Below are 72,089 nucleotides of genomic sequence, written 5' to 3'. Positions count from 1 at the left end.
AAGGGTTTTGATATGCGGTTTGAAAGACTGAATAAAATTTTAGGTTACCCTCAAGGAAATGAAATTGTGGGAAAAATGTAGAGCCATTATCTGTGACTAATAGGTCAAGTGGGGGACTGAATGCAGTGAAAAGATGACCAATTCTGTTTTATCCATGTTGAGTTTTAGAAAGCAGAGGATATAGCCAAATGACATTCTAAAATTCTGGATGGCAGAGTCCGGATCCCATCTCTGCAACACCCACATTCACAGAGTGATGGCATAGAGGAAATGATGATTTCCCCCCATAGTGCCTTAATGTTGGAGTAATAAAGTAATCATTAATAATACCTGTGTGCACAAACATGTCGGTAATCAGGCTCTAGCATTAGAGTCCAGTATATAGCACAATCATGCCCCATACTCCTATACATCTGCGTCTTCCTATTATAATCCATGATGTGTCTGCAAATACACAAATCAGACCACTACATAATGCGCAGCGTAAAACCCCTTTAACTTTCATCAGAGTAGAACTGGTGCTGAAAGTCATGGGACGCTAGGAGGAATTGCAGGCTAGAAGAATACATAGAAAAGACCAGGGGTCCAAAACAGAACCATAAGGAGAATCAATAGAGAGAGGGTTAGATAGGGAGGTGGTATGAATGTAGTGAGGTATGAAGAGATCCAAAAGATGATGCCAATATCTAGGAGGAGAAACACAGAATAATATCATCAGGCTTTGTTATTAATAGGTCAATAGTGACTTCGGTTTGATTATATTTACATTTATTGTACACATGGGATTTTTTTTTTTTTAAAGAGAACCTGTCTGGTCATTTCACTAACCTAAACTGCCACCATTCAGTTTAGATGACCTGTATAACTTTCCAAATATGTCCCATTCTGTTATTTTCGGATAACCTCTCCTTAACTACTCAGGGCATGTGAAGATCAACATGGTGTACTGTGCCCAAATTCATCACAGTACATCTTGCTAATTTTACATCTCCAAAAACAGACAGGGACATGTTTAGATAGATCATCAGGTCATCTATTACTGTATGGTGGTGATTTAGAGTGGTTCAGGTAAAGTAAGAGAGATGTGAGTGTAGGAGCTTTAAATGTAACAGTAAAACTAGGTTGGCAGACATTTATATAGCAAATGATAACCATTTTATATATGAACATCCAATTTTCATCCTTCACTCTCTGGCAGATCCAGTGTACCCTCTTAGGGTCCATTCACATGGAGGAAAATGATGAGGAATTTGGTGTGGAATTTTCCACGCTGAAAAAAAGCCTCTCATTGATTTAAATTTCAAATTCCGCTAGAGGAAAAAAAAGCTAGCAGAACCCATTGAAATTAATAGGAGGCTTTTTTTCAGCATGGAAAATTCCACACCAAATTCCTCACCATTTTCCTCCGTGTGAATGGACCCTTATACTGTTTAATGGGTCCATGCTATACCAGATCTTCTCTATAGAATTACGGCACTGATCAACCTGTGTTCCTGGATTCTGGATCTTTCACACAGAGGCAAGAATTTATAAACCCATCTATGACAGTTTCTGGTCTAGATGAGTATTAATGTGGTCTATCTTTAAACAAGAAGTGACCAAGCGTTACAAGATTTTAGAGATGAAGTGGAGGTTAGAGACGGTTCAATAGTTAGCAGCACAGAACAGGTCAAAAGAGGATTTCTTCTGTAGCAGGGTTATGACAGCATGTTTGATAGAGGATGGAAAGATTCCAGAAGAGAGAGAGGTTAAATATTTTAGTAAGAAAAGTAGTGATGAAAGGCGATACAGACCGGAGAAAAATGAGGGGAAAGGGTCACTACTAGGGTTGAGCCGATCTTGAGATTTCAAGATCGATTTTAAAATCCGATTTCCGATCATTTTCCAGCCGATCTCGATCCTGATCGCGATCGCGAAATTTGCTCGATCGCCGATCGGAATCCGATCCTTTCCGAACCCGATCCTCAACCCTAGTCAATGCTTCTCTATGGGAAAAGTCACTTTTAGGGTTGAGCCGATCTTGAGATAACCTCCAATCTCAATCGCGCTGGAAAAGATCGGGTCGGAATTCCGATCGCGATCGTGAAATTTACTCGATCGCCAATCGAAATCCGATCTTTTCCGATCCCGATCGCTCAACCCTAGTCACTACTGCAGGTCGTAAGGTGAGAAGAAGAGAGCTGGTAGCAGACTTCGTCTCCTGTAACTGTTTCAAAAAATGAGAATGAACAGAATAAAGTCTGGAAGGAGAGGGGATCAATGTTGTGGTAGGTGAGGGGATCAATGCCACCTGGGAATTGGGCAAATATTTCCTGGATCTTATCAATTTTGTCATGGAAATAAGTAGCCAAGTTCTCTGCACAGAGGTCTCTGAATGGCGCCTGCACCTTGGGAGCAAGTAAGGAGTGAAAAGTTTTTAAGAGTCTTTTAGGGTTACTGGAGAAAGAAGATATGGGAGTGGTGAAATAGCCTTGTTTGAGGTGAAGGGCAGAGCTATAGGTTTCGAGTTTAAATTTGAATTGGAGAAAGTCCGCAGGTGCACACAATTTTCTCCACAGATGTTCAGCATACCTAGAGCACCTCTGAAGAAAATGCGTCTGTGGCACATGTCGGGGTTGCTGCCTCCTGTGTCGAAATTTTTGAGTGGAGGGCGAAGCTGCCACATCCAGTGCACTTAAGGGTTTCATTATAGTGAAAGTACTGATGGTGAGAAACAGAAGGTTATGATCAGAAAGGGGCAGTGAAAGCTTTCAGTAAGAGCTAACAGTTTAAGAGATTTACTATGGAATAAATCATTACTATATTCTAGTTTGTTACACACTAAGCGGACGTTCCAGAAAGAACAGTTAAAAGGGACAAGAGAACAATATGGAGAGGGAATGCGGTGAATATTGATGAGGTTAGTGGGACTTCTATGTGTGCAGGAAGAGGAAAAGTTTTTAAAAGGAGGGACAGGGTTTGGAGAGATGTCCCCAGCAGCTATGGTAGGATTAAAATAGACAGAGACAGAAGGTGAGTCTGTGATTTATGTGGGCGCCTCTGCTTAGTTTCACTGATAAAAGAAGCATAGGGATTAGGGAGGTTAAAGAGAGCGATATTGTATTGATATATGCACTTTGAATGATATTTACATTAAAAATGCAACCCCACCCCCGCATTGAAAATGCTATCCCCGTAAGCTGTTTCTACTTTTATAGGGAAGCAGAGCTTCATAACTGGACCTAATTAAGGTTGTTAACCAATTACTTCAAACTGTGATACATGACGAAACCAAGCTATTTTGAGAATGTGACAGAGTGCTGGAGTCCCGATATATCAGCCCCAGGTTTCTGACCTATGTGTGGTCCAGGGCAGGTCTTGCGTAGGCCCCAGCCCAGGTGTGGGCCCTGGGCTCATTAGTGGGCCATAAAAGAGCCTGCACTTCAGGGCAGATCCTGGGAGCGACAGGAGGTGCCTTTGTCTTTCCTGACACACTGAGAGCCTGGTGAGACTGTATTGCTCTATTTTTGTTTACCCATGTGGTTGGTAGTACGCCACATGTACAGTTAGTACTTTATTGTTTAGTTAGCGCTCAGACAAGCAGGGTTTTGTTTGACATTCTTTTGCCTGAAGTTAAGGCTGTATTTTACTTTGCTCATATTGTGCCTGTTTGCTAAATAAACCTGTTTGCTACAGATTTTGTGTTCCTGTCTCTGACTGGTTGGGTCTGCTCCATTGCTGCTACCAAGCTACATTCTCCACAGTATGTAGATACAAATAAACAAGCATTGATGAGAAACTACCATAGTGTCAGGCTCAAAAGACTGACACTAGTACAGATAAAAACACTTGGAATTGGGAAAACTATAGCAGTAAGCAGTAAAAGAGTTGTATGGAATATTAGATATATACAGTCCTATGAAAAAGTTTGGGCACCCCTATTAATCTTAATCATTTTTTGTTCTAAATATTTTGGTGTTTGCAACAGCCATTTCAGTTTGATATATCTAATAACTGATGGACACAGTAATATTTCAGGATTGAAATGAGGTTTATTGTACTAACAGAAAATGTGCAATATGCATTAAACCAAAATTTGACCGGTGCAAAAGTATGGGCACCCTTATCATTTTATTGATTTGAATTCCCCTAACTACTTTTTACTGACTTACTGAAGCACAAAATTGGTTTTGTAACCTCAGTGAGCTTTGAACTTCATAGCCAGATGTATCCAATCATAAGAAAAGGTATTTAAGGTGGCCAATTGCAAGTTGATCTCCTATTTGAATCTCCTCTGAAGAGTGGCATCATGGGCTACTCAAAACAACTCTCAAATGATCTGAAAACAAAGATTGTTCAACATAGTTGTTCAGGGGAAGGATACAAAAAGTTGTCTCAGAGATTTAACCTGTCAGTTTCCACTGTGAGGAACATAGTAAGGAAATGGAAGACCACAGGGACAGTTCTTGTTAAGCCCAGAAGTGGCAGGCCAAGAAAAATATCAGAAAGGCAGAGAAGAAGAATGGTGAGAACAGTCAAGGACAATCCACAGACCACCTCCAAAGAGCTGCAGCATCATCTTGCTGCAGATGGTGTCACTGTGCATCGGTCAACTATACAGCGCACTTTGCACAAATAGAAGCTGTATGGGAGAGTGATGAGAAAGAAGCCGTTTCTGCACGTACGCCACAAATAGAGTTGCCTGAGGTATGAAAAAGCACATTTGGACAAGGCAGCTTCATTTTGGAAACAAAAATTGAGTTGTTTGGTTATAAAAAAAGGCGTTATGCATGGCGTCCAAAAAGAAACAGCATTCCAAGAAAAACACATGCTACCCACTGTAAAATTTGGTGGAGGTTCCATCATGCTTTGGGGCTGTGTGGCCAATGCCGGCATCGAGAATCTTGTTAAAGTTGAGAGTCGCATGGATTCCACTCAGTATCAGCAGATTCTTGAGAATAATGTTCAAGAATCAGTGACGAAGTTGAAGTTACGCCGGGGATGGATATTTCAGCAAGACAATGATCCAAAACACCGCTCCAAATCCTCAGGCATTCATGCAGAGGAACAATTACAATGTTCTGGAATGGCCATCCCAGTCCCCAGACCTGAATATCATTGAACATCTGTGGGATGATTTGAAGCGGGCTGTCCATGCTCGGCGACCATCTAACTTAACTGAACTTGAATTGTTTGTCCAAAATACCTTTATCCAGGATCCAGGAACTGATTAAAAGCTACAGGAAGCGACTAGAGGCTGTTATCTTTGCAAAAGGAGGATCTACTAAATATTAATGTCACTTTTCTGTTGAGGTGCCCATACTTTTGCACCGGTCAAATTTTGGTTTAATGCATATTGCACATTTTCTGTTAGTACAATAAACCTCATTTCAATCCTGAAATATTACTGTGTCCATCAGTTATTAGATATATCAAACTGAAATGGCTGTTATAAACACCAAAATATTTAGAACTAAAAATGATTAAGATTAATAGGGGTGCCCAAACTTTTTCATAGGATTGTATCATTCACAAATTAGAAGATGAGTTTAAACAGATGCACAGCAAGCAGAGGTGGATGGAATATTAGATAAGTACCTGTATGAAGAGAGGAGGTCAGATTCATGCCACATTTACGTGCACTTGTATTGATATCTACACTTTGATTAATAAGTGCATCCAAGCCCCCATCCCCCCCCCCCCCCGCATCCTGTACATGATGGGGCCAAACAACTGACAGGTCCCTTTAATAATGCTGTCCCATTCTCCTTTACTTAATATATCACATTTTTATGATGTTGGAAAAATACAGGAGAATATTTTCATCGGATGCTGTTGCCATAATTACCATGGACAGGAGACTGTTGGCAGATCTCACTGACAAATATTGGTGGTATTACACATCACAAGTGTCACAGGTAAATCTTGTGATTTACTGCTAATTCCTGCACTGTGTTTGGACTGGCAACTTTAAGCAATGGCAAGTCCAGGTGCAACTCAGCAATTGGCGGTAAATCTCACCCTAGCTTCAATTAAGTCTTATAGATTGTTGATTATTCTAGTATATAAATGTTGTAATAATATTTGTCAACAAGTATAATTGTGTAGATTATTTTATTAATAATAAATGAAAGTACAGCACAATAAATCAACTAAATTCTAAAACATATCACTGAATGTACAACCGTTTTTAAAGTGGTAGGCATATTTTTAGCTTAGGTGCAATATTCTGCAGAAAACAGTAAGAGCAAATTAAATTGTTTTTCTGAAACAAAGCTAATGGAGGTGTAAACTGTTGTTGACATTCTAAAAATAGTTTATAATTCCACCCACTCAAGCTGTCTCTGTTCAGAACAAAAGCCAGTCAGATGTGTATGGAAAAGATCTGTCCTAATAAAGAAATAGCACATGCTGTTTTCTATTTACTTTATCATATACAGAAAACTATAGTCTTGGACTTAATTTTCTTTTCCCCAAGATTAAAAGTGATAAACTACCACAATAGGGGGAATTTATTAAAACTTGCACCAATATAATCCACAGCAGTGTACAGAGATTGACATCACTCACATCATTCCTTGTGTCTATTGGGGCTCAAAATCTATATTCCTTATGAAGGCATACCTAAACAATAACATATTTTGACTTATTTCTGTAATATCCTGATTCCAAATTACCTTTCTATCCCTTCTTTATGTTCCCATTTCCATGTTGCCAGCAGCCCATAATGTCCCATTGTGGTGCCCTACAGTATAATGTCCCATAGTGGGTCTGTACACAGTATAATTTTTCATGATGAACCTCCACACAGTATAATATCTCGTAGTGTTCCGCCATACAGTATAATGTCAAAAAGTGTCCCCCATACAGTATAATGTTCCAAAGTAACCCCTACATTAATAAAAGTAAAATATTCGAAATACATAAAGATTCTACCATGATGACATCAGGAATCATAGCATCATTACGCCACATGACCTACTGAGCCAATCACAGTAGGTCCCGTAAGTCATGTGGCATAATGACGTGGTAATTGAGCTTTTGTGACCCCTGATTTCATCAATGGTGGTTCTTAGGTTTGCCACCCACAAACTAATATTATATTCTATACTCTAAAGCAGGGGTAGGGAACCTTTGGCTCTCCAGCTGCTGTGAAACTACAACTCCCAGCATGCTCCATTCACTTCCATGGGAGTTCCCAGAACAGCAGAGCCAGTATGCATGCTGGGAGTTGTAGTTTTGCAACAGCTGGAGAGCCGTACGTTCCCTACCCCTGCTCTAAAGTATGATTATTGGATGGCCATGGGAGGTGAGTAAACAACAAACAGTGTTACCTTCTCTGGGCTCTGACGCTTTGTGGGTGGTAAACGAAATAACTACCATTAGTGGTAGGGGGTGGGGCTCTCACCAGAGAGTTATGCCCTCATGTACAGTAAAATAGCCTTTTATGCTACCACACACTATAAGGACCGATTTATGCCCCGCCACACAATATAATGACCCCTTTTGCTCCCACACAGTGTAATAACCCCATATGCCTACCACACTTCCCCACCACCACCACCTCCACATGATAATGTTGGTGGGGACCCGGGGAGCAAGAGTTGAATACTTTCTGCCCCTTCTCTGCTTCAGTGAGAGGTGGCACCAGAGCAGGGAGACGACGGGGAGTCCAGGGAGCTAATGATAAAATCCATACTCACCAGCTGCTCCCAGGACGTTACCAATTCAATGAGAGCTTACATCTGTATTGATCAGACTTGATTTTCTTGCACAAGCCACATATTCTTGGTAAGATTTAGATCTGGGTAATTTGGAAGCCAAGTCAATACTTTGAACTCTTTGTCATGTTTCTCAAGACATTCTTAAACAAATTTTGTAGTATGGTAGGGACTTCCTGTTGAAAGAACCCACAGTGACTATGGAATACTGTTGCTATGTACAATGTACTGTATACTGGTCTGAAACAATATTGGGGTATATGGTACATGTAAAAGGAATATCCACATGTGTGCAAAAGGTTTCCCTGAACAACATTGCCCAGAGCAGAGATGCAACTAGAGGCTCCTGGACGCAATGCAAAATCTGTAACTTACTATATGATATGTATAATACTAGAGTCTTATTAAGCTATAATGAAGTCTTTGGGCACCCTCAGCCTTCAGGGCCAGATAGCAACTGTATTCAGCGCACTGTCGGCTTTCTAGCAGTATATCCTCTTTAACAAAAATTCAAAGCTTTGCAAAAAAAAATATTTTCTTAAAGTCGCCATATTCTGACAACCTTAACTTTTTTATTTCTTTGTTCGAGGATTCATAGGGTGCCTTTTTTGCGGGGTCAAGTGTACTTTTTAGTTATTCAATTTTGGGGAGTGTCTATTGCTTTGATCACTTTTTATTAACATTTTTGTCAGAGACAAAACTGTGAAAAAATTGCAGTTTGGAACTTTTGATTTTTTTTTCCCTATGGTGTTAGAGAAAAAATATTATCATCAGTTTGTAGACTGGGACACAGGGATAACTAATGTGTATATGTTTCATAGTACTTTTCTATTTTTATATGTATTCTAGGGAATGGGGTGATTTGAATATATATACAGACCAAAAGTTTGGACACACCTTCTCATTCCAAGAGTTTTTTGTATTTTCATGGCCATGAAAATTCACACTGAAGGCATCAAAACTATGAATTAACACATGTGGAATTATATACTTACCAAAAAAGTGTGAAACAACTGAAAATATGTCTTATATTCTAGATTCTTCAAAGTAGCCACCTTTTGCTTTGATTACCGTTTTGCACAATCTTGGCATTCTCTTGATGAGCTTCAAGAGGTAGTCACCTGAAATGGTTTTCACTTCACAGGTGTGCCCTGTCAGGATTAATAAGTAGGATTTCTTGCCTTATAAATGGGGTTGGGACCATCAGTTGTGTTGTGCAGAAGTCAGGTGGATACACAGCTGATAGTCCTACTGAATAGACTGTTAGAATTTGTATTATGGCAAGAAAAAAGCAGCTAAGTAAAGAAAGACGAGTGGCCATCATTACTTTAAGAAATGAAGGTTAGTCAGTCCGAAAAATTGGGAAAACTTTGAAAGTGTCCCCAAGTGCAGGTGCAAAAACCATCAAGCACTACAAAGAAACTGGCTCACATGAGGACTGCCCCAGGAAAGGAAGACCAAGAGTCACCTCTGCTGCGGAGGATAAGTTCATCCGAGTCACCAGCCTCAGAAATCGCAGGTTAACAGCAGCTCAGATTAGAGACCAGGTCAATGCCACACAGAGTTCTAGCAGCAGACACATCTCTACAACAACTGTTAAGAGTAGACTTTGTGCAGCAGGCCTTCATGGTAAAATAGCTGCTAGAAAACCACTGCTAAGGACAGGCAACAAGCAGAAGAGACTTGTTTGGGCTAAAGAACACAAGGAATGGACATTAGACCAGTGGAAATCTGTGCTTTGGTCTGATGAGTCCGAATTTGAGATGTGTGCGACTAAGAAAAGGTGAACGGATGGACTCCACATGCCTTGTTCCCACCGTGAAGCATGGAAAAGGAGGTGTGATGGTGTGGGAGTACTTTGCTGGTGACACTGTTGGGGATTTATTCAAAATTGAAGGCATACTGAACCAGCATTGCTAACTCAGCATCTTGCAGTGGCATGCTATTCCATCCGGTTTGTGTTTAGATGGACCATCATTTATTTTTCAACAGGACAATGACACCAAACACACCTCCAGGCTGTGTAAGGGCTATCTGACCAAGAAGGAGAGTGATGGGGTGCTAGGCCAGATGACCTGGCCTCCACTGTCACCAGACCTGAACCCAATCGAGATGGTTTGGGGTGAGCTGGACTGCAGAGTGAAGGCAAAAGGGCCAACAAGTGCTAAGCATCTCTGGGAACTCCTTCATGACTGATGGAAGACGATTTCCGGTGACTACTTCTTGAAGCTCATCAAGAGAATGCCAAGAGTGCAAAGCAGGAATCAAAGTAAAAGGTGGATACTTTGAAGAATCTAGAACATTCACACTTGTTTCACACTTTTTTGTTAAGTATATAATTCCACATGTGTTAATTCATAGTTTTGATGCCTTCAGTGTGAATCTACAATTTTCATAGTCATAAAAATACAGAAAACTCTTTGAATGAGAAGATGTGTCCAAACTTTTGGTCTGTACTGTATATATATATATATATATATATATATATATATATATATATATATACATATATAGTACTGCATTTATTAGACCCCCTATGGGTCTTGAACCTCTGGGGCTCTGATCACTAATGCAATGCATTACAATGCTAATGCACTGCAAAATACTGTCATACAAATGAATACCAGACAAGCCTGATAGCCTCAAGCCTGATAGCCTTCAATACAGTCCCAGCTGTCATGGTAACGGATCACCGGCTTCTGGGCACCAGCAATCAGTGGCTATGGTGGTCTCTCAGGATTTATATTTAACTACCCGTCATCCAACAGTATTACAGGAAGAGGTTAAGTGGATCCACATGCCCCAATCCTACCCTGCTCGCCACATTGTGCAACTCTGGGTAGAGATGGGCTTGAACACCTTCATTGACAGCTTACTAGCATATATTCAATGACAGTTTACTGACATGAGTTATAATGGAAATCTACACCAATTCCAGTTGGAGACTCAGTGGTTAGCACTGCAGTCTTGAAGCACTGGAGTCTTTGGTTCGAATTCTACCAAGGGCAAAAAAAAAAACATCTGCAAGGAGTTTGTATGTTCTCCCCATATCTGCGTGGATTTCCATCCCATACTCCAAAGAAATACTGATAGCGAAAAAAAATGTACAACCTCTATGTGGGCTCCCAATCTACATCTAAAATATATATATATATATATATATATATATATATATATAATATATATATATATATATAGTTGTGACTTATGTGTTGGGATGTTATATCCGGATAGCTAGTTAGAAGCGTAGAGTGATGTTCTGTGACTCTGACTCCGTCAGACTATGACAGAAACACATCAGAAGGATGTCGCCAACTCTGGGTTCGTGTTTGCTGTTTTATCGTCATGTGAATGTGTATTTTCAATAAAAAAAAGTTGCTTCTTATCAGGAGTTTGGAGTGCTGGGATCTTCTTGCTTTTGTCATGGTTGCCCAGCTGATAAAGATTCCTGTTTGTCCTTTAATCCAGGCAGTGAGCTGACCAATGCTTCCACATGTGTATTTCATTTTGATTTTCCTTTTTGAGTCATGCTTCTGCTTTATGAACCTTATCTCTATTGTGACCTGAATTAAATATACTGGATTTGTCTACAACCAGGTGCAATACAGCAGAAGAACAACCTTCTTCTTTTGTTATTCAAGATTTGACAGATATGGATGGCTGTACAGAATGAATGTCAATTACATGACACTTTTAATGATAAGACAAATGAAACACATCAAAATATGGATATGACTTGTTTGAACTGAATTGGAGAAACTCTTACTGAAAGAGACTCGAATATGGTTAGTTTATTATTTAGAAATATAAATTATCCCCCAAGGACTAACAATGTAAAAGATTCCTACTACATTTTACACATATTATTTAGCTTTAAAATGAATGCAATATTACTATAATGTTCTTTACGACTCATGGAATTTCTATTTTGTGAATAAAGATGGGCGAACCTCCCAATACTCCTTTTGTTGGGTTCAGGTAGCTCAGGTCCCTGATTCGTTTTGGGTTGAACAATTTTGGTGTAACATCTCTGCCTGATCTGGTTTCTGTGCCACCCTCTTCTCGCATGCTGCGGCGCAGGAGGCGTGTGCAGTTTGATAACTTGCTTAGAGTTTTTTGGTTGCATTGTCTGAACACTGTCCTATTCCTTCACCTAGTTAATTGATTTTCCATCACACCCGTCTTCTTCATTTCCCTCTGCTTCTCTAAGATTTAAAGGGGTTGTCCCATCACAGGGATCCTATCTATACTGCTTGTTAATGTGGATGTAAGACTTTTCCTAAATACACTGCTTCAGCAAAACTGCTTTGTTTGTCCACTATCTTACTTTATTCAATTCATTGTTGACACAGCCCTTGACTTATCTGCTCAAAAGTCAAGTGATGTAGCTGCTTGCTCTCAGGGAGGAGAGGCTAAGTGCACAGGAGCGAGCCTGTGTATCTAACTATTCCTGTGTCTACACCACATGACCTATGTTCTGCACTCTAATTGGGGAGAGGAGCTGCTTTCATTTCTGAACGTCTTCTGTTCTCCCAGTTATCAGGCTAGCTAATTCAATTGTGTTCATTATGGCAGAGACAGGCAGTCTCTGTAAGTAACACAGAATGCAGTTGCTCCTGCCTGTACTTCATAGTCCAATATTGTGCATATAGTGTTTAAGGACCTTTGATGACATCACAGGCCCTTCAGCCGCCCCATAGGATCACGCTATGTGGTGGGCGGAGCTAAACGGTAATTTGGGTGTGGAGCTAAATGGCAGGTTACATGTGAAACCCCGCCCACCAAATGATGCAAGAAACCAGGAAAAAAGAAGATTTTACAGCAGTGAAGACTGGTGAGTATGCGACGTGGGAATACCCCTTTAACTATACTTAAATGTATTTAAGTGTATGTCTTTCTCTGAATAGTAAGGTCCATAAGTAGGAACATACTTATATATTGAGTTAAGAATGTCAGGTTTACAGATTTTACAGCAGTGAAGACGTGGGAATACCCCTTTAAGTTTTGTTTTGCCCTGTGCTTGACAGCCTGCCTTCCTATCAGGTTCAGGGCAGGTTCTTCCTCCCTTTTTATTCTTGGCTCACATTCACATTGATGCTTGCTATTGCTTGTGCGTGCTGGCATTTTCTCTTGCTGTTTATTCTTGTATTCTGATTCTTGACCCCTGGCTTTCCCTATTGACTACTCTTTTGTATATCGATTTTGACACTGCTTTGCACGACTGTTACTGAACCCTGGCTAGCTGACCTCCCTTTGTTGTTGTTGTCTTGTCTGCGTTTTTTGTGTCATGTATATAGGAAGGGATCGTCTCCAAGATTTCGCCTATCACTTAGAATAGGAGTGGCAAGCAGGAAGGGACAGTGGGGGGTTTCAGACCAGGGCTCACTGTCTCTTGTGCCCCTTCCTCCAGGGTTCAGCAGCTACTGGGGAATTGTTGTCCTAACAATTCCCTAACACTTAGTATGAACTGTAAGTTAAATTATTATACTCTAGGGTCTATTCACACCCCAGAGTATATAATAGGAAAAAGCCCAGGGGAGGTTTAAAAAACATTTAGAATCACCTTTCCTCACCTATTTTGGCCTCCTTGTGGTGTCACACTCACTAAACACTCTCTTTCTGTCTCCTCAGTGATGTCACGTGCCTGGGTTCAATGCTGAGGCGTATGATTGTGCCTCAGTGGTAAAATGGCCAGGCTGAGAGATATAATGTTCGGCATGCCCATGTGACTGTTGGGGTCCAGTATCAGGCCTTAGCAGTGACTCTGGGCACATGACGTCATTAGCAGGACACCAGTTGGAAGAGGTGAGGAAAGTAGAGTATAAAAGTTTTTTAATCTTTTTCACCTTCCCTGTGCCTCCACCTATTATACGCTGGGTCTGAAGAGACTCAAGAGTATAATAATTTACTGCAATGCATGTCACGATCGCCATTTTAGTTCATCCAAGACAAATCCCCAATTGTTCGGTTTCATTAAAAGCTGAACAGTTTGGGATGTTCGGGTTGAACCTGGCTCATGTCAAAGTGGTTCGCCTATCTCTGCTTATGAATAGGAATGGTTGGATAATGTCGAACAAGAAAATAAAAAAGTGAATTCAAGTTTAAAGCAATATGCGCCTTTACAATAATTTCAAAATATGGACAATAAATAAGTAATATTGCACAATTGAAAGTGTAAATTATAAAAGTGAAATAATTGACCTCAACATGACCTTTTTGATTATCAGAATAATCAAGTTTATGAATGGAATCAACAAGAACATAATACTGAGATAACATATAATACCTTATTTTTACAAAATCCTAAAATAAAAAGTCAGTATCAGTTAGTATCAGTGAGTAGCAGCGTGCAGGAAGCGTACAGACCAGATTATATTCTGAGATCCATGTGCTTTCACTGCACACCGCTTGCAGTTGCGTTTGCCATTCCGTTCGGGAGTCCTCATGCGGACTCCCCCGGACGGTATACAAATGCAGATGTGAACGAGACCTGAGAAACACCAGAGATCATTATCAGCACAGAAACTGGAATGGAAGAAAATGTGAATGTTGTAAACCTGCTGACTTCGATTATACTTAGAGCAAATTTAAGTCTTGTTCAGAGGACTGAGATTTGTGCCTGTATATGATTTTGACTTGTATTGTACCATTTATGACATGAAGTGTTTCTTTAAATTACTAACTGCCGAAATAAATTTTTTCAGGATATCAAGGATGGAGGTTTGGATGACTCTAAGAGTTATGAGTTGCAGCTATATACTAGTAGTGCAATTAATGGGATTTTTTCTTTCCAGGATGGCTTTATTTGCAAATGCTTTGTATGAGTTACAGGATACAATAGAGGATGTACAATTTCATGGGATTTTGTAACTCTGAATCAATCATTCTCTTCTCTTCACTACTGTTCAAGAATTAGTACAGCAAGATCTTATTGACTTATGTAGATTCACAGATGTTAAGTTTATGGATAATATGTCCAGGGCTGTACTTTCCCTTAAATATAATGAGGCATTAAACTACAGTTGTATTGAAGTCTATAGGACATGCAATCAAAAAATAGTTAAAAAAAAAGTTTTCAAAAAATGTTAAGTTTTTAAAAATCTTTTAAAAAAAATTCTAATTGCCCTCCTTTCTCTAGATTTGAAATATAAATGAATAATATAAAAACATAAAAAAATTACACATCCCCAGTCTACAAACATACAAGAATATTTTTCCCTTATGGCAAAAGCCATGGTGTTAAAAAAAAAAATAAAATCAAAAGAGCTGTTTTTTCGCCATTTTGTCTCCTGTAAAAAGCAATCAAAACATGTCAATCCCCAAAATGGTATAAATAAAAATATATCTGGCCTTGCAATATAAGACAATTTATGCATCTCTGTACACAGAAATCTAAAAAAGTTATGGGCGTCACAATATGGCGACTCTACGTTTTGTTTTTTTTGCAAAGTTTGTATTATTTTAAGGTGCTAAAACTTAACTAAAAATAAAAGTATAATTTTGGTATCCCAAAACCATACTCCTCATAGAATACAGGTGACATATCATTTTGGCTGCACAGTGATCCTCGAAAAATTAAACACATAAGAAAGGTGCACAAATGCAGTTTTTCTCCAATTCCATACAATACTGAATTTTTTTTCCAGCTTCCCAATAGATCGTATGGAATACTAAGTCATACCATTACAAAGTACTGACAGTACTCATCTATAGACTTGCACTGGGCGGGAGATCCTCACAACTCAAAGTCATCACAGGGCAGTAAGGAATGCCACATCGGACAGTACAAGGCTATGTTACAGTACTGTTGTGGAGGGGGGGGGGGCATCCCTTACTGCCCAGCGATGATATTGAGCAATGAGGAACGCCATTCTGACAGTGGTGAGAGACCGGTGCTGAAACTAACGGCACCAATATCTCCTCCACTAGAGTAAATACCAGGGAAGCACATTGTTGCTGCAGTGCTAGAAACAAAGACTGTCAAGGAGCATTGGGTGTATACTGAATGGTGGTGGATTGAACAGGTGCTGCAGATTCAGATGTGAACAGTGCTTAGGAGGAGGGGCGAAACTTGAGGGGGTGCAGTCGCATTGGGGCCCAGAAGTCTTAGTATCAGTATTGAGATTGCAGCTTCCATCTGACCCATTGTCGCGGGAATGCTCCGGGGTGGATGCTGTCGGTTTCCGAATCTTGGGAAAGATGTGTACGAGCGTTTGGAGAACACCTAAACACAGACCCACTCAGATGCTGTATTCAAAGTGTTCTGAGTTTTATTACAATTATCCTTGGATTATAAATAGAAATAATGGCTTTATGCCAGCTCAAGTGTCACAAAATACATCACATAGAAATATGAATTATACTTGGTCAGAGTATATAATGGGCGTTTCCAAATGATAAGTACATGCATACATAATCCATGAGTTAACACATGATTATCCATGTCCGCCATTTTAGCTCCATGAAGATATTAGTACATAGCACTAAGATGGATGATATGGCCTTGGAAGTTTCACTTAGGAACATTCCAACTTTTAGTAAAACAAGATAAGAGAGCAGCAGCTTGTCCCAAGGTTGTTAATAGGATACATGCAGAACATCTTCTAGTATAATGGAAGTAGAACAAAATGAACCATATAAAGATACTTGGTTAGCTTTGCCCTTCATAAACCAGGGAGACCCACTGATTACCCTAACTACACTAAGGATGATTCTACTCCTTAGCACCCATAACCATCATCATCAAGAATTCACTGTAGGGTTGAGGTATGGGGCCCTGGACAAAAGATTGCACCAGGGCCCACAAGACTTTAGTTACACCACTGCCTAGGGGCACATCAGTGGTCCTCTGTAGTGAGAGAAGCTTTGTCTTCGCCTTAGATTCCTTTAGCTGCTAACGCTAATGACAAAAATGAAAACTCATGTTTAATTGTCTGAGCCGGTGTTTAGAGGTTTTCTTCACTGGATAGTAAATTATTAGCAATCGTGGCCTCCTGGGCCAATGTTGGGGGCTGCAAACTGGGCCAAATTCACTAATGGCCTCCTTATAACTGTTTCCAACCATGCAGCTTTAGCAATCTCCCATATTATACTTCAGCACTGCAATGCACTTCAGATAAAACCTGACAATCTCCTGCCTGTACCTCAGCCTGCACAACCAGTAACTAGAACTTGTGATCATGGCATTAGATTGGGTTCTGGCAGGACAAGTATAACTTTGTATATACAACAATAATTTTGGTGTGTGGGGGGAGGGGATAGGCCTTGGGGCTTGCATCATTTTTCAAGACATTATCAGGGCTCACCGAAGCGCTAGAGATCAGCTAGTATTAGTTCAGCACATGGAACTACCCTTTTAACCCCTTAACGCTGTGGTCAGTAATAGTACGTCCTGGCAAGTAGCACGTTCGCGCTCAGGTCAGTACTATTACTGACCAATAATGGCACCGGCACAGAAGCTGTGCCTGCACCATTACACCCGGCTCTCGGCTGCATTACACAGCCGAGGGCCAGGACGAGCTGCCCCAGTGAATTGCCGGTCGGAGCCCCGCTCCGATCGGCGGTATTAACCCTCCCGATGCCGCGGACACATGTCCGCGACATCGAGAGCGTTTTCGTCACATCACACACACACCCCCCCCCCCCCGGGGCACCCCCCGCGGCGAGATTGGGGGGTGCCCTGATGAATTTTATGTAGCCCGGGGTCTGGTTAGTGATGAAAAAAGATAGAATCCGGCCTCTCTCCGATATAAAATTTAACCTTTATTTAATTCCACATCATAAAATGACAAAAAATGATGTAAATGAAATAGACAGAACAAAAAATTCCCCCTAAAAAAACGCAGACGCGTTTCGGAACATCAGTTCCTTCCTTAGAGCGTACATAGACTGAAATCTTTTTGCATTTTGGAATACTTTCTTTCAAGAACTGCGTTATCATCCTATTTGGTCATACATTAACGGTATCAGTGGATGTATTATGCGGTGTATTTATTTGGTTGATATTAGGTGTTTTTTGCTGTATAACTTGATATATATTAATATGTATAACTAAATACAATACATGCTGGATACATATAATTGGAAATCTAAGGGTTAATTTAAGTAAGAAAGGGAATGTCCATGTTTGAAAATAAGTGCACTAATTTCAGGTGTTTTGTATTATTATTGGGCGTTTCAATACTATGAGACTCCTTAAATAGACAGGTCATTTCAGTCTATGTACGCTCTGAGGAAGGAACTGATGTTCCGAAACGCGTCTGCGTTTTTTTAGGGGGAATTTTTTGTTCTGTCTATTTCATTTACATCATTTTTTGTCGTGGAATTAAATAAAGGTTAAATTTTATATCGGAGAGAGGCCGGATTCTACCTTTTTTCAAGTCTATTCGCACTCAAGGGATAGAGTGTGCCGTGCACCCCGAAGTCGCATGTGAAGAAACCGACAAGCTGAATACATTTGGGTGAGCTAAAGAAAAACCTTTTTTCATTACTCCATTGTCTGGTTAGTGACCCTGGGCTGCTAGGACCCCTCTTACCTGCTTGGATCCTTGCTGTCCTGCCGTGATGCCCAGAAGAGTGTCTCTGCGTCTCCATAGACACACTTCCTATATAGCCTGCAATACACGTGTATTGCAGGCTATAGTACTGGACCAGCAATCAGAGTATTGCTGGTCCAAGTACACTAATAGGACAAATAAAAAATGTGAAAAAAGTGTAAAAAATAAATAAAGTGTGTGAAATAAATAAATAAATAAATTAATAAAGCCCCAAAATTCCCTTTTTCTATAGCAAATGAGTTATTAAAAAAAACCACCTAAAAAATAATAAAAACAATGCATATTTGGTATCGCCGCGTCCGTAACAATCTGTACCACAAAACTAAAACATTATTTCACCTATATGGTAAATGTCGGGAAAAAAAACGGAAAAAAAACGCCGGAAATAATGTTTTTTTGCCATCTCACCTTAAAAAATATGCTATAAAAAGTGATCAAAAAGTCGTATGTACACCAAAATAGTACCAATGAAAAGCACAGGTTGTCTTGCAAAAAATAAGCCCTCAACCAACTCTGTCAATCGAAAAATAAAAATGTTACGCACCTCAGAAGATGGCGATGCAAAAAACATTGATTTATGTCCCCAAATGGGTTTTTGTTCGGCAAAATTACTAATGCATAAAAAAACCTATAAATGAGGTATCGCCGTAACCGTAACGACTGGGTACAGACCAGTTTTGCAGCTTACAAGAGAAAAAACAATAGAAGAGACCCCCAAAGCGACCCCCCCCCCCCAATCATAGGAGCTATTTTGACATAGTAGGGAATTTGGTGCTCCCAATGTCCTCCGCATCACTTACATATTACCTCTTCACCATCCGCTGTGCATTCACGTCTGGGATACTAATACTCACTACACCCCCTGATAAATTCTTTGAGGGGTGCAGTTTCCAAAATGGGGTCACTTTTGGAGGTTTCCCACTATTGTGGTACTTCTAGGGCTCTGTAAATGCAACATGGTATCTAAAAACCATCCTAATGAAATTGCTGCTCGAAATCCCTAAAGGTGCTCTTTGATTTTGAGGACACGTATTGAGTCACGTTGCACAGTAGGGCCACATATGGAATATTTCTACAAACTGCAGAATCACAGAAATAAATATTATGGTATGTTTTGCTGTTAACCCCTTCATTGTTATGGAAAAATGTGATTTGAAATGGAAAATGTGCATAAAAAAGTGACATTTGGAAATTTCACCTTCATTTTGCATTAATTCCTGTGGAACACCTAAAGGGTTAATAAAGTTCCTATATACAATTTTGAATAGTTTGAAGACTACCGTTTCAAAAATGGGGTCATTTATGGGTCTTTTCTATTATATAGGCCCCTCAAAGTCACTTCACAACTAAATAGGTCCCTAGAATACAAAATCTTGAAATTTTCTTGAAAATCTGACAATTTGCTACTAAAGTTACAAGCCTTCTAACTTCCTAGGAAAGTAAAAAGACATTGAAGAAACAATGCCAATATAAAGTAGACATATGGGAAATGTTCATTAGGAAGAATTTTGTGTGTTATGACTGTCTGTGTTTTCACGAGAATAACAGAAACTTTCAAAATTGATAATTTTATGAAATTTTCAGTTTATTGTCCGTTTTCTAACAAACAAACGCAAAGTATAATGACCAAAATTTACCACCAACATAAACTACAATGTGTCACGAAAAAACAATCTTGGAATCACCTGGATAGGTAAATGCAATATGAAGCAATCCTCACATAAAGTAAAAGACGTCATATTAGAAAAACAGGGTCTGAGCCTTAAGGCCCAAAGTACCCTGCGTCCTTAAGGGGTTAATTTTGTACATAGCAATATTTTGTAAAACTGACCCTAGGGGGCACTCTAGTAGTTTCTACTTGGAGGCAATGCCATTGCTCGCTGCCTGGTACTGCTTATGGGGTGTGAGCAGTGTTTGGGGGGCTGAGCTTATGTGGGAAAACCATAGCCTGCTCATGACTGCGGGGTATCAGCTGGGCACTAGCGCTGCTTTAGGAGTTGCTTTCCAGCTACGAGCAATCTCCGCACTTATGTCCGCTCCAGCTTTGCGCATGCCGCCCGCCCGTCCGTCCGTTAGACTGTAGACGAGGACAGTGTAACGTGCTGGTGCAGCGCTCTATGCACAGCAGTAAGGCCTAGGTTACCATGGGAACTAACCCCCAGCAGCAGCAGTAGTCCGTAATGCGGTCCGCTCACTTTACAGCCCCGTGCTGAATTTCCCGGCGCTCTAACTTCAGTGTCCTGCAGGAACAAGAGAAAGGAATTATTAGTTCCGTTTTGCGGTGTCCGCTCTGGGCGTGATGCTCAGCGGCTCGTCCCGGGCCTCTGAAGGGAGAGTCGGCGTGTCATTACGCAGAGGTGCTGGTGTCAGGTTAGAAGCGGGCCTTGTGGGCAGTGGATGAGTGCAGACATATGTGGTTGTGGGTTGTGTAGGACGATACGTAGGCCTCAGGTGCTCCTAGTGCAGACTGTACAGAGTTCACTATGACTCTATAGCCTATACACGCTGTCCCTGCACCTGGCTGGTGTACGGGCCCTGCCTCATTGCAGTTATATTTACAGTCATATCTTCAGTATATTATAGATAATCCTACAGTTATTAGTCCTCATCTCCTCATGAAATATTTTGGTAAAGAGAATACTAAGTAATAATAAACACTAGTTAAAAGGGAACTCTACCTTAAATCTCATGCTGACACGTGATCTAAATATGTCAGGACATGGCATTAAGGCTACGTTCACATCTGCGTCTCTTCATCAATGTTCACAGAAGTCCTGTCTGTTCTTCTAGGACAGTGCTGATGTAAGTGGAGCATAAAGGGGTTATCACAAAGTTAAAAAAGTATATCAGATGTAATAACAATAATACAGTACACACCACTTCAACCCTCTACCAATGCTCCGGTGTTCCTCCACTGGTCTTTGCAGCCAGTCACTGTCTCTTAGGCTGAATGTAGTGGGGTCAGAAATATTGTCCCCGTCTCCTTTTATCTGTCCATTATCTTATTTAACATAGTTTAATCTGCACATATTGAATTTTTTTATTCTGTAAGCCATTTTCCAAAGAAATTAAAGATGTCAGAGAATTATTTTTTTTTAACATGTATAGGTGGCGCAAAACAGGTGCAATAAAAATTGTTCTTTCCTTCTCCGGGCACTCAGTTTCCAGTGGCAGCTGCTGTTTACAGAGTCCCTGGCTCGTGCTGTTTTCTGAGGTGGCCATTGCAGCCCCCAGCAGTCACCTCTTCACAAATGATGCATGAGTGCAGTGACGTGTCATTTCTGAAGAAATCATTGAGAGGTGCTTTCTTATCTTGGAAGTACCAGATATTGGAGAAAATAAAGCGAGTATGATGTTAAGAGGATTCCTTAGAAAACTCTACATGAATATTCAAAGAAGAAATTGTATTTTGGATGTAAATGGAAGAGTTCAGTTTACATGTGTCAAAAATGTAAAGCTTGTAAAAAAATATGAACAAAGCCTTATGTTGCTAGCCGTGATGACCTTATACGTCACTAGATAAGATGATGAGGCTGTGATATTAGAATATAATTTATATAAATTATTGTATTTCCAGAGTTACAGTATGAGACTGCTTACTGCTTTTACTGATTTTGCCATTTCTTCTCTTTTACTTTAGATGTAAGATGATGAAGAACTGGGGCATGATAGGTGGGATTGCTGCAGCTCTGGCAGCTGGAATATATGTTCTGTGGGGACCCATCACAGACAGAAAAAAGCGCAAGAAAGGTTAGATAAATTAATGTGTAACCATCGGCTAATGCTTAGAAGCTGCATATCTATGTATGCTTTTGACCATCTGTATAGTAGCTAGAATAACTACAGAGATGGTGTAATCATTATTATTAATCCTTAAGTGGTGTCCAAAAATGCAGCCCCATGGGATATATTTTGGCTGAGAATGTTAGCTGTAAGACTTTGTTGTTCTAGAACCAGAAGGGACCCTCAGTCCAAACAGAAAATGTCTAAACTAACATGAAATCCATTACACACAGATACAGCATAGGAGGTTGCAGGAGTATTGTCAAAGTTAATTCTGTGCCTTTGAATGAACTATTCCATTATAATGGTGTTGTTTACTATTTTGTGTTTTTCTATTTGTTAGGTCTTGTACCTGGTCTGTTAAATTTGGGTAACACTTGTTTTATGAACTCCTTGCTGCAAAGTTTATCTTCCTGCCCATCTTTTATTCATTGGTTGGAGGAATTCACATCACAGTACCAACTTGAACAAAAGGATACAGCACATCAGTACCTGTCTGTTACTCTGCTGCAGCTTTTAAAAGGTAACATTAAAACAAAGCTTTAAAGGGGATCTATCAGCAAAATTTTGCTGTATGAGCCCCACATATGCGTTAATAGCCTTTAAAAAAGGCTATTCAGGCACTGGTAATCTTATTTTAAACCCCCCTGTTTTAAAATAAAACCATAAAAACATTTATGCAAATTATACTATTATTATTATCGTGCACGGTGGGCGGTCATGCACTGTCATACGTCATGTTCTGGCACGCCTTCCTCTTCTTTCTTCTTGTTTCAGCGACGCCCTCTGGTCCTGGCTCTTCCTCGGCTTCATCGTCCTCTTCTTCCGGCGGGATTGGTTCATATTCGGCGCGTGCACAGTATCGCTCCCTCCATAGTGCTATTGCGCATGCTCCGGTGCCATTTTTCTCAGTGGCAGTACGCTTGTGTCCTTGAGGCAAGCGATACTGTGCACGCGCCGGATTTGAACCAATCCTGGCAGAAGAAGAGCACAATGAAGTCGGGGAAGAGCCAGGACCGGAGGGCGCCGCCGAAAGAAGAGGAAGGCGTGCCAGAAGATGACGTCAGACAGTGCATGACCACCCAGCGTGCACGGTAAGTATAATTTTCATATTCGTTTTTAGGGTTTTATTTTAAAATGGGGGGCAGGGGTTTAAAATAACATTAGCGGTGCCTGAATAGCCTTTTTAAAGGCTATTAAAGGGGTATTCCCACCTCACATACTCATCAGTCTTTACTGCTGTAAAATCTTCTTTCTTCCTGGTTTCTTGCATCATTTGGTGGGCGGGGTTTCACATGCAACCTGCCGTTTAGCTCCGCCCCCAAATGCATGTGTAGCTCCGCCCACCCATATTGGACTATGAAGTACAGGCAGCAGCAACTCCATTCTGTGTTACATACAGAGACTGCCTGTCTCTGCCATAATGAACACAACTGAATTAGCTAACCTGATAACTGGGAGAACAGAAGAAATGAAAGCAGCTCATCTCCTCTATCTGAGAGCAGGAAGCTAGGTCACGTTGTGTAGACACAGGAATAGCTAGAAACACAGGCTCACTCCCGTGCACTTAGCCCCTCCTCCCTCCCCCCTGAGAGCAGCAGATACATCACTTGACTCATGAGCAGCTAAGTCAGGGCTGTGGCCACAAAGAATTGAATAAAGTAAGATAGTGGAGAAACACAGCAGTTTTGCTGAAGCAATGTATTTAGGAAAAGTCTTAAATCCACATTAACAAGCAGTATAGATAGGATCCTTGTGATGGGACAACCCCTTTAAGTCATATGTGGGGCTCATACAGCATAATTTTGCTGATAGAGCCCCTTTAAATGCTTAAAAAATGTGGAAAACCTAATAAAACAGAACTTTTATTATATACGGGTAAAATTTGGTCATGCAAGAAAATAAAACACCATATACCTGGTGTGAATTCCCTCTTTCATAGAAGCAGAGGTAGGATACATACATCAAAGATCAATCATGAGTGCAAAGATATTAAATTATGCCCCAATCCTGTGCTATATAGTGTGAATGGGTGCAGCACCTCTTCTACTGAAATAATAGGATCGCACAGCAACACTGGGGTATTGCAGCACTGTTCCTATTACTTGAATAGGAGCGGTGTTGCCTGTTCACTAGCAGCTTCTGACACCCGGAGGCTGCTAGAACAGCTGATTCGACCCCAAGAGATCATATACTGATGACCTGTCCTGTGTGGATAGGTCATCGGTATGAAAAATAAGTTTGGGGCCAGAAAAGGGATTGTCCAGGAATAGGACAAATCACAAAGGAGGCAAAACATAAGAAAAAAAAAAAATCATACTCTCCTGTCCCTGGCGCTCTGCCTGTCCTTTCAGACGTGTGACATGCCTTTGCCACACGTAAATCCTGTGCTGCATGTGACTGCTGAGGCGTGGATGGAAAGGACTTGGTGACATCACTCACATACGTTCCTAGATCCTTTCTTGTGGCCCATCAGAGGCATACGCAGTTACGTGCAGCACAGGACTTCCAGTGGTGAAGACACGGTGCACGCCCAAACAGACATTCGCACTGGACAACAGAACACTGAGGACATGTAAATATAATTTTTCTTTTTAAATTTTTCACCTTCCCTGATCTGCTCTGTACAACCCTTTTAAGTACAGCATATGACAACAACTAAAAGAAAAAATTCATCACGATGCATTTAAAAGGCATTGATGGTTGGCTAAAAATGCTGTAAATTGACATGTAAAATACTTAGTGTACGATCAGCTCTATCTCTGGTCTAGAAAATTTTTCACTGTTCAGTACTTGATTTCTATCATTTCAGCATTGTCTAATCAGGAGGCTACAGAAGATGATGTGTTAGATGCCAGTCCTCTTCTAGATGTCTTGAGGACTTACCGGTGGCAAATCTCTTCTTTTGAAGAGCAGGTTTGTAAATTTCTGCTTTCCTTTTGTGCGAGTGTTGTATTTTCTTCAAAATTTGATTGTATTCTGTATAGTTTGAAAAATAAGAACCTTGGCTAATTCACCTTAAATGCATATTCGGTGAAGTGATATATATATTCCTTTAACTTAAGTGAAAATAAATACCCGCTTGTCTGAGCGCTAACTAAACAGTAGGTTAACCTAACTATACATGTGACTTACTTCCCGCCACACGAACAAGACATGAGCAATATTGTTTCACCAGACTCAAGGTTTCAGGACACAACCACACACCTCATGGAACTGCCATGAACTGCGCGCTCTTCAGCCTTTTATGGGTCAGTAATGACCCCAGGATCTACACCTGGGCTGAGGCCTACTCCAGAACCACACATACGTCAGAAACCTGGGGCTGATATACCTGGAGTCCAGAACTTTGGCTGTTACCGTCTCACATCACAATATTTATATATATATATATATAGAGAGAGAGAGAGAGAGAGAGAGAGAGAGAGAGATCTTGTTGTAATGGTTTTGGATCCAATTTATTATATGTACAAAACCACTTGGGTGAGAGTAATAACTTTATATTTCATTATAGAATAAAATATAAAGTTATTACTCTCATCCACAAGGCTCTCCATAATGCCGCACCTCCCTACATTTCTTCCCTCATCTGTCTACCGCCCAACCCGTGTTCTCCGCTCACTCAATGACCTAACACTTACATCCTCTATTATCAGAACCTCCCACGCTCGTATACAAGACTTCTCCGGAGCTGCACCACTTCTCTGGAATGCTCTACCCCGGACAATAAGATTAACTCCCAACTTCTACAGTTTCAAACGCAAACTAAAGACGCATCTTTTCAGACAAGCCTATCACAATTCCTAATGCACAAAATTGTCTGAACACTGTATAAGCAATGCCGCCCCTGCTACCTCTTGTGTCACCCCCTCTACCTCATAGATTGTAAGCTCTTTTGAGCAGGGCCCTCAGTCCCATTGTGTGAAATGACGTTCTTTGTTATGTATGTCTGTATCTGAACCCTATAAATTGTACAGTGCTGCGGAATATGTTGGCGCTATATAAATAAAATGTATATATATATATATATTGGGCCAGTGTCAGAGTGCAGTATACACTGAAGTGTTCTTCTGCAGAACAGGAGTTACAGTGTAGTGAATAGAGTCTGCATCACACTTCTCAAAACATTAGTCATTGTTCTTTACACTTGCATGCATCATAGAAAACTTTTAGTAAAATAATTTCAAGCAACTTTGCCTAGCAACAGCTTTGTTGCAGTTAGGTTCTCTCTACACCTGCATCTGATGCTCCATAGGGATCCTCTATCACATTTGACGAGAAGAATAGAGCTGTATTCAGTAGTGTTCTTCTATATGAGGGACACTACAATAAAAACGGACATCAGCTGAGTTTATTGGGTGCTATTGAGATAACAGATCCAATTTTTGCTTTTCTGCTCATTTGAAGGAACATAAAACCAGAAATGACAGCTTTATGTCTCCCAGTTATTGGAAAAAACCCAATAAAACATAAATTTTACTTAAATTAAACAATAAAAGGCTGCTTCACATTAAGTGTGTTTTTACTTGTACAGGATGCCCATGAGTTGTTTCATGTGTTGACCTCTTCATTGGAAGATGAGAAAGATCATCAGCCTCATGTAACACATCTGTTTGATGTCAGTGCATTAGAAGTAAGTAATATATTTAAAACTGAAAGGAGATGTGACAGGTCTCTTTAAAATGGTTGTTTCATCACAGACACTTAAAGAGGTATTCCCATGACGCTTTTTCACTAACCTGCAGGCTGTTGTGCTCTCTTCGCTTCCTGCTTTTCTCGGCACATAGGTGGGCAGGGTTTCACTTGCATGGGATTGGTTGTAAATGAATTACCACAGTGTGAAGCTGATGTAGCAGAGCTGGATTTGAGTCAGTTTGCATTACATACAGAGGTGACGGACTCCCTATCTCAGCCCTTATCAGCCAAATTCAATTAAACCAATTAAGAGCTCAGAAATCCCGGGGCTCTCTGAGAAGCTCCACTACTTATTAGACACAAACAGCTCAGAGCTGCTCCCAGCCCCTCCCTACCCCTCTGAGAGCAGGCAGCTACATCACTTGACAAATGAGCAGATAATCCCAAGGGCCATAGAAACAGAGTGTAAACAATGAAGTGAATAAACTAAGATAGCGGCCAAACAAAGCAGTTTTGATAAAGCAATGCATTTAGGAAAAGTCTTAAATCCACATAAACTAGCAGTATAGATAGGATCCTTGTGATGGGACAACCCCTTTAACCCCTATCCACAAGATAGAGGATAATCGTCAGATTGCTGTGGGTCTTACTGCTGGGGGGCCTGAATGTCCCCTAAATTCTCATGTGAATGAAGCTCCACTGCACTAGCATGACCAGTGCTCTAGTCACTTAAATCTGACTGCTTGAGATCTTTAGGATAAGGTTTTAATAAGTTCCTCATTTTCTTTAATATATGGTCTAATGGGGTATGGAGGATTTCTTGGGGCACGATTAGTAGGACCTCAACATTGGTACTATGAATAGCCCCTGCATGGCATGACAAGTATTCTGGTGACTTAGATTGTCCTTATAATATTGAGTAACATGGCTGATAAAAGATACATACGGTTGAAATTTTTTTGTGTGATAGTGTTTGTTTCTATTTCAGCTTCCTCAGAGCACCGACAGACAAATTCACTGCAGGACCCAAGGTATGTTCTAGTAGACTTTTGCTGCAAAATCATTTTTGTTTATTGAAATAAAAGATGGGAGACTCTGGTTTTTCTTGTCTTTGAATAATAATAAAGAAGTTAATTAATATGTCTTAAGTAACTGATCTCCAATTTAGGGGTTTTAAACCCCATTCCCAGGCAGTGGAAGTCTCAGCACCCTTTTCATGGAAGACTAACCAGTAACATGATATGCAAGCACTGTCAACAGCAGGTAAGAATATACCTGTTTTTGTTGTTTGTTTTTTGAGGAAAAAAGTCTCATGTGATTTCAACTATTGCAGAAATGTGCAACATGTTTCTTATAGGTATGATTGCAAATTTTATTTTGTTTTGCTTTTTCTGCTATTCAGCAATATTCTTAGATTGAGTACATGCCTTTTGTACTAGTATAGTCAGGTTCCCTGTTGAATGGCGCAGAGGTGCTAGGAAACGCGTAGGGACTGTTTTGGTAGATGCAGCTTTGTACTGCCTTTGTAAGGGCAGGAGTCACTTATATAGAGACCAGGGCAAGACTTTGAGGGGCAGACTAGGGATTGGTGCCTTTCTCCCTGCCATCATCTCCTCACCAAGCTGACATCTGCATTCAAGTGGGTAAGATCCACCCATTTAATTTAAGTATTTACTTTTGGATTTTGCTTTCTCTACCTTAGAGCCTTGTTTTTAGTTGGTGATATTATTATAACTACATATAATAAATGGTATGTTTTATTATTACATCAATGCTGTTATTGATTTAGATTGTGTTGCTGGCGTTCCCCTCGCGTACCTCTTCTAATTGAGTAATGTGTATGTTTGATTCTACTTTTTGCTTTTTGTGTGTTTTATGTAAGTCACCAAAGACTTTAGGTGGCATTGAAGACTTAAAAATTATTTCTAATTTCTCATATTAAAATCTTTGTATTTAAGTGAGAATAGTGTGTGGGCATATAGTACTGTATTTTATGTCATATTTCCATTCCGCCTCAAAAAAGCAAAGCTTTTTGTCAATTTAATCTCTTTTTCCTTTTAGAGCCCAATGCGATATGACACCTTTGACAGCTTGTCCTTAAGTATACCTTCTTCTTCTTGGGTATGTTTGATAAGAGAGCATATTACGGAGTTATTGTCTTTCCACAGATTTTAGTAAAAGAGACTACCATAAAATGTGATGCTAAAACAATATTCTGACAGAGAAACTTGAAAGGTTCATTACACACAGAGCAACAATACAACCCTGTTACATGCTATACATGTATTCATACCTTTTTTGTCACACTCTTGCTCCCCGTGTATACAGCAAGAGTGAGCTTTGCTTCAGCAGCAGCCCATATAAGTAGTAAAAAACAATTTCCAACTTGCATTGCTGACATCTTTTCCAGGCTGCTCCTCTTGTATTCCTATGGCTGCTGAAGAGCAAGAAGTCTCCATCCTCTTGTGTATTCCATATTGTGCTCCTTCACTGCTCAGCCTTGTCTATTAGTTGCCAGTTAGACTCTCCTATCTTTTTTTGTTTACCCACATATAGCTCCTATTGCTGGGTCTGTGCATAGAAGTAAAAGGGGATATCTAGGTAGTTGCACTGTATTCACTGCAGTGGATGGTGCCACTTAATAATGTACATGCTGCAATCCTATCACACCAGTTCTGAGAATTTTACACCTCTGCCTGGGGTCCAGAGTTGGTGCTGATGCATCAACTCTGAATCATGTGACCACACTACTTCTGCCTGCCCTCGGAGTAAAGCAGAATTGTTCACATGATCCACCGGCAGCACAGGAAACCTGACTTGAAGACTTTGGCCCCTAGGCAGTACTATAGAGTCCTCAGAATTGGTGTGATGGGGAGCAACAATGTATGATAGTAAGTGGGAACATCTACTCCAGGGGTGCTCACACTTTGTCAGCATGTGAGCTACTGTATTACATGACCAAGTCGAAAGATCTACTACCCACTTCTTGTGGACGGGGCCGGGGTGGGCCTGTGGGCGGAGCGTGAGAGCAGGAGACAGCAGCGTTCTGTGGCCGCCCAGGGATCCCCGCTGTCTGCTTGTTCACAGCGAAAGCTGACAGTTCTCTCTGGACACTGGCAGGCTGGGGCTGCGGCAGCCCCGCCTGCCAGTGTCCACAGATGACTCTCAGCCTGCGCTGTGAACAAGCAGCACCCCGGCCCCCTCCATCCCTAAGAGCGGCCTGCAAGTGTCCGGAGTGCTTGTTCACAGTGCAGGCTGAGAGTCGACCCATACGTCCATTGCGATCGACGGGTAGATCGCGATCGACGTATTGGGCACCCCTGATCTACTCCATTGAATACACCATGGTACAGATTTCCCTTATGTGTTTTTCAGATGTGAAAGTGTGGTTTAAAATAAATAATTTCAGGCTCTAGCTACAGATATTCTTTGTATTTAGTCATACTCTTAGGCCACATCTTCCCTTTCTTTTTTGCACAGAAGTAGGTAAAACGCAGTCTACAATAAGAGAGTGTTAAAGCCATGATCATGTTTTTTAATTTTAGAATCATAATGTCCATTTCCTAGAACTTTTCACAACTGTGACAAAAATAGCAAATATATTAACACTACACCCAAGCGCTCATGTAAAAAAAGTTTTCTGTCAATATTTGTGAGAAAAATATTATAGCATGCTATGTTAGGCTGCAACGTCAGTATCCTTATTATGGAGATCCTTTCCCCCTGGATTTTACATGAATCAATGTTTTTTTTACATAGAAAGAAACAAAAATAAATTAAAAGTGATCACTCTTTGGGCTAGTTCATACGGGGCAAGAAGGGGCGGGTTTTGGCACGGAATCCTCCTAAAAAATCCACCCCCTCACAATAGAGGTTTATGTAGACCGCTAGTGTTGTTCTTTTCCGCTAGCAGGAACAAAAGAAGCGAGCTGCCCTTTCTTCAGGCGGCTGAGTCAGCCGCTGTGTCCGCCTCGCGACAGCACCCTTCGGACTAGGCCCATTCATTTGGGCCTAATCTGGAGCAATGGGGTGCCGTGCACTGTACCAGCATCCTGTCACGGCAGCTGCGACGGAATGTGCACACGCAGAATCCCTATGTGAACTAGTCCTGTAGGTGCAAAAATGTCTAGGTTTGTATATTCTTATTTTGTAATTAAAATATGTGCGGCTCATTCTCCCATCAGGGCGGTGCCATGACCCTTGATAACTGCCTGCAACATTTCATCTCCACTGAAAGTGTTAAGGATGTTGTCTGTGATAACTGTACCAAAGTAAGTCCTACTTTTTTACTTTACTGAAAGCTGCATCATATTGTACAGTATGTAAAAATTGGCACATTTTACCTGATAACTAATATATATCGAGTATAAATGTTCTTTAGTAATAATTATATCCTCTTGCATCAGTCCTTGTTTCCAGTAAGTGCAAAGTGAAATACCTACTGTAAAGGCAGGGAGCATGGGACTTTTATGTTTCTCTAGGCTCACATTGTATCAGATTTATTAATATTGTCTAATATTGTATAAGTGTAAGAATAGACTGGACAGTTATAAAATGTACAAGATGTATTACAGTGACCCATGTGAAATCTAACACAAGTATAACTTTACACCACCTATTTTTTGTCTTAACTATTACAAAAAAAAAAAAGTGCCGAAATTGTGCCACAGAGCCTGACATTCATAATATGTAGACTCCCCCTGCTGTGAATTGACAGACTTCTTCCAGTTGGCTGTCGGCCGATTATGCAAACCTTGTACATCAGACTCTCCCTTTACTGTCCTGGCCACTGGCTATATGTATTAAACAGGGAGTTTGACCAGTTACACTATAAATATACAGAAGGTATCTTACAAGTTCCCTTCACAGGCTGTAATAAGTATCTTATTCTTTTTTATAATTATTCCAGATTGAAGCTCAAGAAAAAACAAATGGACAATTGGTAGAAGACCAGAAAACAACATTTGTAAAACAGCTGAAGCTGGGAAAGGTGAGTTGTTAGATGGGAGGCTAGGTTCACACCTATGCTGGGCTCTCCGTCATTTGGGTCCTCCGGGTGTCCATTGGGTTCTGCCATTTCTTTATTGAAACCAATGGAGAGAAGAGTCCTCCGTGCAGAACTTTTCTTTGCTGATTTTTAGTGGAATCTGTGGTGAATGAAGTCTCTTATGGAGACTGCAACACAGATGTGAACCTAGCCTGACTAAAAATGACCCTTAAAGTACTGTATAGATCAAAAATAAATAAAGCCTAGCCATCCTTATTGTATCTAGAGAATGATAAACACCTTATAAATTATGGGTCTTTTTTTAAGAATAGATACTTTCTTATAAGTGTTTGTTTTCTCCTTATTAAGAATAAGAATTTTATATCACACTTCAGACAGATAATCATTGATCTGAATGTACTAGGATCATTTCACATTCAAGCAGGAGAAGAGTCCGATAAGAGGAGAAAGAAGCATTTTTTTCCTGATAGTATATAATACAACCTTTCTTATATTCACCTGTACTATTGATTTATGGAAAGTTTGTTTAAATGCTAGTGACCATTTAGGTTTATTCTCAGCAGTAGGTCCTCAGTCACCCAAACATTTTGTTATATGCCACGGGAGCACAGTAATAATTTTAATGTTGAATATTTATTAATTTAATATTGTTATATTTTCTCAATAGCTTCCTCAGTGTTTGTGTATCCACCTGCAGCGACTAAGCTGGTCCAATCAGGGTAGCCCTCTGAAACGTAATGAACATGTTCAGTTTGGTGAATTCTTGACCATGGATAAATATAAGTATCGACTTAGTGGAAATGTTTCCCGCCAGCGTCAATGCCCTTCTAAAGGCGGAACAGTGCAGGCATCATCTGACGTATTAGCAGGTACTTTTAATATCCTAATATTTCTAATTTATTTTATGACTGTCATTATATGATATTGTTGTATATTCATTGAGCAACCATTAAACTTCTAGACTTTTTGTGCTCTGTGAGCAAACACAGGATTTAAAAGGAATCTGTCAGGTCTGTTTTGGACAATAAACTACCAGTGTTTTTGTTGCACATATCCCTTATCCCTACTGTACCCCTGTCCGTGCCCACAGTTTTGTTTTTTTTTGTTTTTTTTTAAACCCTCCTATGCTTGTACTTACAGTGCACTGGGTAAGTTGGAGCAGTACACCTTGGCTTCAGTGCACATGCGTCAGACAATAAGGACACGCTCAGTGAAGCTGAGGTATACTTCACCAACTTCAATAAACAACTGTGTAGGTGCTGGGACCACTAGAGACTCATCCATCGAGATCCATCTGATTGTCACTAGGTACGTATAAGGCTAAGTTCAGTTTTTTGGTCAGGATTTTGGCAGAAATCCACCTCCAAACCCTGAACCAAAAACGCCTCACCCTTCAAAGTATACAAAACGTTTGAGTGTTTTCCGCCAGTGTTTTTTTCCGCTAGCGGCAAAAAAGAAGCAAGTTGTTCATTCTTTTTTGAAGCCTGAGCATTTTCCGGCAAACTGCTTCAATGCAAGTCAATGCGAGCCGTTTTTTTCTGCTCACATTTTTTGGTCAGAAACCTGAAGCATTTTTGGCAAAAGCCAGATCAGGAAATGCCAGGCGGTTTTTTTAAAATATAATTCATGACCACATCCCAAGAGGAAACGGATCAGGAAACTCCTCGAAAAACGCTTCAGGAAACACTTCAAATGGCAAAAAAAACGCCTCAGGAAACTGTTCACTGTTGAAATGGACAGGGTTAAAACTAAGAAGAGCTTATATAGTGTTATAATAGTCTGTAATGGGTGCGGTTTCATCATAGTAGCCTTGGATCACTATGTTATTGATAAGAAGAAGGGGTATATTCCCAAAATCCAATATATGTTAAGACTAAGATATATTTAAATAAAAGTCAACCAGCCATATTTACCAGGATCTTGAGATATTGTTTATCCTGTGAGTGGGTAGTATTAGCAACTTACAGTATACAAAATATTCTGTTCCCATCATACAAATAAATAAAAGCTGAGCAGTTTTTCCAATGACTCATGTTTTATTGGCTGTAGTGATCACATGGTCTAATCGCTTCAGCCAATCAGTGGCAGGTTGAAGTATGCATATATTGTGCTAAATGTAACTACTATGGCAAAACTTCCAAACCTTCCTCTCATCTCCCAGCATGGACTAGCCTAATATAAGTGTTGTTTAACACATAGGCTGTATTTAGCTGAGCAGATTTGCAAAAACTGTCAGAAGGAATAACGGTCTGGGTTGTCAATATCAACCATAGCACCGCTGTCATTCTATTAGAGCAGGGTAATAAAAGGAAAGCTAAGTCTGTATGGCTGCTATAGGCATGACAACGTTACCTAGACACAGACGGCCATGAAATACAAGCTCATACACAGAAAATGAGATGATGTATTCAGGGCTTTGGAATCGGTAGGCCAAAGCTCCAACTGTTCACCTATGACTCCTTCATAAATGGCTGACAGTCCTGGACAAACAGAAGATGCAAAGCTCTTGTAATTCACTAAAATGCCAGTGATTAAGTTCCTATGAAAGTAAATATGCATCAAATTATGTAGCTAATTCATTACAAAATATTAATAATTGTATTGTATACTATAATTAAAAGTAATAAATCATTTTACTTTGAAGCCGGAGTTGGTAACTTTTTCCAACTCCTCACAAAACTGACACCAACTCTGACTTCACAGCCATGGCTGCGTAAATAACAATAATTCAACCATTATTCCTTTTTTGTACAAATGGCATACAGGGAGGACATAGTCTTCTAGAGCCCTCTGTATTACTCCATGCGGCTGGCTTTATTGCTGGTTAGTGTATAACGCTCCAAATTTTCTTTGCTATTATAGCTTCTGATGGCCCTCACAATTCAAAGGCTCAGCTTCTGAATGGAACTTATTCTGCATCCTTACTGTCATCTCCATATACAAATTCCAAGTCTTCCAGCTCAGAGTGCATGTAAGTATTTTGTAGTGCAAAGTTAGGTTTGCTCTGAAATGCATTGCATGTATAAGTAGCTTTATTTTCTCTTTAAGTGACTGTGTACTCAAGAACTCAGAAATTATGTGCAAGTAATTATCTAAAGGAATGATTATCTATTTTCCACTAATCTCAGTTTTGGCTTTTGTTTAGCTCAGTTCTATTAGAACAAACTAGAGTCTAAGGTAGCCTGAAACCCACCTCTTGTATATTCATAGATCCAGGCTGATTCTCACTCCCTCCCCTGCACCTCCTCAGTGACAGAATCATTAGGAAGTCAGTACATGGAAAGTAGATTTCCATTACAGCAATGAATAAATGACCAGAAAGTAATTAACCACCATGGAGAAACAAGAGTATCAGGCAGTTGGCACACATATACTGTAGCATATGAGCCTTAGCAAGGGTAGTGTTATGTTAGAAAAGGAAAGCTGTGTGCTTAAAGTTATGAAATGCTTAACTATAATGCTTACAATGCAAGGACACTGGTTTAAGGTCCTCATGCATTTAGTCCTGTACTGGTAGAACACTGAAAACACCCATATCAGCATTAAAAAAAAAAAATAAATACAAATTTCCTATATCATGCACACAGATTAATGGTCTATTTCTATAATGATAATATGAGCATAGAAGGTGGTGTTCAGCAATCTTTAATCAACAGCTAAAGGTATATGGTATAAGGTCTTGCATTCCGGCAGTGGCATTCCTGGGAAACCCTTGCTATCAATTTATTCAGTTCTAAGGCTATTGCTGGACACCTACTACTTGGCCTGAAGAAGACACCGGCCAGGTGTTGAACCGTGTAGCCATTTTAAGCTGTTGTTCATGTCCTTGGAGCAATAAACAGAACCAATTCATCTCAACCATCCACATTGTTTATTTTTAAGTTTATTACGGATTTTGCTGCCATTAGCGCTCTATCATTTCCCGGTTTTTCTATATATCCTTTTCATTTACGTATCTGCCCAAGACATAAAGGCATGCCGAATTACTCAACAATCTGTCCTTTCTATCTTCGTGTGTTATTTCTTGTGTCACAGCATAGTAAATCTATATTAGCAGTCCAAGGAGTTTTGGTTCTCTAGTTGATTTGCATCTATTGAATTATTTACTAAACTTCTACTATAACTTAATAGCAACTTTTACAATGATTGTCTATAATCTTATATATTGTTCACTTCTGGGTGGACTTTGATACATTTTTCCTTTTATGCTCCTTATAGTACTTCTTCTTATCTGTTCCGTCTCATGGCAGTCATTGTTCATCATGGAGATATGCACTCAGGACATTTTGTTACTTATCGACGTTCCCCTCCAGCAGCTAAGACCCCAAAGCATCAAAGTCAGCAGTGGTTGTGGGTCTCTGATGACACTGTGCGCAGGGCAAACATACAGGAGGTCCTCTCCTCTAATGCTTATCTGCTATTTTATGAGCGTGTGCGCCCAAAATCACACAGCCAAGGAAATGAGACTCGGGCAGAAGAATAAATGTGACTGATCATGAAAAGACTGATTCATGAATTTATATACTCTTGTCCATATTATTCGTTTAATATGAACCTATACGGGGGAATTTAAAGGATGATTAAAAAAGAAATACAGGGAAAAAAAATCCCTTTTTACTGGCATGTGCCCAACCCCACATATACATGCAGTGAGGTTTGCCCAGTATTGTACTGGACCAGGGCTCTGCTTCTAGCAGCTGAAGGAAACGATTGAAAAACTGGGAAAATTACTACAACCAACCTAAGGTAAAAGGAAAATGTTTGTTTTGGTACCGTGTTAGCCAGTGGTTATAAAATATAAAAACAAAAAAAAACTTTGCAAGTCTTCAGTAGGTGATACCTTTTTTAATGGCTAACTCATAATGATGACAGAATATGACGTTTCGAAGCTTTCCTCTGAGCTTCTTCTTCAGATATAACTAAAAAACACTTTCTAGAGGCTGCATATTTATGTACAACAGGACACATAGGGATAGGATTACAGGAGGGAGGGGGGAAGAGGCTTATTACTATATACTTATAACAACAAACAATCAATTGCCAGATCCCCCAGTTCTTATCTTAATGGCTGTCTTAATGATGTGTATAAAAAGACATAAACCCACGTGAGATGTTCATCCCATTGTCCAACGTCTGGAATAGGGTCATGGCCTTGTACTCATAAATCAGTCGCTGTTTCCTTGATTTAAAGTTCCCTTTTAAGATCAAGATTTTCATGTCATTGGTGATATTATGATCTTCCTGGCAAAAATGATTTGGCACGGGAAGATCAGTTCTCTGTTGTTTGATTGTATGGCGATGTGAATTAATTCTCATTCTGAGTTTCTGACCAGTCTCTCCAACATACAGATTTTCAGTGGAACATTTGGTGCAAATGATCAAATACACCACATTAGGTGTGTTACAGGTGAACGTACCTGGGATTTTATATTCCCTGTTAGAGTTTGGTATCTCTATCCTGTCAGTGGTCAGTATGTGGAGGCAGGTCTTGCACCTCTTCTGTCCACATGGGAATGTTCCTTTGTTAGTTGGAGGTGACAGTGAGCTGCTAATAATCATATTCCTGAGGTTTGGTGGCTGTCTGTAGCACAGGAGAGGGGGGTCAGAAAATATGGATTTTAGACGGTTGTCTTTTTGCAGTAGTGGATGTAATTTGCGTGTGATTCCTCTCAGCGTCTCCAGGTGGGGGTTGTATGTGACAACCAGGGGTACCCGAGTGTTCTCCTGTTTGGTATTGTATTTTAATAACTCCGATCTTGGTATCCTGGTGGCTCTGGTGATTTGGTTATCAACTGTTCTTGGATGGTAACCCTGCCTCAAGAATGTGTTTTTGAGGCCCCCAAGGTGTTCGTCCCTATCTGCAGGGTTTGAACATATGCGATGGTATCTGATGGCCTGGCTGTATACAATGGATTTCTTTATGTGTTTCGGATGAAAGCTATCCCATCTTAGGTAGGTAGGGCGGTCAATTGGTTTTCGATACAGCGATGTCTCAATTTTGTTGTCCTGTATCTTGATGACTGCATCCAGGAAGTTTATTTCGGAGAAGGAGTGATTGAGCGTCAGGTTGATGGTGGGATGGAACTGGTTGAACTGTTCATGGAAGGTTTTCAGCTGTTCCTCAGACCCGGTCCAAATGATTAGGATATCATCAATGAAGCGATAGTAGGCCCGAGGCCTAATGGTGCAGGTGGATAGGAAGTCACTCTCAAGCTTGGCCATGAAGAGATTAGCGTACTGTGGCGCCATTTTGCTCCCCATTGCGGTGCCGGTCCGTTGTAAATAGATGCAGTCACCAAAGGAGAAGTAATTGTGAGTGAGGATGAATTTTGTCAGTTTCACCACCGATTCAGCGTTCATACCTCGCTTTTCCATGAAAGGCCATCACAAGTATACTGACCACTGACAGGATAGAGATACCAAACTCTAACAGGGAATATAAAATCCCAGGTACGTTCACCTGTAACACACCTAATGTGGTGTATTTGATCATTTGCACCAAATGTTCCACTGAAAATCTGTATGTTGGAGAGACTGGTCAGAAACTCAGAATGAGAATTAATTCACATCGCCATACAATCAAACAACAGAGAACTGATCTTCCCGTGCCAAATCATTTTTGCCAGGAAGATCATAATATCACCAATGACATGAAAATCTTGATCTTAAAAGGGAACTTTAAATCAAGGAAACAGCGACTGATTTATGAGTACAAGGCCATGACCCTATTCCAGACGTTGGACAATGGGATGAACATCTCACGTGGGTTTATGTCTTTTTATACACATCATTAAGACAGCCATTAAGATAAGAACTGGGGGATCTGGCAATTGATTGTTTGTTGTTATAAGTATATAGTAATAAGCCTCTTCCCCCCTCCCTCCTGTAATCCTATCCCTATGTGTCCTGTTGTACATAAATATGCAGCCTCTAGAAAGTGTTTTTTAGTTATATCTGAAGAAGAAGCTCAGAGGAAAGCTTCGAAACGTCATATTCTGTCATCATTATGAGTTAGCCATTAAAAAAGGTATCACCTACTGAAGACTTGCAAAGTTTTTTTTGTTTTTTATATTTTACAACCAACCTAATATATGTAACAGCTTAAGTTGTACAGAGGTATAGTAAATTGCAAAATGTAACTTAAGATAAAGCAACTTGAAAAATACTAGAATTACTCTTTTCTACAAACAATCCAAAATGGTCGTTCAGTACGTGTTGGTCTGTTTTTCTAATAAATAACCTCAGTGGAAATTCTCTACCTATAAAACATTAGTAATATCCAATGTCTCTAATGAAGGAAACCAGACAAGGGTCCACAATGGGCGCTGGATTTGTAATGTACAGATCCATAACCAGATGTTCATTTCTTACAATGAAACAATAGGCTTGTTAGTCATTTAAGTGTGTTTTTCCTGGCTCTTCATATTGATGATCTCCTTGTCCTGTGTGTTTAGATATCTTTAGATGGAGAATTACCATTAGTTGCTTCCATTGCTGCTTCTGTTAGAAAATTTGTTATTGTGTTGTCTAATATTGCCGAGAAATATTTTTCTGAAACTGCCATTGATAATAATGTGACATTTTCTGTATTACGCTAACAAGATATGAGATTATCAGGTAATATTTTACAGGTTTCTGTTTTTGGCCTCAAAATGTGCCAGCAAAGATTTTATTGATTAATTGCATTTCATGTATATAGCTGTATATAAGAGATATTTATTCTTATCTGGACAAATTGTATGAAATGACTTGTTATTCACCTGAATAGTTTTAATATGTCAGATATCAATGATAATAAAGATGTTTTGTTGAAAACTGTTACTGTATGATGAGCAGCATTCTTATGTCTATTTTATATTTAAAGGAAATTCTAGAAATATTAGGATTTCCTGCGCATCAATTGCAATTCAGTTTTTTATGCAAAGGCCACTAAAGCCATCATTTCACAGCAAAGAAATATTCAGGATTCAGTAAGAGGGTCCCAAATTTAAGGAGTTATCTTGGTAGAGCCAATCGCCCATAGATCTGTAGACTTCTTCTGTTGAATTCTTCCAGTACTGTTCTCAAATATCAAAGATTGGTAAATGAAATTGTATACTCTCTGTTTATAATATATATATATATATATATATATATATATATATATATATATATATATATACACAGTCCTATGAAAAAGTTTGGGCACCCCTATTAATCTTAATCATTTTTAGTTCTAAATATTTTGGTATTTGCAACAGCCATTTCAGTTTGATATATCTAATAACTGATGGACACAGTAATATTTCAGGATTGAAATGAGGTTTATTGTACTAACAGAAAATGTGCATTAAACCAAAATTTGACCGGTGCAAAAGTATGGGCACCTCAACAGAAAAGTGACATTAATATTTAGTAGATCCTCCTTTTGCAAAGATAACAGCCTCTAGTCGCTTCTTGTAGCTTTTAATCAGTTCCTGGATCCTGGATAAAGGTATTTTGGACAAACAATTCAAGTTCAGTTAAGTTAGATGGTCGCCGAGCATGGACAGCCCGCTTCAAATCATCCCACAGATGTTCAATGATATTCAGGTCTGGGGACTGGGATGGCCATTCCAGAACATTGTAATTGTTCCTCTGCATGAATGCCTGAGTTGATTTGGAGCAGTGTTTTGGATTATTGTCTTGCTGAAATATCCATCCCCGGCGTAACTTCAACTTCGTCACTGATTCTTGAACATTATTCTCAAGAATCTGCTGATACTGAGTGGAATCCATGCGATCCTCAACTTTAACAAGATTCCCGGTGCCGGCATTGGCCACACAGCCCCAAAGCATGATGGAACCTCCACCAAATTTTACAGTGGGTAGCAAGTGTTTTTCTTGGAATGCTGTTTCTTTTTGGACGCCATGCATAACACCTTTTTTTATAACCAAACAACTCAATCTTTGTTTCCAAAATGAAGTTGGCTTCTCCAAATGTGCTTTTGCATACCTCAGGCAACTCTATTTGTGGCGTACGTGCAGAAACGGCTTCTTTCTCATCACTCTCCCATAAGCTTCTCCTTGTGCAAAGTGCGCTGTATTGTTGACCGATGCACAGTGACACCATCTGCAGCAAGATGATGCTGCAGCTCTTTGGAGGTGGTCTGTGGATTGTCCTTGACTGTTCTCACCATTCTTCTTCTCTGCCTTTCTGATATTTTTCTTGGCCTGCCACTTCTGGGCTTAACAAGAACTGTCCCTGTGGTCTTCCATTTCCTTACTATGTTCCTCACAGTGGAAACTGACAGGTTAAATCTCTGAGACAACGTTTTGTATCCTTCCCCTGAACAACTATGTTGAACAATCTTTGTTTTCAGATCATTTGAGAGCGGGCTGTCCATGTTCGGCGACCATCAAACTTACCTGAACTTGAATTGTTTTGTAGAAAGAAATGGTCCAAAATACCTTCATCCAGGATCCAGGAACTGATTAAAAGCTACAGGAAGCGACTAGAGGCTGTTATCTTTGCAAAAGGAGGATGTACTAAATATTAATGTCACTTTTCTGTTGAGGTGCCCATATTTTTGCACCGGTCAAATTTTGGTTTAATGCATATTGCGCATTTTCTGTTAGTACAATAAACCTCATTTCAATCCTGAAATATTACTGTGTCCATCAGTTATTAGATATATCAAACTGAAATGGCTGTTGCAAACACCAAAATATTTAGAACTAAAAATGATTAAGATTAATAGGGGTGCCCAAACTTTTTCATAGGACTGTATATATATATATTTTTTTTTTTATTACAAGTACTTTTAGATCAATTATTGAGCACTTTTACATATATATTACATTTACTGGTCCCTGCACTTGGCTAATATGCCGCCAGTTTAGGAATTTAATGTGTGACTTTTTCCTATACTCCTATATATAACTGTTAGACTTATTCTAAATGGCCTATGCCCATACTTAATATGGTCTGGCTGTCTTTACACCCTAGTGCTGCACATTACCAAGACCTTCCTTACACTAGGTTCACACCTGCGTTCTTCTTTCCGTTCTGTGCTTTCCGTCTTCTGCATGCCAGAAGACGAAAGCACAGACCGGGTGCGGCGGTGAGCGTTTTATGCTCTCTGCCACGAAACCGGATTTTTTTATCCGGACACAGAGTACTGCATGTCCGACTCTGTGTCCAGATTATAAAACCCGGTTTCGCGGCGGAGAGCATAAAACGCTCACCGCCCTCACCGCCGGACAGCTTTCTCACCCATTCAAATGAATGGGTGAGAGAGACTCCTGCAGGTTTCCGTCTCCTGCCTCTGTTTTAGGCAGGAAACGGAAACCTGCAGAACGGAGTTCACAACGCTGATGTGAACGAGCCCTTAGTAGTATAGTGCAGTTAGATGGTTATTACATGTGCTGGTTACCAGGATTCTGCTTGTCTGTCATACACAGTAGTACCGTATATACTAGAGTATAAGCCAAATTTTTCAGCACAGTTTTTGTGCTGAAAAAGCCCCCCCCCCCCCCCCTCGGCTTATACTCGAGTCAGCAAAAAATTTTTTTTTTTTTTTTTTTATAGAGGGGGAGGTCTATGACGAGCAGCAATATCATGTATAGAATCTCCCATAAAATAGTGGAAAAAAAAAAAAAAAGCTTAAAAAAATTAAAAAAAATTTAAAAGTTCTAAATCCCTCCTTTCCCTAGAATAGACACAAAAGTAGAAAATGACTGTGAAACACAAACACATTAGATATCCCTGTGTCTGACAGTGCCCGGTCTACTGAATATAGGGGATCTGCAGTGCTCCTGTTCTGTCAGAAAGGGGTTAATAGGAGCACTGCAGATCCCCTATATTCAGCCAGGCTGAATTCCAAGTTGGGGAAAAACCCCAGTCCTCAAGCTCAGGGAAGGGGCAGACAGACAACCAAAACACTCCCTCCTCTTTCCCATCACCTACTGCACCCAAAAACTCCGACCATTTTAATTTTTGAAATTTTCCAGTAGCTGCTGCATTTCCCCCCTGTGCTTATACTCGAGTAAATAAGTTTTTCCAGTTTTTTTTGGTAAAATTAGGGGTCTCGGCTTATATTCGGGTCGGCTTATACTCGAGTATATACGGTAAGTTCAGAACACCAATGTAAGCAATTTTATATCGGTATCTGAATAGGCAAATGGGAATAGGGCAAATAAAGTAATGATGCTCATCTGAACTTTATTAACTATGAAATTTATATAGATGGTTCTGATTAACATAATATGGATTGGGCTTTTACATCTGTTGTATTCAATTATTTATAATGGAATATGTATTTCCACATGATAGTTTTAGGTTAATCAAATACCCTTTATATACCTTGTATAACTATACTTTCAGTTTTTGAGAGAAAGGCTTACCGGGGGATTAGCTGAAATTCTGTGTATGTGACATAAATTCACAAGTCTGCTAAGGGGCTGTCTGGACTTTAATCTCTGGCAACTCGCTGAAGTAAATGGAGTGCTGGTCATGCAAGCGCTAGTGCTGTATTCGCATGGCTTTTAGGGGGACTTTGATCTACCATCCTCCTGATTACTGAGTGACCAGGCCACTATCGATACATCACTTATCCCCTGTCCTTTTTTTTAAAAAAAAAAAAGCACAGCCAAGATAAAAAAAAAAAGTATCTAGTGAAATGTCTTTTGTACAGCCCTTCCTATCTGCACTCACAGAACACAACCTCTCCCCTCTACTCACTGTGAAGCCCTTTAGCAGCTATGGCTTTTCACAGAAAGTCTTGTTTTTTTCTGTGGTGTTTCCTGCACATTGAGCCCTGGCCTAATAAAAGACAATTGCCATGTTGGGTGCAGGACCCAACAAGAAATGAGGCACATTTAGGCCTGACAAACAGACCTCACAGATTGTCAAAATGAAGGTAAGGAGTCATGTAGGTCAGTGATTTTCAACCAGTGTGCCGCGGCACACTAGTGTGCCGTGACACATGGTCGGGTGTGCCGCGGGGAAAGTTCCCCAGACGCATGCCAAGATTGGCACGGGAGACCTATTTTGCTGGCACAGCAGCCAGTCCCCGTGTAAATGTAGACGGAGCGTCCCTTCACTGCTCTGCTAGCTAGAGCTGAGGTGTAGGACACGCCCCCTTCTCTCCCTGCCCACCAATCAGAGGTGAGCCTCTCACTGCACAGGATAAGGGCTCCTTGGACCTGCTGCTACATGTGAGGAGGAGCTCCTGCCGTCTGCAGCCCTGAATAGGAGAGGAGGAGAGGAAGCTGAACAAAGTGAAAGTAAAAGAAAACACCAGGTTAGTAACTATTCTCATTAATGTCAGGCATTTGGGGTTATTACTTTAGTTTTAGTAACTCCATGTGCCTCACATTAATAGCAATTAACTCCATGTGCCTCACATTAATAGCAATTAACCCCATCATGTCCCTCATATTAACTCCTGTGTGGCTCACATAAGAGTTAATAACGTGTGACATATGGGGGTACTATATAATGAAGATATTTACTTAATTATCACCTCCATATGTCTCACATATCAGTATCCCTTATGTAAAGCACACAGGGGGTTAATGTGAGGGACAGGATGGGGTTCACTGCTATTAATATGAGGCACATTGAGTTGTAACCTGTAATATACATGACCAGACTTTTTATACACAACTGTGGATAAGAGTACAGACCTATACATTTCTAAGGACCCATATATACAGCCATTCTTTTTGTGGCTGTGTATCTGGGCCAAATTGAAGAGCTGAAAATTATAGAGCAGGTCCTATATCTGTCCTATACCTACCCTATATCTGTCCTATATATACCCTATATCTGTCCTATACATACCCTATATCTGTCTGCATTTGTGGCCCTGTCAATTAATTTTTAATGTTTATATCAGTGAAAACCACATGCGTGCCACTTGTATGCAGAAGGCGTAAGGCTGAGGCCCCACGTTGCATAAACGCAGCGTTTTTGTTGCAGATTTTGCGGCAGTTTATTTCAACCAAAGAATCAACCATTTAGAATCTATATTATTAACTATATGTATAATATGTACTGTTTTAGTGTCATTTTGTGCCATTTTGGTTGGTGGTGTGCCCCGGGATTTTTTAAGTGTAAAAAGTGTGCCGCGGCTCAAAAAAGGTTGAAAATCACTGATCTAGGTAATAGTGACCTTAACATTTGTCTATACTTTAATATGTTTAGTCGAGGGCATAATAAAACACTACAATTTAGGAAGGCCAATTTCCATCAGCTAAGAGAGAGCTTAAAGGGATTCTACCATTAAAAACATTTTTTTTTTTCTCGTTGAAACGTCGGAATAGCCTTAAAAAAGGCTATTCTTCTCCTGCCTTTAGATGTCTTCTTCTCCCCGCCATTCGGTTAAAATCCCGGTTTTCTTCGGTATGCAAATGAGTTCTCTTACAGTACTGGGGCCTCAGCGCTCAAACAGCACTGGGGGCGTCCCCAATGTTGCGAGAGAACTCTCCAGCGCTTCTTCCGGCGCTGGGGTCACACTTGTATGCCTGTGCAGTCGGCGTTGCCATTGGGCCGCAGGCAGAGCCGAATGCATGTGCTGGCGGCCATGTTTTTGAGGCCGCTTATGCGAGCACGCGCAGTACGCTCTGTACTCTGTTGAACTACAGGAGCATACTTCGCATGCTCGCGTAAGCCGCCACAAAAACATGGCTGCCAGCATGTACATTCGGCACTGCCTGCAGCCCAATGGCAGAGCCGACTGCGTAGGCGTACAAGTGTGACCCCAGTGCCGGAAGAAGATGCATGAAGAGGACGTTACAGAAGAAGATGGAGGGGGGCGCTGGAGAGTTCTTTCGCAGCATTGGGGACGCCCCCAGTGCTTCTTAAGCACTGAGGCCCGCCCCCAGTGCTGCGAGAGAACTCATTTGCATACCAACAAAAAACTGAATTTTTACCTGTACGCGGGGCGAAGAAGACGTCTAAAGGTAGGAGAAGAATAGCCTTTCTTAAGGCTATTCTGACGTGTCAACGAGAAAAGAAAAGTTTTTAATGGTAGAATCCCTTTAAAGAGAACCTTTTACCACCTCCAACTAGTCCAGCTCTTACATCAAGTAAGAGGCACTGCTCCACTAGCACAGTTATAATTTTTTCTCTAGCCCCCCAGTTTCCCAAGCAATCAAAGCTATTAGTTTTGGTACTATTTTGAAGGTAAGATCCGCAGCTCTTGTTCGTTGATAAAAAATAACTTTTATTGCTTCATTTAAAAATTGGTAAAGACACCATAACGTACAAGTGAAAAAAGATTAGAAAAAACATGAAAGTGAATTAAAAACCGCAATAACTACATATTAGGCTGACTGACGTGTTTCGAGACACAAAAACGGTCTCTTATTCATAGTCTTGTGAATGCCCTAAACAAGTGAGACTAGAACTTCCTTATATAACCCATATGTTACAGGTGTGGTTAATTAAACTTCCTCAGCAGAAACGCCTAATCCTGTCTCAGGAATGACGTAAATAAATTTATTCGTAAAACATGCATCTTGTGTATTGTCCTTATTATTAGTGTAAGCTGAAGACCTTGTATACACCTACATAGATAGAAATTTTCTTATTCAACAACAAAATATCCTAAACATGTCACTATAGTACATTTATAGACCAAAAATAATCATATGACGATGCAACAATATAAACAACTATAAACCATAACATAGGCTAAATGATACATTATTCACAATATATTCATGCACGTATATTGACTGTTGGTAACGGTATAAGTGATATATCCAAATAAAACACTATAGGACTGCGTACCTATATAAATCCAAAAGGCCGATTGTATAAGGATTTCAAGAAACGCTACATGCAGCCCCTAGTTGAGGTCTATCGTCATATACATCGTTTTTACTATCCCTCATTCATAGATTTTATTTAGTCACGTGATGTAAAATGACCAATCATGATGCATTCTATATGACAGTATGTTGGAAAGCGACCTCTAGCGTCTCTTTGTAGTATTGAGTTAATCACTACTCCTCATTCAAAGATTTATTGTGGTCACGTGATATAGATTGACCAATCACAATATATTTCTTTGATCCTGACCTGGGGAAGCGACCTCTAGCGTTCACTACTAATATTAGGTTCGCCCGACAAAGCCCGTCCAAGCTTCAACCATCAATCATTAATACGTGTCAAAAGAGCTTGTAATAATGATGACGATTATATTAAACAAGCCCAAGAACTTACAGGTAGATTAAAACAAAGAGATTACCCCAGTTGGATGATTGACAGGGCAAGGACCTTAGTTGAAATAAGAGACAGGAAGTCCTTGCTCTCAGATCAATCAACCATTAATGAAAAACAAAATGTTGTTTTTTCCACAGCTTTTAGCCTTGAATTCAAGGAAATAAAAAATATTATAGAAAAAAATCTGCCCATTCTAGAAGCTGATGACATTACTGGTAAAATCCTGGCGAATGGTATACAATTTGTCCCCAAAAGAGGTTCGACCTTAGGTGACGCCTTATCACCAAGTTTTTTACATACAAGTGCTGAATTGGGGAATCAAAAACTATCACCTAATGGATTTTTTAAATGCAAACAGCTTAAGTGTAAAACCTGCAAATACACAAATGATATCACTAGCCTGTCTAGTTTAACAACCAATTACAATGTCAGGTATTATTCACATATGAATTGCTGCACTGATGCGGTTGTTTACTGCATCAGGTGCGAGAAATGCAGAGTTGAATACATCGGATGTACAATGAGACCGTTAAAAAATAGAATTTTAGAGCATGTCAAAGACAGCAGCAAAAGCCTATCAGAAGGCATGTCGGGGGCTTCAAAGCACTTCGCTCTGGTACACAAGGGATCAGTCTCCACCCTAAAATTTTGGGGTATAGATAAGATCCAAGCATCCCCCAGAGGTGGTAACATTAAGGAGCTCCTATTTAAAAAGGAGGCCCTGTGGATCTTGCGGTTCGGCAGCAGACAACCACAGGGCCTCAATATGAGATCGGATTTGTCGCTAATTTATTAAAAAAGATTTAGATATATACCTCTAACTCTAATTCAAGTAGGGAATTATATGCATCTCTTGCTGTTTTACTTTTAGGTACATGTTCCCTATACTTCTATTGTTACAATTTATTAACTTTGATCTGATCTGTTCAAACCCGTTCAATATTTTATAACTTTATAATTCTACTGCACTTACCTCTTGGCGTGTGGTTGGGTGTGGTTTGTGCTTGCATTGGTGGGTGGGAGTGGGTTGTGGTGGTTTCCTGGTTGTTGATTGGCTGGTTGAAGCTTGGACGGGCTTTGTCGGGCGAACCTAATATTAGTAGTGAACGCTAGAGGTCGCTTCCCCAGGTCAGGATCAAAGAAATATATTGTGATTGGTCAATCTATATCACGTGACCACAATAAATCTTTGAATGAGGAGTAGTGATTAACTCAATACTACAAAGAGACGCTAGAGGTCGCTTTCCAACATACTGTCATATAGAATGCATCATGATTGGTCATTTTACATCACGTGACTAAATAAAATCTATGAATGAGGGATAGTAAAAACGATGTATATGACGATAGACCTCAACTAGGGGCTGCATGTAGCGTTTCTTGAAATCCTTATACAATCGGCCTTTTGGATTTATATAGGTACGCAGTCCTATAGTGTTTTATTTGGATATATCACTTATACCGTTACCAACAGTCAATATACGTGCATGAATATATTGTGAATAATGTATCATTTAGCCTATGTTATGGTTTATAGTTGTTTATATTGTTGCATCGTCATATGATTATTTTTGGTCTATAAATGTACTATAGTGACATGTTTAGGATATTTTGTTGTTGAATAAGAAAATTTCTATCTATGTAGGTGTATACAAGGTCTTCAGCTTACACTAATAATAAGGACAATACACAAGATGCATGTTTTACGAATAAATTTATTTACGTCATTCCTGAGACAGGATTAGGCGTTTCTGCTGAGGAAGTTTAATTAACCACACCTGTAACATATGGGTTATATAAGGAAGTTCTAGTCTCACTTGTTTAGGGCATTCACAAGACTATGAATAAGAGACCGTTTTTGTGTCTCGAAACGCGTCAGTCAGCCTAATATGTAGTTATTGCGGTTTTTAATTCACTTTCATGTTTTTTCTAATCTTTTTTCACTTGTACGTTATGGTGTCTTTACCAATTTTTAAATGAAGCAATAAAAGTTATTTTTTATCAACGAACAAGAGCTGCGGATCTTACCTTCAAAATAGTTTCTGTGTTTCCTCTTCCTCCTCAAGTCCGGGAGAAATAGATCGTGCACCTTGCTTCGGGATATGGTGAGCTTTTACATTTGACTTTATTTGGACTATTAGTTTTGGTGCCCGATATTCTAGTTCAGCTCTGTACTGTAAGGCCGGGTTCACACGATGTCTTTTGGCACGTAATGTGGCACGTAGACGCCGCGGGAGCTTTTGCGGGCCGTATACGCTCCCATTGATTTCAATGGGAGCGTGGATCGTATACGCGGTGCTATTTTGCGGCCGTGATTTTGCGGCAGCCGCAAAATAGCGCCGCGTATACGGTCCTGGCTCCCATTGAAATCAATGGGAGCGTATACGGCCCACCACAGCTCCCGCGGCGTCTACGTGCCACATTACGTGCCAAAAGACATCGTGTGAACCCGGCCTTAGGAGGGCAGTGTGAGGCAGGAGCAGGAAAGGGGTAATATTCTGAGCTCTGACACTAGCCGCATCTGGAGCTCTGAATCACTCTCCCCTGTCTGACACTGCCCTTCTGACATTACAGAGCTTAAAGTGAGTCTGTTGAGAGGAAAGATGACATCTAATCTAATCATAGTACCTTGTAGGGTTTCCAAATATGTCCATATTATTTTGGACTACAGCTCTGTTGCTGAGAATTTTGGTGTTTTAGGGGTGTTTACTCTGCTGTGTGGGCTTCTGTAACTGCTGTAGAGTATTCACCCCTAACTCCGCTCCCTCCTCACAGATTGAATGGAAACTCTACCTTCTCATTCGCTGCTGTCCTCGGATTCGGTAAGCTCATTACTAAGCGTACTGCACATGTCTGTCAACATCATCATTCACCTGGAATCTTGTACAGTTTTGCTTTGCTGTGAAGCCCAAGTGCAGCTGGGTGGCAGATGACATCAGTGGGCATGTGCAGAAGACTCTGCAAACGCCGGACCCCTTGGAAACGGCTTTAGGGGCATTTACTGTATAGCACTTACAGAAGAACAAGAGAGAGGGAGTAACCAAAATAATTAGGGGGAAATGGGTAGATTAGAGTATAAAGGCAGATTATCAAACTTGGGGTTGTTCAGTTTGGAAAAGAGACAGCTTAGGGGGCTGACCTGAAAATGATGCACAAATATACAAATGAACACTGAAGAGATCTTTAAACCAAGGCTTGTAACAGAGAAGGACCTATCCTCTACATCTAGAGGAAAAAAAATGTTTTGCTACAGCCATAGATGGGGATTCTAAATAGTATGAGCAATTAAATTATATAACTCCCTGCCACAAGATGTGGTGAGGTCTGATAACTTATACAAGTTCAGAATGACCAGGATGTCTTTCTTGTAAGTAAGAATGTCATAGGATATAGGAGCAAGAATTTTTTGGACAGGATGTCGATCAAGGGATTTAATCTAATTGCCACATTTGGAGCTGGGAAGGAATTTTATCCTCTCATGGGACATGATGGTTTTTGCCAGCCTCAGGTCAACGTGGACCTCATGGACTTCTGTCTTTATCCAACATTATCTATTATGCTGCTATGTATGGTGCAGAGTGAAAATTTAAAATTTTCCACTTCTCATTTCAGGATCTTTTTAACGCTGAGACCTTCTCTTTTGTAATGGAAATGGCACTTTAAAGCAATGAAAAAGCAATATAAATTACAGTATTTGCTATTTATTCAAAACAACTCTAATTTTCTTCCCCATTTCTTTTCAGAATTAAATATCCTCATTAGTTCATATTATTTCTTATTGCATATCAAGTGATCTCTGGTTTTGTGGTTTCATTTTACGGAATGTTAAATTTACCCGTGGAGCAAGCACTTTTCTTCTGACTGGGAGGCTGTGATACCAGTAGACATTGGTAGGGAAGTTCATCATTAGCAAGCTTCCATGCTCTAGCTCCAGCTTCACGGGTTCGATATTACGCACAGAATTTTTGCTTTGGGAGTCCCTGTGTCGGAAGATGAAATCTCTGCATGCTCCGAAAGACACAGAAGCAATGGGACTTTGTGGAACCAGTTCCTTTTCATCATCTCTGTGGTTGCCAATATGATCATTCCCGTCTTTATACCTAAATAAAAGAAAGAAAAATAAATAAATAAATCCCTCTAAGGCCCGATGTACACAACCGAGCAATGAACGTGTGCCGTCCATAATTCCGTGACTCCATTCATTCAATGTCATGGTACACCCCAGATTTAGAGCTGAAAAGGGAAGACAACACCAAAAGTGACCCCCCCCCAAAAAAAGCCTTGTCAATGCTTCACATCTGATAAAACTAATGCTCACTATGCCCCTTGATCAATTCTTTGAGGTGTGCTCTTTCCAAAATAGGGTGACTCCCTAGGGGATTACATTTTACTGGCACCTCAGGGGTTCTCTAAACAATCTTTGTGTTTAGAAAAAAAACATCTAGCTAAGGGCTCGTTCACATCTGCGCCTGGCACTCCGTTATGCAGGTTTCCGTTTTCTGCATAAAACAGAGGCAGGATACGGAAACCTGCAGGAGTCTTTCTCACCCATTCATTTGAATGGGTGAGAAAGCTGTCCGGCTGTGAGCGGCGGTGAGTGTTTTATGCTCTCCACCGCGAAACCGGGGTTTTTAATCCGGACACAGAGTCGGACATGCAGTACTCTGTGTCCGGATTTAAAAAAAAAAAAAAAAGGTTTCGCGGCGGAGAGCATATAACGCTCACCGCCGCACCCGGTCTGTGCTTTCCATCTTCTTGCATGTAGAAGACGGAAAGCACAGAACGGAGTGGTGAACGCAGGTGTGAACCTAGCGTAAATCTCCAAATGCCACATAGTACTCCTTCACATCTGCGTCCTGCTGTGAGCCCAAACAGCAGTTTATGCCCATATGTATGACACTGGTGTACCCAGGATAATGTACTTAAAGGGGCTCTATCATTGGGAAGTCATTTTTAGCTAAGCACATCCTTGCATAGCCTTTAGAAAGGCTATTCCACACCTACCTTTTGAATGTAAATTGCCTCAGTTTTTGAATAAGCCGGTTTTATTCATATGCTAATTAGCCAGCCTTCTCTGTGCACCGGAAGCGTCTATGTGCATTGTCTGCTCTATGTGTGTGAGCAGAGAGGCTGCAGTGCTGATGACTCGTCTCCCTGCTCTCACATACAGAGAATAGCGGACAGTGCACACTGACACTTCCAGAGTGCACAGAGAAGGCTAATTAGCATATGAATAAAACTGGACTTATGACACCTGACCGCTTTACAAAATATGTTATAAAAAGTGATCAAAAAGTCACATGTACCCCAAAATAGTACCACTAAAAAGCACAGGTTGTGCCACAAAAAATAAGCCCTCAACCAACTCAGTTATACGAAAAATAAAAATGTTACGCATCTCAGAGGATGGCGACACAAAAATCATTGATTTATGTCCCAAAATGTGTTTTTGTTCTGCAGAATTACTAATACATAATATATATATATATATATATATATATATATATATATATATATATATATATATATATATAATAAATGAAGTATCGCCATAATCATACTGACCCGCAAAATTAAGTTAACATGTTACTTATGTTGTGTGGTGAAAAATTTGAAAAGTAAAACAATGCCAAAATTGATTTTTAATTTTTTTTTTTTTATCCAGCAAGAAAGAGTTAATAAAACATATTCAATAGAAGGCCGCTATTGTTTTCAGCTTTTCCTTTGTTTTATTGTATTATTGTATGTCTATTTTTTATGGTTGTATATCTTGTTTAAAACTTTAATAAAAATTACAGTTAAACAAAAAAAACATATTCAATAAGTTGTAGGCACCCAAAAATGATGTCATTACAAAATGCATCTCATCCCGCAAACAAGTGCTTATATGGCTACATCACAATAAAAATAAAGAAAATATAGCATCTAGTAATGTGAAGACAAAACCCCCCAAAATCACCAAATCATTAGAACACAACTGGTTACGGCAGGATGAGAATGTATAAGCTGTGCAAGCGAATATCATCAGACACCCCAGATTTAGAGTTTATGAGGGAAAATATACCAGAAGTGACTCTCCACAATAATAGGAACTATTGGGGAAATAGTAGGGAATAGTAGGTGTTTGCAATGTACTCTGCACAACATACATATTCCCTCTTCACCATCTGCTGTACATTCCCACCTGCGATACTAATACTCAAAAACACCCCCAGATAAATTCTTTGAGGGGTGCGGTTTTCAAAAAGGAGGTCACTCCTTTCGGGAATTCACTTTTCTGGTACCTTACAGGCTCTATAAACATGACATGGCGTCCAGATACCAAACATCTGAATCTGCACTCCAAATGCCGCATCGCGCTCCTTCCCTTCTGCGCCCTGCTGTGTGCCCAAACTGCAATCTATGCCACTGTGAGAGTCAAATCCTCTAATCTTGTATTTTGGCAGCCATCTTGTACTCTTTCACATATAAATTGTATAAGTATGTATTTTTCTGCTTAAGTAAAGGAGGCCCTTTGTTAGACTTTAAGGAATGTGATAATGAACGTTAATGCATAGGTTGCTAATCCTTATCTCTCAAGGGCCTCATTTTGAGAAGATGCAGCTGACTTTGTATATCTCTTATCTCCTTTACATGATGTATGGACACATAACCAACAAAAGTATTAATCTTATGGTATCTGGGCACTCTGTCATATTTTATGGTATATGAAGATCACTTAGAGTGTGTATAGACACAGAGTTTATGTAGCTTATTGTTAATTAGGTTGGAGCATGTCATCTTATCTCTTTTGCCATGATATATACATATAGACATAGTCTGGGATGTTAGCTCACACAAATCCTTCTTTGTTTCATGGGAAAGTCCATCCCAGTTTGGAAAGTTATGATGAGCCTCAGCCAATAGTCATGTGCCAGGCTTATCTTATATCTCTATAACCAATCATGTTATACTAATTAGAATAGCCAAGCCAGCTCTTTGTCTGTAATGTATTTAAACTACCTTTTTCTTACAATAAAATTAGAATTCACTTGGTACACCATCAGCTGTGCGTGTGACTTCTCCAGGCCTGCGATCTAATCTCTAATTAGGACCTCTACAACATACGGAGGGATCCATTGATGTCCCTATCACCACATGTATGACACTAGTGTACCCAGGATAATGTACGTAATGTCATATATCGGGATAAACTGCTGTTTGAAAATTGCGATTTTTTTTTCCAAATTTCCATCAAACTTCCTATTTTTTTTTTTATAAATAAATCCAAAAATATTGATTAGTGTTTACCATTAACAAAGTATAATGTCTTATGAAAAAACAATCCCAAAATCACTTGTGTAAGTTAAAGTGTCTCAAAGTTCTTGCCATTTAAAGTGACATGTCAGTTTTGAAAAACAAGGCCTGACCCTAATGCACTTTTGGGCTGTGTCCTAAAAGGATTAACTTTCCTATTTTTTTTTCATAAAAGCAAAAAATATTGACCATAGTTTAATACTAGCATGAAGTACAATGCGTCACATAAAAAAAAATTAAAAAAGTTTGAAAGTAGGTATACTACACATTTTAAAAGTGGAGTGAAAAAAATTTGTTTTATATGCATGAAGATTTGCAAACGATATTAACATATACTGTGAATTGGGTTGAGCAATCGGGAAAGATCGGGTCCCAGTCGGCGATCGAGCAAATTTCACGACCGCGATCCGCTGGAAAATGATCGAAAATCAGATTTTAAAAACGACCCTGAAATCTCAAGATCAGCTTAACCCTAGCCATCAAGCACATCAGAGAACGGCATAAAGGTGCCCAACCTTACCATACCTGTTAATAAGGACAAAGTTGAAAGAGTGTCCAGTGGCCAACTGTACTCTCTCTTTTATGTGGATTAGCAGAGGAATCCATGGTTTGGGAGACAGAGTGATGCCAGAAAACGTATAGGTTAATCCTTCATCACCAAAAGTCACCTGCTTCCTTGGAACATTATGCCATTTTCCATACACTTGAACTTTACTCAAGTCTCCTACAAGTAAAAGGGAGAATTAGATTTAAAATTGTAATTTTTTAGTAACCCTGGGCAATTGTAAAAATTATATATATTTTAAAAAAAAATAAATTATATATTTTTATTATAAAACGCAAACACAGCCAGGAGTCACACTGATATTTTGTCTTAGAAGCCAAAATGCAAGTATTCAAGCACGAAGGATATGTTTTTATAGCAATATTTTTTTCTCCTTCTTATGGCTTGTCCCATTTTGCACAGTCAGTTCCATTAACTGGTGTGTCTAAAGGCCTCTTTAAAGAGGACCTTTCATGACCTCAGGCATATGTGGTTTTATATACCGCTAGAAAGCCGACATTGCACTGAATTCAGCGCACTGTCGGCTTTCCAGTTATGTGCCCCCGGACTGGAGATATCTGTGCCATTAGTTTTGGCTCTGATCTCTGCTCACTGTCAGAAGGACTTTCCTGACAGTCTAACTGGGCTATGAGGAACGTCCCCCTGACTGTACTCGTCCATAGACTTGTACTGGGAAACACCCCCCTGACAGTACAAGGCTATGGACGAATACTATCTGGAGGGGCGTTCCTCACAACACCCTTCTGACAGTGGGAAGAGATCGTTGCCATTATAACGGCACTGATATCTCCAGCCCCAGGGCACATAATGGGAAAGCTGACAGTGCTTTGAATTCAGTGCAATGTCGGCTTTCCAGTGGTATATAAAACCGCATGTGCCCGAGGACATGAAAGGTCCTTCTTTCAAAGGAGCAATTATTGTGCCAATGTTTACAAATCACCAACCTACAGACGAGCAAAATGCTTGTTTGTTCGGCGATTGCTTGGTTCATGTAGCATAAACAAAGCTTGGTTATTGCCATTATATTGCTGTGTGTTAACTATCAGGCTTCGCAATGATCTGTTGGGCAGAAGGGGAGCCTTACCAATTCATGGGTAGTTGCATTTAGCCAAAACATAGTATTAACAAGGGAGCGATCACCTGTAAAATAGACAATATCCTTTTCTAGCTGCTGAAAGAGGTCATTAGCTTCAACCTTGCTGAATAGAGAGGTATAATCACAGCTCAGGTTTTCTGCACGAATTCTCTTCCATGTGTAAGTGTGTTCCTGCAAAGTTTCTGCTTTTACAACTCTACGCTTCTTTCCAGTTAGGTCCTCTATATGGCTGCCCGAGTCTGAGCATCCAGCACTTTCATCTACAAGAATCCTTTTACTTTTAGTTACGTTTTTTTTAATGACAAACTTATCCATCATAGTAACTTTTCACATTTATGCTGAATGCTGTTTGTGGCTACAAGATGGCGTGGCCTTTTCAATAGGAATCATTTTACTGCAGCGGCACCTGAAACAGATCAATGATAACATTGTAAAGCACAAAGAATAAAAGCAAACAACTTTACTAAGGGAGCGTTCACACTACCGTCGGTGTCCGACATGTAGTGTCCGTTCCAAATCTGTCACGGACACTAGGAGCGGACACTAGCTGTCTCCGTGACACCTGTCATTCACTTGAATGGGCATCGGGTGCGTTCTTTTGCACCCCGTGCCCGTCCTTCCCTGTCCGCAAGAGAAGATGTCCGACTTCTCAAGCGGACAGAAGAACCCTGCATGCAGGGTTCTTCTGTCCGCTTGAGAAGTCGGACATCTTCTCTTGCGGACAGGGAAGGACGGGCACGGAGTGCAAAAGAACGCACCCGATGCCCATTCAAGTGAATGACAGGTGTCACGGACACAGCTAGTGTCCGCTCCTAGTGTCCGTGACAGATTTTGAGCGGACACTACATGTCGGACACCGACGGTAGTGTGAATACTCCCTAAGGCCATGTTCACATCTATGTCAGTCTCTGTTGCCAAATGATGGCAAGCCAGCGCCTGTATAAACCTAGCATAATGCACTTAGATTTAAAGGAAGCAACAGATGCTCTTCTACACAATAACCTGCCTTTCCCCATGGTGTGTCCACAGTGTTTAATGCGGCGTTCATACTTGCACCTTGACCTGTCTGCCATGATTCCACCTAGATCCCCGGAAAAACTGTTTGGGGACGACTTGCTGGCAGTCAGTTAAAAAACGTATTCATTTGAATGGGTTTTTAAAGCAAACCACCGGTGTCCATATGCAGCTTCTCCACAGAGAGACAGTTTTTTTTGTTTGTTTTTTTTTGCACGGACACAAACTCGGACATGCAGGACTTCGTATCTGTGCAAAAAAAAAATATGGTTTCACAGCAGAGAGGCTGCATACAGACACTGGTGGTTTGCTTTAAAACCCATTGAAATGAAGCAATCATAAAATGATGGCTTACAAATGGACCTACAGTAACAGAACCCTGGATGACTTACAAATGGACCTACTGTAGCAGCACTATGGATGACTTACAGATGGACCTGAAGCAGCAGGACTATGACCTACAGCTGGATCTACAAAAGCAGCATTGTGGATGACCTGCAACAGCAATGATACAATGATGACATACAGAGGCAGCACTATGGATGACTTACAGATGGACCTACAGTACCAGGACTTTGACCTACAGCTGGACCTACAAAAGCAGTATTGTGGATGACCTACTGAAACCAAAAGTCAGTTCAATTAACCAATGTGAACTTGCATTGAATTTTTCAATGGTTTTGCATCCATGCCATTCAGTCTTACACGGTCATTGACTTGATCCTCCCATTGCCTAGGGGGAGGAGCTGAATGCAAGATGGGCGTGTTTAGTGATGATGCAGCAGTGCTCAGTAATAGAAGAAAACTCCCCCTGTGCCCCAAGATCCTCATTTAAATAAAGAATAAAAGTGCTTTTTCTACGCATCCCTGGGGCTCTGAAACATAAGAAAGGTATTGTTTTTATTCTACTAGCAGCATCTACAGCACAGTGGGAGTGGCTGGTGAAGCATGGGGGTGACTGTGTGTCAGAACAGAAATCTACACCAGTGAGGGAAAGGTGTAGGTTTCAGGTACCAAATATGCCAAATCCGCCTGCAAAAAAGGCTCCCAATGACTTCAATTGGACCGGCTCACTTTTTTCCCCCCGCTAGCTAGTAGCAGAAAAAAGAAGCGAGATGCCCTATCTTGCTGCAGATACCACAGTCGATTCAGCTGCGGCTCGAGACACTCTCCAGTTTAGGCCCATTCCTTCAGGCCTAATCAGGAGCGAAATGCAGCGACGGAATGCCAATGCTACAACGGTATCCCGTCGCGGCTAGCCACGCAGAACATTCATTCACAAGGCAGAAAAGGTTTCCGTGACCTTTTCCTCAGTGTGAACGTATACCCTCACTACAACTGTGTTCCATGTATAAATATTGAACTTAAAGTTTTGTTTGTACTGCATTCTTTGCGCAGTAAAAATTGTGTTCTTTATATTTTTCAGATGGTTACAATCACAGAAATACCAAATTTGTATAGTTTATGCGTGCCTATATTAACAGATTGCTGTTTCCATGTTTGTTTGTTTGCATCCATTAAACAAATCTGCTAAACGGATGGAAAAAACATGATTGAGGAGAAATAATATAACGGAGTATTATGCGATACAAATATTACAGAGTATTACAGCGATACCGTTTCCCCGAAAATAAGACAGTGTCTCATATTAAATTCTCTTCCGAAATATATGACCTGTCTTATTTTCGGGGGATGTCTTATGCAGCGGCTGGACAATTGGCAGTCATGCTGGCGCTTCCTCTGCGGAGCGCTGACATGACTGCAGGTTGTAGGTGGTCCAGGAGGTGAAGGGGGGTTGCCTTATTTTTGGGGAAGCAGGTTAGGTGCACGTGCGAGGATAGTGTTAGAATAGGAGACGGTACATGGATCATCAAACATAGACTTGAAGAGAATGGGCCATGATCACTGGGACAAAGGACACGGCCCAATGCATGGAGCTTTATACTGTGGCTGTATTAATGGGGCCCCAAAAATACCAAATCCACCCCTGCCTATATGTGCTGGTGATGGGACTGCTCAGACCACAAACACCTAAAATGTGGTACAACCCGTGAACCTTCAGTCAGATCCCATTAAGAGCAGGGCACAACCGCAGGGGGCCGCCAGTAACCATGGCAATCATAAGATCCACCTTCTGGTAGGCAGGCAGGAGCTTGTGAACGTTGGCGCCAAAACCCTCCACTCAGCATTCCCGGGTCTGACAAGCTGAACTCCCACAGGTTAAACATGATCGGCCAGAAAACCATCAATTCCTTTTTCACACCCGTCTCTAAGAAGAGATCTTCCTCAGAGGCGTTTATAGAACCGGAGGGATGCAAAGGAGAGGTGAGCTATATACGTGGCCAAGGTAAAGAAATCCACTGACTGCGTGCCGGTAATGTAGGAACAATACAATATGAGGCGCCTACATAAATCTATAAGGTGCCGTTACCTCGTGTCAGGTCACCTGAGTGTTGTGCCCGCTCACAGACCTCTTGCTATGGAGAACGGCATTTATTACAGATTTGGGGAGGTTGAATGAAGCCATTGAGAATGAAGTCAGTTCCTATAGGCTGAGGCTCTGATTGACGTGCCTAACAGCCAATGAGTGCGCAGAACTACAGCAGGGGGCGGTGCGTGTGCTGAATACTTTCTGCCGCGAAAATCCAGCATGTGTTGTAGTACCCGGAAGTGTATCACAGGCTGAGCGCTGGAGGCGGCGCTATAGTTACTAGTCTATAGGATTAGCAGTGATGGTTATGGACTGGTAGCTGACCTGTTAAACATAACCATGCTTCTCACATTTAACATAAGCCTGACTTTGTATAATGTCAGTAAATTGCGGAGTGTAACCCGGGCCTTGTGCCATTCTGCTCCCCAGGTAACTCCCGTGAAAAAGACCAAACCACTAGACGACGATGAGCAGCCCCCTAAAGTCACATCACCTCCTCTAAGCCCCGAGCAGCTGGATCGTATCCAGAGGAACAAAGCTGCAGCGCTACAGAAACTTGCAGCCCGTCATGTGCCTGAAGGCTTCGGGGAGAGCTGGAAGCAGGAGCTGCTGATGGAGTTTACTAAACCTTATTTTAGGAAGGTAATGTAAAATATTACAGAACTGGGATCATGTAAAGATGACAGAGTAATAAATCAATACACACAATAGGAGTGAGGACCCTGCCTGTGAGAGCTTACAATCTATGAAGCAGAAGGGGGACCTGGTAGAAAAGGAGGAGAAAAAAATTCCGATTTTATGACTCCTAACTAACTCGGTCTATCATACTTACCTGTCTTACTGTTCGGATCTTGTGGCATGGGAGATAATTTCCTTCAGTGGGCTGGCTCCTCCGTTTCTTCCCAGAAAGATATGTTCCGGACAGGAAGACAGATAAGTATGTTGGGGTAGGGTTAGTATTGGTGACATTCCGTTTCAGGAAATATAATGTCACCGGAAAATCAGAAAATGTGTCTGGGGTGGTCACATGACGGCCCCAGTGATCTGGGTAAATACACCATTTTTCTTTTTTTTTTTTTTTTGTTAAGTTAGAAGTTAGGACGGGTTCATAAGTGTCCACTTTAGCCAATCCGGCGGGTTTCCATCTTCTGCCCCGAGAAACTGCACTGGGGACGGAAACCCGGCAGTCAGTTTTCAAACCCATTCATTTGAATGGGTTTGGAAAGTGACTGCCCATGTGCGTCTTCTGCCTCTCTGCGGCAAAACCGTTTTTTGTTTTTTTTTTAACCGAACGCATAGTCTTGCATGTCTGGCTGAAAAGAACGTTTTTGCCGCAGACAGATGACACACACGGGTAGTCACTTTGCAAACACATTCAAGTGAATGGGTTTGAAAACTGACCGCCGGGTTTCTGTCCCCTGTTCAGTTTCTCGGGGCAGAAAACAGAAACCTGCCGGATTGGCTGCATGCAAGTATCATTTTATTACGGACAACCCTTTTAATACTCAGTATCTAGTGGGTGCTTCGCACAAAGTCCCAAGTGGTCTGCCTGGTTGCTAAAATTGCGGATAGGGTTGTCTTAGGCTTCATGCACTACCTCAGATTTGTTAGTGGTATACACTACAGTACCTTCTGTCCACCATTGATTTCAATGGGAGTTCCGTTTTGATGTCATGGAGCAGGATAGAACCTGTTCTCTAACTAACAAAATGGGGAACTCTGCTTCTCTTTCCACAATGACAAACTTCAATTTTTCTCACACAGAAAAAAATGGGTTAATTTTGAAATCAATGGGACATGGTAGTATAGGTCATCTCTTGTTATGGATGTTGCTGCATTTTCTGTGGGAACCCCCCAACCACTGCCTGAGTGCCTCTGGGCACTGAAGTGCAGCAGTGGATGAGGGAGGTGAAGTTTGTGTGCTCAAGTAATAGGTGTGGAGCTGCGGTTACGGGTGCTAGCAATATTCAAATAGATAGCCCCTGTCCACAGAAGACGGAAATAAAATGGTAGCCCAACAAGTAATGTTATGTGCAAAACAGACTCAGAATGGACTAAATACATAAAAACAGCACTTGCCTAACAAATGTTGAACATGAGTGGCCGGGCACCCTTAACTATGGACATGCTAAACATTTCATACCCTTCTATCTCTCATTTCCATTTTAGCTTTCAAGCTTCGTCTCAGAAGAACGGAAACGATACACTGTGTACCCTCCTCCAAGTCAGGTGTTTACTTGGACTCAGATGTGTGATATCAGAGATGTAAGTGTCTTTCTCTGTCTACCTAAATTATGTTACATGCAAACTTTAGTAATTTTTTTGTTTTGGTTTTTTTGTCTCTGTACTTGGCAGGTAAGTAAAAAAGACAAGGAAATTATAGGAAAAAATAAGTTGAATTTCTTGCTAGCTCAGAACAGCATAAGGCTATGTTTATATGTGGTATGCTTGTTGAGGTCGTGGTGTTTAATGTGAACTAAAAATTCAGAACCAGGTACTGTATACGTTAGACTAAATAAAGGCAAAGTCCTATTGACAATCATTTGCACTATTTTGTGTGGTTCTAAATTTGCAGTAAAAATAATCATGTAGTCCCAAATGGTAATACAAGCTAAACTTTCAAGGTTTCTACTACCTTATAGGAAATCAGCCTAAAGGGAGAGATGTCAAGTTTTAGCAAATGTTTTGTATGAAAAGTTGCGTAATTTTTCAATATACTTTGTGTCAATTCTTGATGGTTTTCTAGATCTCTACTTGCTGTCATTCATTCTGCTTACCAATACTTCCAGTGGATAATTATAAACATACACTCTGTCATGTGATGGGCAATCCATGTCTGATTTTAATCCACTGGAAGCAAACAGAATGAATGACAGCAAGCAGAGATCTGGAAAACTGAGAGGACTTCACACAAAGTATATTGGAAATTTGTATATAACTTTTCATTATACAAATAACTTTTATTTTCTGAAACTTGACAGTCCCTGTAAGTCTTTTGTGACCATTATTTAGTGTGACGCTAGGTTACCTATGGACCCCATAGACTATACTGGGACTGCCCAGTTTCCGCCCAAAAAGGTGAAGAATTGGGAGAGAAAAGCACTTTTTTACATTTTTTGAACAGAAATCCCCCACTGGAGAGCAGAACATTTTTTGACTTGGAACTTTCATTTTTTTATCACTTCCTGTTGTGATCTAGCTTTTTGTTTAAAAAGTGATATACATTCTGCATTTATATAGTTGGGGTTTTTTTTTTGTTTTTTTTTCTTGTCCTATAGTGAATCATAAATCCGAGAACAAATTGCAAAATGGAGAACTAAAGTTCATCATTTAATAAGGATTAAGTTTTGCACCAACTTGTAACTTATTCATATGTGGACATTTATATGTTTTGATTAGAATTTCTCTTTATGATAACTATTCTAATATGTTGTATTTAGCAGCAATGCATTGAATGTTTTTTGTTTTATTTCAAATGGTGGCCCCTTATCTAGAATAGCCAGGGGATCAGTATAGCTTGGCACTCAATGCAGCCCCTTCTTTCTCTACAGAGAAATTGTATATATTGCCCAAACAAAAGCACATCAAGCTGAGGTTGAGAGGGCATATAGGAAGGTGTTGTGTCATTTGGACAGCTTTTTTTTTTTTTTTTTTTTTTTTACATCTCTGTTTCTGAATATTAACATTTTTATTTGTATTGTTTTTCTAGGTAAAGGTTGTAATTTTGGGACAGGATCCTTACCATGGGCCAAACCAAGCTCATGGGCTGTGTTTTAGTGTTCAAAAACCTGTACCACCCCCACCAAGGTAACAAGGGTTTCTAGTTTTTCACCAACTGAGTGTTGTGAAACAATAATAATAATCTGAAAATAACAAACTTTCATATGTTATCTGTGCTCATATAAAAGCCAATGTGATCACAATCAAAATGGAAAATCACTTTATTTAATATTATGTTTTTATCCACTCTCACACCTCAGATTTAATGACTATATCCATAGACCTGATAGATATGACTTTTACACAAGTGGATATGTGAGGAACCTCTCATGAACCTCTACACTCACTTCTATGGAACTTTTTGGGGGTCAATGGGTTGTGCTGATTTAGAAAAGTCTGCTTCTTTTAAAAATCTTGCCTACATCTGTCCAGTGTGTGGTTTTATGGTTCTCTTTCGTTCATCTGAGTTGACATGTTAGACAAATAACATCTACAGGTAAGATGTGCTTAAAGCAACCATGTTTTTCTAGTCAACCTCTTGATGATTGATAACATTTTACCTGTCTCTTGACACTTGTGACGCATACGGATTAGTAATCTACTTAATTTTACAGAAATATGTTGCTACTAGAATTGTTACTCATTAGGTTCTGGTATCAGGCATTATTAACCCCTTCCCGCCGATGGCATTTTTTGACTTTCGTTTTTCGTTTTTGACTCCCCTCCTTCTAAACCCTATAACTTTTTTTATTTCTCCGCTCCCAGAGCCATATGAGGTCTTAATTTTTGCGGGGCAAATCTTTCTTCATGATGCTACCATTAATTATTCTATATACCGTATTTTTCGGACTATAAGACGCACCTAGGTTTTAGAGGAGGAAAATAGGGAAAAAAAATTTTGAAGCAAAAACTGGTAAAATATTTAATATATGGGAGTTGTAGTTTTGCAACAGCTGCAAGGCCACATTGACAGGTGACCCTGCAGCTGTACGGGGACGCATAGAGCGTTTTTTTTTTTTGCGGGGCCAGCTGTAATTTTTAGTTATACCATTTTGGGGGATATCTATTGCTTAGATCACCTTGTATTGAAAAAAAAACAGGAGGTGATTTAGAACTTTTATTTATTTCATATTTTTAAAGCTTTTGATCCCCCAAAAAAATTCCAAAACTGTGTTAAAAAATTGTTTTTCTAACAGTCGCCATATACCGACGGCCGTAACTTTTTTATACATAAGTGTACGGGGATGCATAGGGCGTCTTTTTTTGCGGGGTCGGGTGTACTTTTTGGTTCTACCATTTTCGGGGAATGTTATTGCTTTGATCACTTTTTATTCAAATTTTTATCAGAATCAAAACAGTGAAAAAACGGCGGTTTGGCACTTTCGACTATTTTTCCCGCTACGGCGTTTACCGAACAGGAAAAATATTTTTATAGATTTGTAGAGCGGGCGATTTCGGACGTGGGGATACCTAACATGTATATGTTTCTCAGTTTTTAACTACTTTTATATGTGTTCTAGGGAAAGGGGGGTGATTTGAACTTTTAATTCTTTTTATATTTTTTTTTTTATTTTTTTTTTGCATTTATTAGACCCCCTAGGGGTGTTGAACCCCAGGGGGTCTGATCACTAATGCAATGCATTACAATGCTAATGCATTGCAAAAAAGCATCCTTTCTTTTGCAGGCTGCATAGACCAGCCTGCAAAAGAGAGGATTCGCAGACAAGCCTGGGAGCCTGTACAAGGCTCCCGGCTGTCATGGCAACGGGACGTCAGCCCTGGAGCATGCTCCAGGAGCCGGCGATCCCGGCCAAAATGGCGGCGCCCATGCGCCGCCGGGAAAATGGCGTCTCCAGCACCTTTGACCATGGCGCTGGAGGGGTTAATGCCTCCGATCGGTCCGGGGACCGATCGGAGGCATTAGAGCCGGTTGTCTACTGCTTAAAGCAGTAGACACCCGGCGGCTATGGCGGCCGCCCGGCTCCCGGGCGGTCGCCATAGTTACAGACCCGACATGCGCCGTACTATTACAGCGCATGTCGGGAAGGGGTTAAACAGAGGAAACAAAAAAAACTCCTTTTGACTGAGACGACGTAAGGTTGCTAACATGCATAAACCCTTCCAGTAACAGGTCTTCAGTCAGATTGTAAATGCTATTTTTATAGTCTTTTATTAAATTTAAGAATACACCTGGGCTTCTCAGTTCTTCAGTGGAATCAGCTGTCTGCCTCATAGACATGGTATAATGTCCTTTGTGTATATGAAAATAATTAAATAGAATGCCTCCTAAACTAGCTGAAACTATTGGCGTACCTCAACATGTGGCGTCTTTCTCCATAGTCTTTGATATGCGTTTTTCAAAAACTACCTTGTATTTGATAAGATGATTCGCCTTTTGGACTTGAATTAACTAGTTCTGTGAGTTTAACACATCAACATGTCACTCACTCCAACCTGTATTGTACTGGAATTATTGTAGCTGAGTATTTTGTAAGATTTTCAGTCACATAGAATGTATTGTTTCTAGCGTTATCAGTTATCAAATGAAATGTACATATTCTCTTTTCAGTTTGGAAAATATGTACAAGGAGCTGCAGACAGATATTGAGGGGTTTGTGCACCCAGGACATGGCGATCTAACTGGCTGGGCTAAGCAAGGTAAAGTAATGCCATTTCTATTAGCTTTGTATGTAGCTTAAGGCCAGGGCCCCACATGGTGTAAGCGTTGCGGCAAAAACTGCTGTTTTACAGTCAATGCGAATGCCATCCAAACATTGTAGAAAAATATGCACACTAAAAAGGCTGTCATGGTTTTGTAAATTGCAGCTTGTCAATTAAACATACAGTTTCCCCAGAAAATGTGAAAAGCGCTGTGGGGAAAAACAGCAATGCGTTGTTGACTTGGTTTTTTCTGCAATCCGTTACGTGGGGCCCTAGCCTAAAAGAGTCCTTTCTCAGTCAATATTTTTTCACTTATTTACTGGATTAGGTAATAAATGTCTGCTTGCTGTGAGACCAATAACCAGAACCACCGCCATTTACTGTACTACAAAGTGGGCCCTGAGCCCCTTGTTCCTCCTCATTGCACATCTGTGAAGGAACTTGTCCTGCCATACAATTCAGCATCTAAACAGCTGACTAAAACCGCAGATTTTTGTACTAATCTGTCTCCATCAGCTCTTAAAGGGATTCCACTCCATTCAAACTCGTGCTCAGGAGCCCTATTCTAGTAATTAAAGGGGGCTTTGTACCCCAGGTTTTGAGTCACTCTAAGTCTTTATTCACAGAACCTTGGTAAAAATAATATATATATATATATATATAATTGGTTTTTTTTTTTTTTTGTTTTTTTTTTTTTGGGGGGGGGGGGTGTTTTGTGGCAGATGAATCTGGGTATAGATAAATCTGAGTCTGAATAGGGGTCTATAAAAATGAATAAATATAGGACATGTCCTAATGTTGACTAAAAAGAAACTTGTGAATATCCCCATAGATTCTGTTTTTAAAAATATATTAAACCATGTAATGGCTGCTTTTCAGGTTTTTTTTTACAGTGACTAAAATAATCAGAATAATTTAATTTTTATCCTTTTTAGGAGTTCTCCTCTTAAATGCTGTCTTAACAGTTCGTGCACATAATGCAAATTCACACAAAGACAAAGGCTGGGAGCAGTTTACAGATTCAGTCGTGTCCTGGCTAAACAAGAATCTGGATGGCTTGGTGTTTATGCTCTGGGGGGCCTATGCTCAGAAGAAAGGCATCAGTATAGACAGAGTAAGTTCCGCCCCAACAGTTACAGGGGCATACGTTTTTGTTAAAAAAAAAAAAAAACTTTTCTATTTACATTTATCATATGAGGACTTGATTTTTGTGTGACTAGTTGTACTTCAGAATGGTACCATTTATTATTCTGAATAATGTACTGGGAATTGGGGGGTGGGAATGTAGTACCACCATTTTCTTATGAATTTTGTTTTGACAGCTTCCAATTGCTATTAAAAAATGCTATTTTAGCTATATTCTCCAGTTCTGTACGATCCGTGATACCACGTTTATATACCGTATATACTCGAGTATAAGCCGAGTTTTTCAGCAGTTTTTGTGTTGAAAAAGTCCACCTCGGCTTATATTCAAGTCATTACGGTAATACCGTAGTTACAGACCCGGCATACAGACACCGGGGCGGGTGCCGGGCTGCAGCATCGCCACACTCGTGGGAGAAGTACTGGCGCCTTCTAGCAGAAGTACCGTACGTATTTCTGTAGTTTGAAATGTACAGCATCACCATGCTCCTGCTATGAGCATGACGATGCTGCGGGCCCGGCACCTGCCCCGGTGTCTGTATGCCAGGTCTGTAACTATGGTAGCTGTAGTGGTCTGTAGCTATAATGGCACCACTCTGCTCCAGAGCGGTCGCCACTGCAATCGGCACCTGCACTGTAACTCTTACAGTGGTAATGCTGGAGTTCCTGAGTTACAGTGGAGTTGCCCTTCGGGGGCTAACCGCTGCAGCGCCATGCCCCTGTAGAGAGGAGGGAGCAGGCACAAACGCACTCTCAAATGCGGCCCTGAAGTGCTGAGGGTGATCCCTGGCCACTGGAGCTGAAGGGGAATCCCCGGCCGCCGGCAGGAGCGTGGACCTGAAGGAAGACCTCGGGCTCTGGACCTGAAGAGGAACTGCAGCCAGCAGAAGCACTGAGGGGAATTCCAGGCAGCGGAGTCTGCCGGTGATTCCCCTCAGTGCCTTTGCCGGCGGCCGGCCACAGTTCTCCTTCAGGTCAGGCGGCCGAGGTCTTCCTTCAGGTCCACGCTCCTGCAGGTGGCTGGGGATTCCCCTCAGCGCCTCTGTAAAGGCTGCAGTGCTATGACTATTTTTGCAATGTATTGCAATGCATTAGCATTGTAATTCATTGCATTAGTGATCAGACCCCCTGGGGTTCAAGACCCCTAGGGGGTCTAATAGATGCAAAAAAAAAAAAAAAAAAGTATTAAAAATTCAAATCACCCCCCCCTTTCCCTAGAACACATATAAAACTAAGGGAGCCTTCACACGGTGTTACGGTGCGCTCATTCTGATCGTAAAAACACGTTCAGAATGGGCGCGTAAAAAGCAGCTCCCATTGACTTGAATGGGAGCCGGCATACGTGCACTCCCCATTGAAATCAATGGGAGGCTTTTTTTCTCCATTGAAAGCAATAGGGAAAAAAGCCTCCCATTGATTTCAATGGGGAGCACACGTATGCGGCTCCCATTCAAGTCAATGGGAGCTGCTTTTTACGTGCTCATTCTGAACGTATTTTTACGATCAGAATGAGCGCACCGTAACGCCGTGTGAAGGCTCCCTAATACTGTGAAACACATTCACATTAGGTATCCCTATGTCCGAAAACGCCCGCTCTACAAATCTCTATAAAAATATTTTTCCTGTAAGGTAAACGCTGTAGCTGGAAAAAAAAGTTGTCTAACTGCCTCTATCCTGAGACTATTTTTTTTATTTTTTTTTTCCCCCACTTGGAATTCAGTCTGACTATAGCCAGGCTGAATATAGGGTATCTGTGCGCCTGTTCCGTCGGGAAGGGGTCAATAGGAGCGCTGTAGATGCCCTATATTCAGCCAGGCTAAATTCCAAATGGGGGGGGGGACTCAGTCCTCAAGCTCAGGGAAGAGACAGACAGACAGACAGACAACCAAAACACCCCCTCCCCTTTCCCAGCAACTACTGCACCCAAAAACTCCGACCATTTTAATTTTTGAAATTTTCCAGTAGCTGCTGCATTTCTCCCCCTCGGCTTATACTCGAGTCAATAAGTTTTCCCAGTTTTTTGTGGCAAAATTAGGGGGTCAGCTTATACTCTAGTATATACGGTAGTTTGTCATGTTTTCATTATTTTACCAAAATTTTGATGAGAAAATTTCTTTGAATCACCTTATTCTGATACGTACAATTTTTGTTTTGTTTTTTTTCTCTCTGTGGGACAAAATGTAGTTTTTATTGATGGTATGTTGGAACGTATGATCACTCTTTTTGTTCCAGTTTTTTAAGGAGACAAAGTTGTGAAAAAACACTGGTTCAGACATTTTGAGGGTTTTTTTCCTGCCACATTGTTTACCGTATGGGACAAATTTTTTTAGATTTTAATCGTTTGAGTATTTTTGGACTTTGAAATGCCTAATGTTAACAATTGTAATATGGAACGTGAAAGTAACCACTCAGATGCTCATATTTGACCAAAGCATCTGAGTGGTTAAATGCCTGTGATCACAGTAATTTCTGATAATGGACATTGCTGCTGGGTTCCTGCTGTGTGAAACAGCACCGATCCGCTGGCTAGTGCATCCGCTTCGCTCCATTCATACACTATATTGGTCACGTGCACCAGGATATAGGTGTAAATCCTGGTGACCATAGGGGTTAAGTCAATTTTGATATCAATTGAGTATTTCAGTGTCCATTCTGTTTTAGATTACAGGGGGGTCCTCGGTGTGTGCTACATGTTAGTTGTAGTCCCGTGTGGGTGCTAGGAGTCAGGCAGCCAGGGTGTATCTTCTCCTCATCTATCCACTTGCATAAGGGTATAGAGGCGTTGGTGTCTACACAGAAGAAAGCAACAACGAGAATAAGCAAAATGGTGAAAAGGTCCTCCTTTACTCTTCTTGCTCAGTAATGCTATATATTCATTAGGCCACCTGTTAGAAGCAGGATATTGGTTCCTGAAACCTCTTGGCTTCCTAGGTCTCTCTGGAGAGCTTTCCAGTACCTTGTTGTCACAGGTTTTTCTGTATGCAAACCTTAGTGACCTACTACTGCCTGACATAGCTCATGGGTTAGACCACCTGTTTTGTGAACCAGGGGTTGTGAGTTCAGATATTACTGGAGTCTCCATCCCTACAACTGCTCTCCCTTACCTCTTTAAGTTACATTTAGGTAGTCTGAACAGGCAATCACAGCAGTATTTCATCTGAATTGAATTGTCTTGTTTAGTCATCTTCTTGCATCTTCTTCCTGCCTATCCTCCCCTGAGCCAGTTGGCTCTCTCTGAAATGTCCTGGCATCCCCTCTTGAGGAGATGGATCTAATAAGCTGAGCTCTTTACATGACTTCGGCTCAGTTATGCTCCTGTCTGGTTCGGGTGTCAGGTACTGTTCAGCTGTCCTCTTTTCGCATGCCTTTCCGGAGGCAGTCATCCAGGGCTTTAGCTGCCCTACATTCCCAGTCTTCCTTTTAGTCCTAGGTTTAAAACATCAGCATTCCCCAGCATCCTGCTGTCATTGTGGCATGATCTGCTTCCTGGAAGTCCCTGGTTAGGACTCTTGTAGTTTATGGGTTTGGCCTGGATCATGAGTGGCAATAGCTGTCCCTAACGCCCTACCCCTTGTCTAACTTTGTCTCCATGGAAGAAGGCCTGCCATGACTTACCAGTTCCAGGATTTATTTCTGGAGAATACTCCTAGTGTGTTTGGTTCCATGGCAGCATGATTTGATGCTTCAAATACTGATAGTATCTGACTGAAACAAAAGGATGCAGAATGCCTACTGTGTTTTTGTCGGGGGGTTTTTTGTTTGTTTTTTTTAATAAAGGAAAAAACTGCTGTCTGACTGCAATGCAAGTTTCTGAGCCATGTTCACCTCTTTCAATAGAGGTGGGACCCTTTTCTTTCTGGTCTGTGTAGTTTACTTTAACTGATAGAACAATATATGTTGTTCTTTGATACATTCCAGAAACTGACATGACTGATATAATTGAACCACATATAGTGACGTTTTTGTCTGTTTTCCTTCCTAGAAACGTCATCTAGTACTACAGACTGTGCATCCTTCTCCACTTTCAGCACATAGAGGATTTTTTGGTTGCCGCCATTTCTCCAAGACAAATGACTATTTGGAAAATCTGGGTAAAAAAACGGTTGACTGGAAAGCCTTATGATCTGTATGAGCACAATTCTAAAGAGACTTAATAGACTTTCAGTCCTACAGTTCTTGATGGATCAGTTCCTTGTATTTTCAATGTACTGTTTCAGTTGAAAACCTTACTTTTCAGCTAATACATGAAAATGTATGTCTTCCTTAAATTTTACAATACCCAATAATACAAAAAGTATATTCTTCTGAATGAAGCTATTATGTTAATACACTTTTTATGCGGTCAGTGGGAGCAGCCAGTTTATGGAAATCTAAATATTAATGTATGTTGAATGCCATTTAGTGTAAATGCCAACATTCTGTAGGTTAATAGGAGTGTTGTAGTCACATGGTTATTCCCAATAGAAACAATAGGAGTTAACTTCCTGAACGGTTGGGGTCCAAGTGCTGTGAACCCCACCAATAATGAGAATTGGGCTCCTTTCCCATGGTCCTATTGAAATTAATGGAGTGGCGTGCACCCCTAATCTCATGATTGGCGGAGGTTTCCCGATAAGAAAAATACTTTGGATAGGAGGTATCTTGCTGTGAATTTAATACACCTATAACACTCTGCATGAGCTACAAACGAAATTGCAAAATCGGGGTGGGGTAGGTTTTGCTGTTACCAAGCTATACCATAGTATTATTTTGGAACAATAATTTTTGACAGCCTCTGAGGAAGGTGTATCTGAAGCAATGTGCATTTCTAGTACTGTTATATGAATAACATTGTAAATAGTTTGTATATTAAAAACAATTACTTTGTTGCAACTTTGTTTTGATGTAAACAGGTGAATGTAAAATGTTAAAAAATTTTTGTAATAAAGTTTTTAAAAACTGTTTACTCCTTTTCTTTCAAAATATTAAAGAAATATTTTATTTATGGCCTAAGTTGGATTGGAGAAAAACAGTTTTGTTTTTTTTTATTACGTGCCTTCTTTTTACAGTGTTCACTGTGCAGCTAAAACAAAATGTCAACTTTATTGTATGGGTCTGTATGATTCTGCTGATACCAAAGTCTTATATTTTTTTGCTTTAACCCCTTTAAAAAAAAGAACAAAAAAAATTGCAAAAATTATTTCTTGGAGTTCTCATATTCTGACACCCCTAAGCTCACTTTTTAACCTCACCACCATAACAGCACCAACATCGGAGAGATTGACCCTAATAGGAGCAGGAACACTGAG

At 40.4% G+C, this 72,089-nt stretch overlaps 3 protein-coding genes across 4 annotated transcripts; 2 read left to right on the top strand and 1 right to left on the bottom strand.

Moving 5' to 3' along the window:
• Positions 1-20,491: 20,491 nt before the first annotated feature.
• USP30 (ubiquitin specific peptidase 30) lies at positions 20,492-36,442 on the top strand. 2 transcript variants are annotated; one of them, XM_075262861.1, is made up of 13 exons: positions 20,492-20,626; positions 21,897-22,006; positions 22,383-22,562; positions 24,852-24,955; positions 26,574-26,672; positions 27,663-27,705; positions 27,843-27,937; positions 28,736-28,795; positions 30,859-30,945; positions 31,584-31,664; positions 32,350-32,551; positions 34,545-34,653; positions 35,901-36,441. In XM_075262861.1, the coding sequence occupies exons 1-13, from the start codon at positions 20,556-20,558 to the stop codon at positions 36,163-36,165; spliced, it is 1,506 nt and encodes a 501-aa protein (XP_075118962.1). In that variant the 5' UTR covers positions 20,492-20,555; the 3' UTR covers positions 36,166-36,441. The 2 variants fall into 2 exon arrangements, with proteins under 2 accessions (XP_075118962.1, XP_075118970.1); XM_075262869.1 differs by having other exon boundaries at positions 20,544-20,675; positions 35,901-36,442.
• A 14,172-nt stretch (positions 36,443-50,614) lies between these two features.
• Positions 50,615-56,150, bottom strand: ALKBH2 (alkB homolog 2, alpha-ketoglutarate dependent dioxygenase). The gene is made up of 3 exons (XM_075276620.1): positions 55,877-56,150; positions 54,697-54,895; positions 50,615-50,975 (listed from the first exon to the last, which is right to left on the bottom strand). Exons 1-3 carry the CDS (start codon positions 56,148-56,150, stop codon positions 50,651-50,653), a joined length of 798 nt encoding a protein of 265 aa, XP_075132721.1. The 3' UTR covers positions 50,615-50,650.
• Positions 56,151-59,045: 2,895 nt separating this feature from the next.
• Positions 59,046-70,925, top strand: UNG (uracil DNA glycosylase). Its single transcript, XM_075262851.1, has 7 exons — positions 59,046-59,171; positions 59,707-59,919; positions 61,447-61,542; positions 62,987-63,084; positions 65,567-65,655; positions 66,594-66,772; positions 70,784-70,925. The coding sequence occupies exons 1-7, from the start codon at positions 59,073-59,075 to the stop codon at positions 70,922-70,924; spliced, it is 915 nt and encodes a 304-aa protein (XP_075118952.1). The 5' UTR covers positions 59,046-59,072; the 3' UTR covers position 70,925.
• Positions 70,926-72,089: the final 1,164 nt, after the last annotated feature.

The sequence above is a fragment of the Leptodactylus fuscus genome, chromosome 1 (genome assembly GCF_031893055.1).
Source record: "Leptodactylus fuscus isolate aLepFus1 chromosome 1, aLepFus1.hap2, whole genome shotgun sequence".
Taxonomy (NCBI): Eukaryota; Metazoa; Chordata; class Amphibia; order Anura; family Leptodactylidae; genus Leptodactylus; species Leptodactylus fuscus.
This window is presented reverse-complemented; position numbering and strand designations above follow the sequence as displayed.

Bases quoted from the DNA above. Each gene is read 5' to 3' on its own strand.
- USP30 (XM_075262861.1), top strand. From the start codon at position 20,556: ATGCTCAGCGGCTCGTCCCGGGCCTCTGAAGGGAGAGTCGGCGTGTCA. The intron at 24,956-26,573 runs GTTTGTAAATTT...TTACTTGTACAG, and splicing joins TCTCTTCTTTTGAAGAGCAG to GATGCCCATGAGTTGTTTCA. The intron at 30,946-31,583 runs GTAAGTCCTACT...TAATTATTCCAG, and splicing joins TCTGTGATAACTGTACCAAA to ATTGAAGCTCAAGAAAAAAC.
- UNG (XM_075262851.1), top strand. From the start codon at position 59,073: ATGATCGGCCAGAAAACCATCAATTCCTTTTTCACACCCGTCTCTAAG. The intron at 59,172-59,706 runs GTGAGCTATATA...TCTGCTCCCCAG, and splicing joins CGGAGGGATGCAAAGGAGAG to GTAACTCCCGTGAAAAAGAC. The intron at 59,920-61,446 runs GTAATGTAAAAT...TTTCCATTTTAG, and splicing joins CTAAACCTTATTTTAGGAAG to CTTTCAAGCTTCGTCTCAGA.
- ALKBH2 (XM_075276620.1), bottom strand. From the start codon at position 56,150: ATGATGGATAAGTTTGTCATTAAAAAAAACGTAACTAAAAGTAAAAGG. The intron at 54,896-55,876 runs GTGATCGCTCCC...TTTTACTTGTAG, and splicing joins GGATATTGTCTATTTTACAG to GAGACTTGAGTAAAGTTCAA. The intron at 50,976-54,696 runs GTATGGTAAGGT...TCTTTTATTTAG, and splicing joins AACTTTGTCCTTATTAACAG to GTATAAAGACGGGAATGATC.